This window comes from Pimephales promelas, chromosome 11, assembly GCF_988280905.1.
Source record: "Pimephales promelas chromosome 11, fPimPro1.hap1.1, whole genome shotgun sequence".
Taxonomy (NCBI): domain Eukaryota; kingdom Metazoa; phylum Chordata; class Actinopteri; order Cypriniformes; family Leuciscidae; genus Pimephales; species Pimephales promelas.
In genome coordinates this window covers 35,698,164-35,748,754 of record NC_142779.1, presented here as the reverse complement: position 1 = coordinate 35,748,754, position 50,591 = coordinate 35,698,164, and the positions used below count along the sequence as shown (strand labels likewise).

The following is a 50,591-nucleotide window of genomic DNA, read 5'->3' as shown; positions in this document are numbered from 1 at the left end:
CCAGTCAAACCTTTGAAAAATGTTCTAAAATAGGTCATTGAAGGTGCGCCTTATAGTGCTTATAGTATATAGTACTGCCGCTTGTACTTAAAGGGATAGTTCACAAAAAAAAATATATATATATATATGTCATAATTTTGTTTCCGACTAGTCGACTAAGGCCAACAGCGCCAACTAGTGGTTGTGACAGTCGACTAGTTGATGAAACCCCTAGTAGAAATACATATAGCTCAAAATGCATAGAGATAACACGCCACCTGACTCGAAAGTGGCGTGTATGTTTACGCAAAAGTCATGATGTCATGTTGGAATACCGCACTCAGAAATACACGGGCAGATCGTCTTTAGAAAGTCTTGCCGCGTGAACTCTCTTTTTGTGAGAGACAAGCTCACAGCAGTGCTGAAGCGCCCAGGGAGAAACACACACGCTGTTGAGTTCAGCAGGCAGGAATGTGAAACTCGCTGGAACTCGCCATCACACCAACACCGACTGGAAGCTGCTCGTCTAGAAGATTGTCGAAGATTGTCAGAGAATAGGCTGCAGGAGTGAAGAAAACTTCTTGGCTCCTCAGCGAAAACATATCTGCATAGGGTGAGCAGACGTCCCAAAAAATTTGAGACAGTCCCGAAACCTAAGCTGTTGTCCCGAATCCCGAAACCGGCCTTAATTGTCCCGAAAAATATACTAAAGCAAAATCTTGATATAAAACATTAAACACTGTCCGTGGAAGTTGAGTCGTCCTGCAGCCGCGAGGACAGTGAATGTGCAGCCAGTCTAAACTTTTGTTTTTTTTACGCGCGCCAATTTCGCTCTTGACGCGCGAATGGATTCAAAGTGTTCACGCGTATAACTACATGTGGTAGGGGCGAATTTGACACGCTATTCACATCTGGTGTGAACGCAGCATTAAAGGAGTGATTGATTGGTCACGTCACTGTGTGCAAATATATACTTTGGCCTAGCCTTAATGTTTGATATCGGGTTACACTTCAAGCAAATCATCTACACAATTATTTAGTTTTCCTATTTAATGACCGACAATTTAGTTGTAATAAAAAATTTGGTATAAGGCTTAATAGCGTTAGGCTAGCCTGAAAGGTCTGATTTAGCCTGTGCACTGGTACGACAGTAACACATTTTTTTTCACAATGACATTTGAGGTCATTGAGGACATTTGATTTTAATGTTTTTTTTTGTTGTTTTTTACTAAAGACTACTTTTGTTGTTTTTTACTAAAGACTGTTAATCTTTGAATGAAAAATGTTTGAACCAAAACATATTTTGAACCAAAAGCTGACATATTGAACTTTGGAACAGATATTGAACATATCAAATCTGGAACAAAGACACTCTTGCTTTTGTGATATTGCTGATCTTCTAAACCTCAGATATTATTTTGTGTATTTTTAAACTTTCATTCAGACATTTTTTGTTATGCTGGTTGAAAGTCTCCTCACATCCTGACAGGAATCACTAAGTTAGTTGGTCTAGCATACATATATCATCTGTAGAAGGAAAATGTTCAATCATTGCAGTCGGTTTGATGTCCTGCACCTCTCAGCGTGTGTGTTTCCATCCCTGAGTTAGACAGACGTCAGTCACTGAACACCAAAACACCTTTTACAGTTCCTCCTGAACCAACACAACCAGCTTATATAACTACAATGTAGTGCTTTTCCTATGTGACTACATCTGAAGCATAAAGTACAATTACAGCTCTGAATGCTCTATGATAAAGCTACATTATTACGGTTAAAGTGGATCTATTATGCCCCTTTTTTACAAGATGTAATATAAATATATGGTGTCCTCAGAAAATTTCGGCTCAAAACACCCCTCAGATCATTCATAATAGCATGTCCAATTTGCCAGTATTTATGTGTGAGCAAAATGCGCTTTTTTCTTGTGAGTACCTTTAAATGTAAATGAGATGCGGCTCCTCGCCACCTTTCCTGAAAAGGCCTATACTGCTCGTGTGGGAACTGTAGTGTGATACAGAGCCAGAGAATATGGAGATCACCGTTTCCTCAAGAGACTCTTATGTTCATCGGTACATTCAAAACCAGAACGTTTGTGTAGCGAGGATGTCAACATGGCGGACTGTGAGCGGCTCACTCAGGGCGGGGTCTATGCTAATAGGGCAGATCATCAGCAGTCGTGGGCGGGGCTTGTTCTTACTGTGACATCACACTAGGAGGACATCTGGAAAAGTGTACTTTCAAACAATGATTCTGATAATAGAAAATAAAGTAGTGGTTGGATTGTTTTTTTCATTATATGCTGGTTATTTACACACACTATGGACACACATCAGTTAATTTTGCATAATAGGTCCCCTTTAAAATGCAAAAACACATTAATTTTGCAGAAGAGCACTGTTTTGGTTGTGCTTCGTCTCTGCATGACTGAAGATGCATGTGGTTATCATACGGCTCATAAAACATTCACCATATAGGCTCACCTAACCCTAACCCTGAGAGGTATAACCAATTTGGATGGAAAGGATCTCAAGCTGATAGCTGGAAATGTTACTGTAGTTTTACCAATTAATAGATGCGGTACTTCCTTGAAAATAAGTTTCCAACAGCGCAACTACAACCATAATGAAATGATCTTTACAATATACAATGATCTCTGTTGGAGATTTACATTCTGTATGGCAATTTATCTGTTAAAAAATAAATAAATAAATAAATAAAAATCTCTCAGTTCTCCACCTCTGAAAAGCCAAGCTGATTTTGATTCTTTTTTTATTATAAAGCTCTGTCTCCATCTATTTTCTCTCCTTTGTTATCTCACAATTCCAATTGTGTCAGTGTGGTGGTAGTTGAAGCCACAAGACAAAGATCCGTGTTAAACACAAACTGACAAGGGACTGAACAGATCAGGGAGTATAAATACACAGGAGGAAATGAGGAGACTAACTAGACACAGGTGGAGAAAGGTAAACTAATGAGGCACTAACGAGAACAGGTGCAGACTAGACAGAACATTAGCTACGTTTACATGGACACAATCGAAACGAAGTCAATACGATTGATGAATCCGATCAAGGTGTTTACATGAATGATAAATAAAGTGATCGGGTTGATCGGTATATGTCACAAGATTCAAATCAGAATTGATTTTGACATGCGCACACTGCATGAATACCCAGACAGCAAACTGACATTGAATCAACGTGGAAACGACGTCTCTCATGACATTGAAACAACGTTGATTTTGCTCATCGAATTAACGTTGAACCAACGTCAAACGCGGCATTCTTCAAAGCTAAATGAAAATCGAAAATTGGTTTGCTTTCATAACTTTGAAACAACGTTGATTTCAAGTTGATTTTCCGTTAGTTTTGAAAGAATCTGACGTTGGTTCAACGTTGTTTCGATGAGCAAAACAATGTCAGATCAACGTTGTTTCGATGTCATGTTTCCACGTTGATTCAATGTCAGTTTGCTATCTGGGTATATGCCACTGTTCGCACATACTGTAACTATTCTCCCCTAGTTTCTGGTCATGGTTTGGAGACGATGAACATGAACCGTTTTGGTCGTGTGTGGATAAGAATCTAAAACAAGCACTGGTGGGACGTACCAGCTAACAAAGTTAGGTTCTGAGAACGTTTTTCTAACGTTCCATTTTGGTTGTGGGAACGTTATTTAAAATGTTCTAAAAACGTGGAAATGTCCAGTTTGCTTAACGTTGCTGGAATGGTGTCTTAATGTTTGCAGAACGTTGCTGGAACGTTAGCATAATGTTGTTAGAACGTTATCCTAAGGTTAGCATAATGTTGCTGGAACGTTATGAGAACGTTTATCAAACACAAATAACCTGATAGAGACGTTCCGATAACGTTGTTCTAAGAACGTTTTTTATCAACGTAATGAGAACATTCATCAAATACAAATAACGTGATAAAGACGTTCCAAGAACGTTGTTCTAAGAACGTTTTCTCTCAACGTTACAAGAACGTTAATAATGTTATATGAACGTTCCGAAAACATTATTTTAATAACGTTTTGTCCTAACATTTACACAACTTTTAAAGAACGTTAGTGAATGTTCTGGGAACGTTCCCTGTTAGCTGCTCCACTTGACAGACACTGAGTGAAATGAGAATTATTTAATAACGAAACACTCTTTTATATGACATAGACAGTAAAGAAATGGACACAGCGACCCCATTGATTTCTACGGAGAAGACTATAGCCCATTTTTTGCTCTTCCTGTGTGATGTCTGAGCGAGTGTGCAGGCTCAAACTGAGCGTGACGACGGTCTGACAGTTGTAAATCTTCTTGAAGCGGTCCCATTACAAATCTGAATCACCTAAATCCTCGAAAACGTTGTTGAAATATTTTGTCCCGTTGCTTTTATGGACTCTCTATTTATGGACTTCTCCCTCAACTTTATGCCTCCATGTACCCCCGATCGCCAGTGGTGGAGGAGTACTGAATCTCAGTACTTAAGTAAAAGTACAAATAACCAGATAAATATTTACTTTAGTAAAAGTAGAAGTAGCCTAACCCAGATAGCAAACTGACATTGAATCAACGTGGAAATATGACATCGAAACAACGTCGATCTGACATTGTTTTGCTCATCGAATTAACGTTGAACCAACGTCAGACGCGTCATTCTTTCAAAACTAACGGAAAATCAACTTGAAATCAACGTTGTTTCAACGTTATGAAAGCAAACCAATTTTTGATTTTCATTTAGCTTTGAAGAATGCCGCGTCTGACGTTGGTTCAACGTTAATTCGATGAGCAAAACAATGTCAGATCAACGTTGTTTCGATGTCATGTTTCCACGTTGATTCAATGTCAGTTTGCTGTCTGGGAACAGAATGACAACCATACTTAAGTAAAAAGTAAAAAGTACCTGATTTCAAATGTACTTTAAGTATTAAACGTAAAAGTACTTGCATAATTTATTTTCTTAATGTCTATTTCTAATGAAACAGTTAATTCTAACTCATTCAACCTAATACTCATATAATGATGATGTTCAATAATGATGGAATTTTTTTTAACCATTTCTGAAACTTGAAATTAGGCAATAAAGTACACATCATGCTTATCCGTACTATATGTTAATAACTATGGCAGTAAACACGATTAATTTATGGTGTAATTCTGAACCTCTTGTCTTGCCATAATCCTAACCAAACGTATATTACACACGGTGTGTTTCCTATGCAAGTAAAAACTAATTGTCGCGTATAAATAGCATGATAAACACACTGCGTGCGAGACGCATTTAGTGTGACCGGGTTGATGTATCTATGGCAACCAAACGTCACTGGTGAGACAAACGTGCAACGGACGGACGGTCAGATTACGTTTTGGCAGGGAAAAAACTGATCAGAAAATGTAATGAAAATGTAACAGAAGTTGTAGAAATGTAGTGGAGTAGAAAGTAGAATAATTGCTGCAAAATGTAACAAAGTAAAAGTAAAAAGCATGCACTATTTATTCTACTTAAGTAAAGTAAAGATGTACTGAAGTAAAGTAACAAAGTATTTGTACTTCGTTACATCCCACCACTGCCGATCGCCTCATAGACAGTAAAAGATTGCCTGCGAGCTTCTCCTCCAGTCTATACGAAAATGTCTCTATTGTGCGACAGAAAGTTGCGTGGTGATGATGCAATCGTTAGCCTATTTTTCACAAAAACGGCATCTACGGGGCCATAACGTAAGATACAAAGTAATGGAGCGTTTTATACATTTTCGTGTTTCTTTAGAAATAAATAATGGACAAGTGAAGTCTTTGGACATTTCAGATGTAAAATTATTCGCTGTCAAAGTGATGCCAAAATGAATGGGAGTCAATGGGATGCTAACAGCAGGTGAAGTTCTGCTATAATGGCGGCCAGTGTTGTAGTACTCGAGACTCGGACTCGTTTTGGACTCGGTCTCGAGACCATATTTTAATGGTCTTGGTCTTGTCATGGACTCGTGTCCATTTGGACTCGGAATTGACTCGTACTCGAACATTTTTTTTTTAGGACTCGGAATTATTCCCGAGTCCACTCGAGTTCAATTAAAAATATTTTTCATGATTATTAATGTATGTTAATAAAATATTTCTTTAAATTGATTGACACGCCCAGTGATTGGTGATTTTCTAGTGCACAACTGCGCATGACAAATTGTAATAAAATTACTTTTAACACCACCTACTATGTGGCCTTTTTACCCTAAACTGATCATATTTTTTAAACTCTAAGTAAATTCAGTAAAAAAAAAAAAAAGGATTTCTCGAAGTAAATAAAAGTAAATTAGGTAATCAACCCTCACTGGTCTCGGACTCGACTCGGACTCGACCGTCTCTGGTCTCGGTCTCGACTCGGACTCGACCGTCTCTGGTCTCGGTCTCGACTCGGACTCGACCGTCTCTGGTCTCGGACTCGAATCGGACTCGACCGTCTCTGGTCTCGGACTCGACTCGGACTTGACTCTCTATGGACTCGGTCTTGACTCGGACTCGACTCTCTCTGGTCTCGGTGTCGACTCGGACTCGACTCTCTCTGGTCTCGGTGTCGACTCGGACTCGACTCTCTCTGGTCTCGGACTCGACTCGGACTCGACTCTCTATGGACTCGGTCTTGACTCTGACTCGACTCTCTCTGGTCTCGGTGTCGACTCGGACTCGACTCTCTCTGGTCTCGGTGTCGACTCGGACTCGACTCTCTCTGGTCTCGGACTCGACTCGGACTCGACTCTCTCTGGTCTCGGTGTCGACTCGGACTCGACTCTCTCTGGTCTCGGTGTCGACTCGGACTCGACTCTCTCTGGTCTCGGTGTCGACTCGGACTCGACTCTCTCTGGTCTCGGTGTCGACTCGGACTCGACTCTCTCTGGTCTCGGACTCGACTCGGACTCGACTCTCTATGGACTCGGTCTTGACTCTGACTCGACTCTCTCTGGTCTCGGTGTCGACTCGGACTCGACTCTCTCTGGTCTCGGTCTTGACTCTGACTCGACTCTCTCTGGTCTCGGTGTCGACTCGGACTCGACTCTCTCTGGTCTCGGTCTCGACTCGGACTCGACTCTCTATGGACTCGGTCTTGACTCTGACTCGACTCTCTCTGGTCTCGGTGTCGACTCGGACTCGACTCTCTCTGGTCTCGGTGTCTACTCGGACTCGACTCTCTATGGACTCGGACTCGACTCGGACTCGACTCTCTCTGGTCTCGGACTCGACTCGGACTTGACTCTCTATGGACTCGGTCTCGACTCGGACTCGACCGTCTCTGGTCTCGGACTCGACTCGGACTCGACTCTCTATGGACTCGACCGTCTCTGGTCTCGGACTCGACTCGGACTCGACTCTCTCTGGACTCGGTCTTGACTCGGACTCGACTCTCTCTGGTCTCTGTGTCAACTCGGACTCGAGTGAGGTGGTCTCGACTACAACACTGATGGCGGCTCCCACGAGGCTTCAACTTCCGGCTGATGGATTACCCCCTTGTTTCTATGAAACTTTATTCAACAGGAAGAACAGTGCAGCACATGCGCAGTCCTTTTAGTTTCGGTTTTCAATCAGAACAAGTGTTTACATGTTCTCTCGGTCGGATTACGAAAGGAGTAAACCACCCCTTTCAATCCGATCGAAATTCAAGTCGGATCGAGCTCAATTGGATCGATTAAGGTTTTTTAGTCCGATTGAGCCGTCGATCCGATTATAAGGGTCCATGTAAACGCACAGACAGGACAAAATACCAGCTCAAACCATCATAAATTTCCATGCTAGTGAGTGCAAAACATACTCAATTAGAGTTATCGTTGTTTACTTCTTTATTTTTGGATTGTACAAACAGAGACCAAAGTAATTCACATTTTTCTGCCAAAAGACGTTTAAAAGTCAGCATGTGTGAGATTCACTTCTGTGCTAACAAAAAGATGATGACAAATTGCTTAGTCAATTGAAGTAAAATTAGAATCTTTATCTACAAACACATCAACACACTTAAAGTACAGTACTTCTAAGTAGCAGCAAGTACACACTTATGATAGATAACACAAAGAGCGCACCTGAGAGACATCATACAGTAGTCCTCTGCTGCTCACCTGTTGGTTCTCCTGACGTCTGTCACACTTGAACAAAGACGCATTGTTGTGCCATTGTTCCGCTTTATTACTCTAATAGTCAAATAAACAGTAAGAGCTCCAGGCTTCCTGATCCAACAAGCAAACACTCAGAGCAAATAATTAATGCTTGACTGCGCAAAACGTCAAAACAACTCCATTAGAAATGAATGCTCTAAAACAACACACATCAGGAATAAAACTTATCGGCAAACACTTCTGAAATAAACACTAAAGTGAACATTCACATTTGATTTTTTAATACCCAAGTGGGATCAAATTAGAGTAAATGGTGACATTTTACAATAAGGTCTCAGCAGTTAATGCATTAGCTAAAATAAACATAATTTCACATATTATTTTTGCATCATTTATTAATCTTTTGCAAATGTTAGATAATACAAATAATTTTTTGTTGTTTGTTCATGTTAGTGTAGTAACTTATATTAACTTTTGATTTTAAAAATGTATTCGTAAATTTTGCAATGTGCATTATTAAAGGAGTAGTTCACTTAAAAAAAAAATAAAAATAAAAAAAAACCCTCACCCCCATGTCATCCAAGATGTCCATGACTTTCTTTCTTCAGTCGAAAAGAAATCAAGGTTTTTGATGAAAACATTCCAGGATTTTCTCCATATAATGGACTTCAATGGGAACCAAACGGTTCAAGGTCCAAAAGACAGTTTCAGTGCAAACTGTTCAAAGGGCTTTAAACGATTCCAGACGATGAATAAGGGTCTTATCAAGCGAAACGATCGCTCATTTAATAAATAAATAACAAAGTTTAAGTTTTATAAGCTCAAATGCTCGCCTTGCTCTGTTCTGTGATGCGCGTTTGTGACTCTCCTGTTCATCAAAATGAACAAATATTTTTCTGAGTCATGACTCGAAGGGTCCTACATAAGACACTTATTCATCGTCTGGAATCGTATAAAGCCCTTTGAACAGTTTGCACTGAAACTCTCATTTGGATCTTGAACCGTTTGGTTCCCATTGAAGTCCATTATATGGAGAAAATCCTGGAATGTTTTCATCAAAAACCTTAATTTCTTTTCGACTGAAGAAAGAAAGACATGGACATCTTGGATGACATGGGGGCGAGTAAATTATCAGCAAAAATTTTTTTTTTAAAAGTGAACTACTCCTTTAATAAAATTAATTCATGTTAACTAATGTAGTTAATTAACAAATGAAACCTTATTGTAAAGTGTCACCGAGACAGCGAGCTGTAAAAACAATACAAAACAGCATTCTTAGAGAAACATTAAATATGTCAAACTGTACATGGAATAAAAAATAAATATACATCAATTTTGTTTGAATGTCCTTGAAGCAGTTTATGCATGCAAAAATGATGTTTGTTTTCAGACCCGAATCATGTGATGCTCAAACGAACAGAGCAGTGTTTCAGTGGAGCGAGTGTTTGCAGAGGACACTCAGATTGCTCACCATTATCTCTCTACATTAGATTGGATAGGAAACATTATTATTTTAACACTCCCTTCTTTCATCGTTACCTTTCAGTCTTGAGTTAAATGCAGTGTTGTTGTGTTTCAGAGACACGTCATTATTGTTGGCGCGTCCATTAGAGCCGTGAGCTGGAAAATAACCTCACAGGGTAAGAATATCAATTCCAGCGAAGGTTCACGTGGCCTTACACGAGACAAAATGTCGTGTCCATTCAATCCCTCCATCCATAAGCCTCGCAGGCCGAAACATCCGGCGATCTTCAGCCTGGGTGGCCGTCACTCCCGCCGAGCTACACCGCCTGGTCAGATATCCTGGAGATGTTGTCGAAGTTGTTGACTTGTGTAGACAGGGATTTGCGGCTGTCTGTACTGGTTCTCGCTCGGACTCTCTCCTTCGGTGTCTCGTCTCCGCCGGAGCAATGGCAGATGAACGCCGCTTTAAACTCCTCTCGAAATTTACCTGCGAGAACACAGGATTTCATTTCAATAAGGTTCCATTTGTTCACTTGAACTAACATCGATGCATTCTACAGCATTTATTATCTAATGTTAAAGGGATAGTTCACTTTGAAATTAATTTTTGGTGTGTTTTATCTGACCTCAAGGGCATCCAAGATGTAGGTGTCTTTGTTTCCACAGTATTTTCAATTTTGATATTTTTAGGTCAAACCGTTGTTGTCTGTCAGTCATATAATGGAGGTCTATGGTCACCACCTCAAAGAGCGTGCACAGAGAAGTCCAGATTAAACATGATTTAATGACTCGTAAATGTAAGAACACATTGATGGCCTAAGACACGAAACGAGCGGTGAAACATACCAAAAATGAATTTCAAAGTGAACTATCCCTGTAATGCTTAGAATCAATAGTTGTGTGAAATCTTGTAAATGTGTTCAGTATGTTTAGAAAATTTCACTTTAATCCTTAAGTTTCAGAATTTGATGAAACTGCTCTGATAACTACTATGTGGTGTATACCGTAATTGTCAACTGAATCATTCCATTTTTTTTAGAGTGCATGTTTACGGAGATGATTTTAATCCCTTTTATAAAGTTTATTTGTCTTTTGTCTTCCAAAATAAAACTGTTGATTTACAATCTTGAGGACGTCTTGACAATTTTTTTGAATCATGTGTTTGATTGTTATAATTTAGCAAAGGTCTGATAAATAACAGTGTTTGTCATCAGAACCTTTAGTGCCATCACTTTATTGAAGGCGTTTATCAGGTATTTCCTAAATTATTACAGTGTTTCTTCATAAAACGTTTAGTTCCACCACTTTATTGAAGGTGTTTGATTGTAATTCGCTGGTACTTGTGACCAAGTGACAATAAAGTTCATCATCATCATCATCATCATCATCATAAATGAGGAAATACCTGTAATAACAGTGTTTCTTCATAAAACTATTAGTGCTGTCACTTTATTGAAGGTGTTTGGTCATTATAATGTAGGAAAAATCCATAAAATAACAGTTTTACACTGTAGAAAAATAATTAAAAAACGGTCAAATGACTCGCAGCTATACGGCTGCCAAACAAAAACTGTAAAATTAAAGTAAAATATATTAATTCAAACAAGAAAAAGCCTGTAAAATAAGAGTGTTTTTCTGTACAAATTTTAATAAAAAATTCCGTAAAATTATAGTTTTTGCACTTTATTGGATTTAAGATATTTTACTTAAATTTTACGGTTTTTATTTGGCAGTAGCTGCCTGTCATTTTTTACGATTTTTTTAATTTATTTTTTTTACAGTGCAGACCATTCAGAACAGTTGGACATTACTGTGATTACAAGAGGTAAAAACGATATAAATACTGTTTGGTTTTGTACATTTACGAGTCATTAAATCATGTTTAATCTGGACTTCTCTGTGCATGCTCTTTGAGGTGGTGACCATAGACCTCCATTATATGACTGACAAGACAAGAACGGTTTGACCTAAAAATATCAAAATTGAAAATACTGCGGAAACAAAGACACCTACATCTTGGATGCCCTTGAGGTCAGATAAAACACACCAAAAATGAATTTCAAAGTGAACTATCCCTTTAATTACAGCAATACTCGTATCTGTTAGTATTATCTATGGACCTCACATAACTTGTCATGAGCTAACAATAAATAGTTGTATTATTTGTATTAATTAAAAAGGAAATGAAAAAGGGGACATATGTAACAATTTAATGTATTAATCACTTTCTTTCATTGCCATCGTGTGAAGAGCTTGTAAAGAAAATGAGATCTTTCCTGACTTCCTGTAGTCTTTGAAACCATGTAGACTGACTTTAATGAAGGAAAATTCACATAAAAGCTCCCGAAAGCCTCTCGTCCCTTCAATGACACATGATGAATGCTTATGTTCAGGATAATGCTAAAGTGTTCAAACTATAGTCGCACATTGCCAGATCAATGTTGTACTTTATATTCAAACGATCATAAGTGTGAATCACCTCAGCTGTGGACATGTGAGTCTCAGAGCTGCTGTACACATATTCACGTCTCCATGATCAGATGATTTCTGAACTGATGTTTCCTCACCGCTGTCAGTTTGGTGGTGTGTGTATTTTGTTACCGAGAGGAAAGCGGAGCCCATATTTATTCATCTAAATGTCACTTTCAGCAGCGTCTGGATGAAGTGAAGGATGAATGATCTGATTAGCTATAGCAGGCCTTCAATCACACTCAAAGTATGTTAACTTACAATTTTTGCACAGTGCATTTTATATTCTGCATTTTATATATAACCTTTCAAATTCAAAATGTTGGTCTCAAGGTGACTTCTGGGATTAAACGGATCGATTTATTTTCAGTAGCGCCACTGGATCCTCTAAACTGCCTAATGTGAAAAGCTTCCTTGAAATGACCAGGTAATGATGTAGCCTAGTCTGTTATTAGAGCGGCACAAAGAGAATATTGCAATGCTAATGAATAAATAATTAGTTTGCGCGTTATGAATGAAAAGGTGCAGGATGTTTCTGGAGTGCAAACTGCATCTCAAAGCTTCGAAGTGTGTGTGTGTCTGCAGGCAGTGAAGTGAACGACTGGTGTAATGGCCGAGTGTGACCAGCAGATGGAGGAACCGGCACACAGCACATGCTTCATCTCTACTGAATAAACCTCTGTGACACCTCTGAATCTGGTGTGTGCAGAAGGACGACTCTGAACATATGCAGCGCAGGGACGGTGAGTCTCCAGAAGCAGAAGTGCAGACCTCTGATGTAGCTGAACCTGTTAAAGACTCACCACTGAGGAAATTGTAGATGATTGGATTGGCGGCGCTGTTGGCGTATATCAGCCAGTGTGAGAAGGTGAACCAGGCGTAGACCGTCTCCCTGTTGTTGGTGTTCTTGAAAGCGCCGAATACTCTGCGGATAACAGACATAAACGTATGGAAGCTTACAGAATAAAAAAGCTTTTTTAATCTCACAATTCTGACCTTTTTTCTCACAAATGCAAGTTTACATCTCACAATTCTGCCTTTTTATCTTAGAATTGTGTGATATAAAGTTGCAATTGCGAGTTATAAAGTCAGAATTGTGAGATATAAACTGGCAAAATTGCACGTTTATACTTCGAAATTCTGACTTTATAACAATTTATAAGCAATTTGTCTGACACACAATTGCAAGTTTATATCTCATAATTCTAAGATTTCAGAATTGCGATATATTAACTCGCAAATGCATGTGATAAAGCCAGAATTGAATGATATAAAGTCGCAATTGTGAGAAAAAAGTCAGAATTGCAATTTTGAGATTTATATCTGGCAATTTTGACCTTTTTATTCTCACAATTGCAAGTTTACATCTCACAATTCTGACTTTTTGTGAATTGTGTGATATAAAGTTGCAATGCGAGTTATAAAGTCAGAATTGTGATATATAAAGTGACAAAATTGCCCTTTTTTCTCAAAATTGCATGTTTATACCTCGAAATCCTGACTTTATAACAATTTATAAGCAATTTGTCTGACAAGCAATTGCAAGTTTATATCTCATAAATTAAGTTTATATCTCATAATTCTAAGATTTCAGAATTGTGATATATTAATTCGCAAATGCATGTGATAAAGCCAAAATTGCATGATATAAAGTCGCAATTGTGAGAAAAAAAGTCAGAATAGCATTTGCGAAATTATATCTTGTATATCTAAGTCTAACTTTCTCAATTTTGAGATTTATATCTCACAATTTTGACCTTTTCATTCTCACAATTGCAAGTTTAAATCTCAGAATTTTAACTTTTTGTGAATTGTGTGATATAAAGTTGCAATTGCGTGTTATAAAGTCAGAATTGTGATATATAAACTGACAAAATTGCCCTTTTTTCTCAAAATTGCACGTTTATATCCCAAAATTCTGACTTTATAACAATTTACAAGCAATTTGTCTGACACACAATTGCAAGCTTATATCTCATAATTATAAGATTTTAGAATTGCAATATATTAACTCGCAGAATTTCATGATACAAAGTAGCAATTGTGAGAAAAAAGTCAGAATTGCAATTGCAAGATTATATCTCGTAATTCTAACTTTCGCAATTTTGAGATTTATATCTCGCAATTTTGACCTTTTTATTCCCACAATTGCAAGTTTACATCTCACAATCATGACTTTTTTGTGAATTGTATGATATAAAGTTGCAATTGCGTGTTATAAAGTCAGAATTGTGAGATATAAACTGACACAATTGCCCTTTTTTCTCAAAATTGCACGTTTATATCCCAAAATTCTGACTTTATAACAATTTACAAGCAATTTGTCTGACACACAATTGCAAGCTTATATCTCATAATTCTAAGATTTCAGAATTGCGATATATTAACTCGCAGAATTTCATGATACAAAGTCGCAATTGTGAGAAAAAAGTCAGAATTGCAATTGCAAGATTATATCTCGTAATTCTAACTTTCGCAATTTTGAGATTTATATCTCGCAATTTTGACCTTTTTATTCCCACAATTGCAAGTTTACATCTCACAATTATGACTTTTTTTGTGAATTGTGTGATATAAAGTTGCAATTGCGTGTTATAAAGTCAGAATTGTGATATATAAACTGACAAAATTGCCCTTTTTTCTCAAAATTGCACGTTTATATCCCAAAATTCTGACTTTATAACAATTTACAAGCAATTTGTCTGACACACAATTGCAAGCTTATATCTCATAATTATAAGATTTTAGAATTGCAATATATTAACTCGCAGAATTTCATGATACAAAGTAGCAATTGTGAGAAAAAAGTCAGAATTGCAATTGCAAGATTATATCTCGTAATTCTAACTTTCGCAATTTTGAGATTTATATCTCGCAATTTTGACCTTTTTATTCCCACAATTGCAAGTTTACATCTCACAATTATGACTTTTTTTGTGAATTGTGTGATATAAAGTTGCAATTGCGTGTTATAAAGTCAGAATTGTGATATATAAACTGACAAAATTGCCCTTTTTTCTCAAAATTGCACGTTTATATCCCAAAATTCTGACTTTATAACAATTTACAAGCAATTTGTCTGACATACAATTGCAAGCTTATATCTCATAATTATAAGATTTTAGAATTGCAATATATTAACTCGCAGAATTGCATGATATAAAGTCGCAATTGTGAGAAAAAATGTCAGAATTGCAATTGCAAGATTATATCTCGTAATTCTAACTTTCGCAATTTTGAGATTTATATCTCGCAATTTTGACCTTTTTATTCCCACAATTGCAAGTTTACATCTCACAATTATGACTTTTTTGTGAATTGTGTGATATAAAGTAGCAATGCGAGTTATAAAGTCAGAATTGTGAGATATAAACTGGCAAAATTGCCTTTTTTTCTCAAAATTGCACGTTTATATCTCGAAATCCTGACTATAACAATTTATAAGCAATTTGTCTGACAAGCAATTGCAATCTCATAAATTAAGTTTATATCTCATAAATCTAAGATTTCAGAATTGTGATATATTAATTCGCAAATGCATGTGATAAAGCCAGAATTGCATGATATAAAGTCACAATTGTGAGAAAAAAAAGTCAGAATTGCAATGGCGAATCTCAATTTTGAGATTTATATCTTGCAATTTTGAAATAAAAAGTCACAATTATCTTTTAAAATGTATTTATTCTGTGGCGGAAACAAGTATAAATGTATAAATGTATTCTGTATAAATGCAACAATCAAAAACAAAACATTTAGAATAAATAAAGCCCATTTCCCAAATACAGTGGGAATCTCCTCTAACAATCCTTACAAAAAGTAGATTTTTACTTGCAGCCTTCATTTCAGCTCAACACATGCAGTCTGCAAAGCAGTTTAAAATAGTGACGGGAAATACTTATTTAAAAAATAAAATATTTAAACTCAAAGTAGATGTGTAATAAGCAAGATTGTAGTATGTCATTATTAATAAACAAACACCAACTGGTCGATCAGAACGCAAAGCTGAGATTGAGTTCTCACTGGATGCTCTTTTTTCTCATGTTATAAAAACACTTCAAATCCACTTATTTTTAATGTAAGGATAGCATACAGTCAACGTACCGTCAAAATCATCTGTGCAAAATAGACCCTGTGATTAAACCTTTCTACTTCGCACCAGGTTTATATTAATGACTGTCTGACTGTACATTATCCCGTACTGTTTTTTTCCTGAAGAAGTGAACGAGTAACTGTGGAAACCGGGAGTCATGCTCACAGACTGAACTGTAAGCTCTGTGTTTTTTCTCTGCAATGATTGCTAACACTGACCCCTGGGTAACCCTGTTGTGCTCCATTATAACCACCAAGAGGTATTATTACTAAACTGCCAGTCATCTGGTGGATGATAAAAAAGGGTAAAAAAAAAAATAACTTGAAAGACCTTGTGTTTTCATTTATGTGCATGTATTCCGTTTTCAGTTTAGCTTCTATCTCCTTAGAGTACGTTTACTGAATGACAACGATGTGCTTTAAACTGAGAAGTTTTTCCTTTGAGTTTTCCGTGCACAGACGACACCATTGCCAAAACGAAACCCGTTCGTACGGATCCGTAAACGAGCTCTATTCTGCTCCAGGCCAGGAGATGGCGACGAAACACTGTAGACTGAACACGTGATACGCATGTGCATGACGTCATCGTCTTCAGTGATTCGCTTTTTTGTCATTTGCAAAAACCGTTTTCAAAACTTTGTTTTTTCAGGCACCCAAACCGCAGTTTTCGTGTAAACAAACGGCCAAAACATATACAAAGTTTTTAGTAAAACGGTGTTGTGTAAACATCCCCTTAGTTACTGCTTCCTCCTTGTTGGTTACCTTGGTTACAAATTAGTGCCACCTGTGTCTAGTTTGGTTCCCTGAGTATATCCTACCCTCCCTGTTTGGTTTTAGGCCCTGTTTACACGAGAACGCTCGCGGGTGAAAACGTAAAAATATTTTATCGGATGTGCCTTTCGTTTACACGGCGACGGCGTGAAAAACGCAAAAAAGTGAAACCACCCTCCAGAGTGGAAATCTTAAAAACGCTCCACCGTCACGTTCCCGTGTAAACGGTAAAAACGCAAAAGTCTGCTTGACAGTGAAGGTTGTACGCAGGCGCGTGGACTTGGTGTTACTGTAGTATGCACTCACAGCCGCCTGAAGTGCGTACTACATTGAATTTCACAGACTTTTGCGTCCCCATTTCCACGCGGATTTCCCACACAAAACGCTCGTCTAAACGCAGAATAAAAAAAGATGACGCAACGCCTCTTTTACGTTTTCTCTTCAGAATCGTTTCCGTGTAAACATTGCCTTAGTCTCTATATCGTCTGTTTGAGGTTATGGTTTGCATTTGTATTCTGCTAAAATTCTCCTGAGCATTTCTATTTTTGTATCATTATATTGAGTGACTATAAAAGATTATATTGATTATCTGAGTGAATCGTTGTTGGATTGCGCCACACATCTCACAACCGCAAAGCAAAGCCCTGGTAAAAACCCAGACAACTATTGGGTTATGATAGATAACTGACACTTACTTTTCCTTCAACGCAAATTTAGTTAAAATGTAGTATTGTGGGTGAAATAAAGACAGTGAGACTCGAAGAGCTATATTCATTTCTTGGATTACTGCTAGAGGGAAATTCATTACAGATTCTTGGCTTGAACAGAAGTCAGACTACAAAGAGACGCATAATTAACAGATATCATCTCAGCAGTCTGTCTCATGCCTTTAAACACAGCTCGCATTACTCATAATAATGCGTTATACTACCATAAGACACTTTTTGAAAAATGAATGTAGTTTTTTTTTTCTTCAATGAAAGAATGTTAGCGGTCGAGTAAACCAAATGCCAAAATTTCCAAATCATGATACACATTATCCTACAGAGTTAAGTCGGTAACACTTTACAATACGGGTGCACTAATATGCATTAATTCATGCTTAACTAATGCACAGATAATCATGAGATAATGTAGAACTCATGAAGAACTAAACCATTAATTAATGATTACTGCATCAGCAACTAATAAAGAATATATGATTAATAGATTAAGTAATACATGAATTGAAAAGCCTTGTATTTTAACTTCCAGATACACTAATATGCATTAATACATGATTAATTACTTCATTGTTAGTGCAAATTCATGTGCAAATTACTAAATGACTAGTTAATAATGATGTGCCCCATCAAGTAAAGTCATAACATAATGATACCTTTGCAAATCGTTAGCTAATGATTAATTAAAGCAGACAACTAGAAGTTGAAGTGCATAGCTTTGATTAATTATGGTAATTAACACATTAATTTACACTATTAGTTAATAAAATATGTTATTAAGGAATTAATACACAATGACACATTGAATTAATAGCAATTCATGTATTACTTAATCTATTAATCATATAGACTCTTTATTAATTGCTGATGTCGTAATCATTAATTAATGGTTTAGTTCTTCATGAGTTCTACATTAACTCATGATTATCTGTGCATTAATTAAGCATGAATTATTAGTGCACCCGTATTGTAAAGTGTTACCGAAAAATCATTTGCATAAAGAAAATGAAGCCAATTTTTGGATAATCCATCCATTCATATTGACATTATTTTCATGACCAACAATGACATTTTTATTAAGTGTCTGTAACTACAATGTACCAAGATTTAAATGAATCATTTGATATAGTGCACTTATTGTGCACAGACATGTTTTTCATTGTACTGTACTTATATGTAAAAGCTGTAATTGTATCTATAATAACACTCTTGACCTTTCCTTACATCTTAAACCCTTAAACCGACCCATCAGTTATTATTATCACCTAAGAATTATTAATATAATTATTTTGTTGATGTAAGTACATAGTAAATACACCTAAAATAACATGTGACCCAAACGATACATATATGACTCATTAACGTGTGCCTTTTATATGCTGATTTAAAAATGTGGATCACAATAAACCCTCTCAAAAAGTCATTAAATGGTATTATAACATCTTGAATGGTCCTCTGTTTCTTAACGTTGTTGCGCGGCCGTGTTCTTCACACACTCTTACCTCTTCATGATGTTGAGGACACTGATGGGCAGGTAACAGAGGGCGAACACAAACAGCACCACCATCAGCATGCGGGCCGTCTTCCGTCGGGCTTTCACCTGTTTGACCTCGGCTGAGACGGCGCTGGTCCTCACCTTCACCGCTTCCCCCGAGCCGCCGGCGTGAGCGGAGCACTGCAGAGACTTCCACTTCCTCTGAAGCACCGATGACGTCCCGGGAATCTGCTCGGGATGGAAAATAACTGTAAACATGCTACAGTAAAAACCTGTTACCCAGCTAGCAGAAATATGTTCTTTTCATTGCAATTAAAGCCGGGTGCACACACAAGTTGGCTGTCTGAGACCATTTTTGCAAATCCTAAAAGATTCCTCTGATCCTAGACTAAAAATCTGAAGTCTTTGATCTCATTAATGACCATTGCGATCAAATGTGACCCGAACTTCTGTTCTGACTGTCGAAACATTTGGCTCGCAGTCCTGCAGTGTGACGTCTCCTATCATGACTGTCAGATCGTCTTTGTTTTTCATGACAAACCATGACCTAGATGAACATTAGAGATCTGTTTGTAGCCAGCATTTCAAAGTGTGACTTACAGTGATGATCATGTTCGTACAGTCTGTTCATCGTAAAGGACTATAATAAATCGGATAGTGTGATAATCGCTAAAAGGAGTAGTTCACTTTTGAAAAAACTTTAGCTGATAATTTACTCACCCCCATGTCATCCAAGATGTCCATGTCTTTCTTTCTTCAGTCGAAAAGAAATTAAGGTTTTTGATGAAAACATTCCAGGATTTTCTCCATATAATGGACTTCAATGGGAACCAAACGATTCAAAAGACGGTTTCAGTGCAAACTGACTTTAAACGATTCCAGACGATGAATAAGGGTATTATCAAGCGAAACGATCGCTCATTTAATAAATAAATAACAAAGTTTAAGTTTTATAAGCTCAAATGCTCGCCTTGCTCTGTTCTGTGATGCGCGTTAGTATGGCAAGCTGTTTTAGCTTTATTCATTTCCAGGATATGAATTCTTGATATCAACAATTGTATTTTCTCTAGTGAAATGTCACCATAGACTGCCATTCTAAACCAATTGTTGATATCAAGAATTGATTTCTTACTAGTTGAAATTCCAATTTCACATATCAGAAATACAATTATTAGTAAAAACCTTTATTTTTGATATCAAGAATTCAGTTGTCACTAACTGAAATGTCTATTCTTGATATCCACAATTGAATTGCTAGTAACAATGTTCATTTTTTATATCAATAATTTAATTTTTACTAGTGACAATGTTAATTTCTGATATCATGAATGTGATTTTTACTAGAAAGAAAGCCATTTTAGATATCTGAAACAATAGTGATATCAGAAATACATTTTCAGATGTCAAAAATGATCATTTTTACTAGTAACAATTGAATTGTTGATATCAAGAATAGACATTTCAGCTAGCAACAATTTAATTATTGATATCAGGAATTTACATTTTTACTAGTAACAATGTAATTATTGATATCAAAAATGATATTTCTACGAGTAAAAAATCAATTCTTGATATCAACAATTCGTTTTGAATGGCAGCCTATGGTGACATTTCACTAGTGAAAATACAATTACAGATATCAGCAATTAAATTGTTGATATCAAAAAATGTAATTGTTGAAATCAAGAATTCATATCCTGGAAATGAATAAAAGCTAAAACGGCTTGCCATACTAACGTGACTCTTCTGTTCGAACGCGCATCACAGAACAGAGCAAGGCGAGCATTTGAGCTTATAAAACTTAAACTTTGTTATTTATTTATTAAATTAACGATCGTTTAGCTAGATAAGACCCTTATTCATCGTCTGGAATCGTTTAAAGCCCTTTGAACAGTTTGCACTGAAACTGTCTTATAGTTTTGGATCTTGAACCGTTTGGTTCCCATTGAAGTCCATTATATGGAGAAAATCCTGGAATGTTTTCATCAAAAACCTTCATTTCTTTTCGACTGAAGACCATCTTGGATAATAAATTATCAGCAAAAGTTTTTTCAAAAGTGAACTACTCCTTTAAGTCATGAAAACGTTATTTCTGAGTGTTCACTGAACGGTCAAAATTGCCAGTGTTATGGAAACGTTTCATTTTATTTCACAAACATTATAGAAATGTTACTTGTAATTTTCTGAACATCTGAACCATTTGATAAGCATCCAGTATCAGAAAAAAAAATGTTCCATGAATAATGTTTTTGTGCTAAAGTTTTGAGAACATTATGAAAGGCCAGATGTTTTATTAACATCATTAGAAGAACGTTTGTTCATAACTTTGAGAAAACCTTGACAGAACGTTAGGGAAGTTGTGAGAGCGATCCCTGTTAGCTGGATAATTGGTTAATAATCAATTCCCTCGCTGTATACGGGGTAAACACTGGGTAGCACTTTATTTTACAGGGTCATTGTTACATTTGTCGCATAATTACATCTACAACAGACCTAATCCTAACCCCATAGTTAGTACATTTAGTTTAATAATTTTACTCAGTACCTAAATGTGTAATTACACTGTAACAAAGACACCTTCAAATAAAGCGTAATCAAAAACAGGGCATTTCATGTGATTTTACAGTAAAACACTGTTAAACTGCTACCAAATCCAAAACTCCCATCAGTTACAATGCTACTTTAGACAAATACATTATGCAACGCAGTACGCTTGCACAATATAAGGAAAATGCTGTCATTTATAAACCGTTCAAATAACTGTAATGTGTGTACAAGTCAAGCATGCTTACATACCTGTTGACACCAGAGTTTATGACAGATCTGGATGTATGCCAGGACCATCAAACATAATGGAGCAAAATAAGTGACGATAAAGAAGCAGGTGTGGTACACTTTAGGGTAGATTTCATCTGCAGAAGAGAGAATCAGTCAGTTGCACACGGCACTCTGGGAGGTTTTAGATAAATTAAAAGGAGTTTTGATGGACATTTTATCTCAGCAGGAATGCCGTATTGACCAATCAGCATCCATTATTCCCACTTATACTTAATTGCTTCCCATTTCCTGAACATTCTGCAAATTGAATGTTGCACGACCTTATCAAACCTTGTTAAAATGTTGCACGACCTTATATTTTTTCATTTCAATATAATGTTCCTCAATTAAACCCAAATGTGAAAAGACACACTCATTTCACTTTATGAAGGCCTTCGTGATGTTTTTTTTATGTACATGAATTTATGAATTATATTAATTCAAGTCAGAGCAGAAGAGATTTTATGTTTCATGTTCCTTTGATATAAATGAATAGTTCATCCGTGGGACCCGAGCTTTCAAACTGAAGAAAAAAAATAAATAAAAAAAAAATAAAATAAATATATATATATATATATATATATATATATATATATGAAGAGTTCAGATGCAAAAGCCTCTAAGTGCCATTTGAAATTTTCTTCTAAAATGATCATTTTTATCAAGCTTGTATATTTAAGTTCAGTGATTTCACTTAAATGGCAATGATAATTATCTATTAATTGTTATTTAAGTGAAATTACTGAACTTAAATATACAAGTTTGATAAAAATCATCATTAAAGAAGAAAATTTAAAATGGCATTTAGAGGCTTTTGCATCTGAACTCTTCATATATACCTTTCTTCTTTTCTTATATATATAAAACACTTTACAATAAGATTCATTTATTAAACATTAGTTAATGTGTGAACTAACGTGAACTAACCATGAGCAATATATTTTTTACAGTATTTGTTATTCTTTGTCAACATTAGTTAATACAAATCCAGCTGTTCATTGTTTGTTCATGTTAGTTCACAGTGCATTAACTAATGTTAACAATATTTTAATAAAGTATTAGTAAATATTGAAATTGACATTAACAAAGATTAACAAATGCTGAAGAAGTATTGTTCATTCTTAGTTAATGTTAACTAATGTAGTTAACTAATGAACCTTATTGTAAAGTGTTACTGAAAATATATATTGTACTTGAATAATTAATAAAAATGTTAGGGGAAAGTTAACAGCCTCCACATATTTTCAGTGAATTTAGAGTTCCCCATTATGCTTTTTTTTTAGACATTTCCTTTAGTGTGTAATATATCTGCTGTTTGAGAATGTAAAAGCTCAGCAAAGTTTCAAAGATCAAAGTGCATGACAAATAAAGTTATTGTCTCCTAAAAGAAATAATTGATTTGAGTTGTCAATAACTCCAGTCTCATTTCCTGTTACATACCTATAACAATGTAACTCATTTGCATAATGCCAGCCTCTGCTCTTGATTGGCTGCCCACGAAACTGCTGTTCATGTTGAGAAGAGACTTTATCTGCGAATCCACTCTGCTGCACTTCAACAGGATGAGACTCAATGAGATACGGATAAACTGACACCATTCCGGTTCGTATCACTGCGTATTAAGCATTGAAGTAACGCTGAAATTCATTAATGATAATAGACATTTTGTTTCTGAAACGCGCTGTTAGTGGTAGACCGATCACAACAGACTGAGCCAATCAGAGCAGAGTAGACCGATCACAACAGACTGGACTATCAGACCAATCAGAGCAGAGTAGACCAATCACAACAGACTGAGCCATCTGACCAATCAGAGCAGAGTAGACCAATCACAACAGACTGAGTCATCTGACCAATGAGAGCAGAGTTGACCAATCACAACAGACTGGTCTACTCTGCTCTCATTGGTCAGATGACCCAGTCTGTTGTGATTGATCTTTTCTACTCTGATTGGTCAGATGACCCAGTCTGTTGTGATTGGTCTTTTCTGCTCTCATTGGTCAGATGACCCAGTCTGTTGTGATTGGTCTTTTCTGCTCTCATTGGTCAGATGACTCAGTCTGTTGTGATTGGTCTACTCTGCTCTCATTGGTCAGATGACCCAGTCTGTTGTGATTGGTCTTTTCTGCTCTCATTGGTCAGATGACTCAGTCTGTTGTGATTGGTCTACTCTGCTCTCATTGGTCAGATGACTCAATCACAACAGACTGAGTCATCTGACCAATGAGAGCAGAAAAGACCAATCACAACAGACTGGGTCATCTGACCAATGAGAGCAGAGTAGACCAATCACAACAGACTGAGCCAATCTGACCAATCAGAGCAGAAAAGACCAATCACAACAGACTGGGTCATCTGACCAATGAGAGCAGAGTAGACCAATCACAACAGACTGAGCCATCTGACCAATGAGAGCAGAAAAGACCAATCACAACAGACTGGGACATCTGACCAATCAGAGCAGAAAAGATCAATCACAACAGACTGGGTCATCTGACCAATCAGAGCAGAGTAGATCAATCACAACAGACTGAGTCATCTGACCAATGAGAGCAGAGTTGACCAATCACAACAGACTGAGCCAATCTGACCAATCAGAGCAGAAAAGACCAACAACAGACTGAGTCATCTGACCAATGAGAGCAGAGTTGACAAATCACAACAGACTGAGCCAATCTGACCAATCAGAGCAGAAAAGACCAATCACAACAGACTAAGTCATCTGACCAATGAGAGCAGAGTTGACAAATCACAACAGACTGGGACATCTTACCAATCAGAGCAGAAAAGACCAATCACAACAGACAGGGTCATCTGACCAATGAGAGCAGAGTAGACCAATCACAACAGACTGGGACATCTGACCAATCAGAGTAGAAAAGACCAATCACAACAGACTGGGTCATCTGACCAATGAGAGCAGAGTTGACAAATCACAACAGACTGAGCCAATCTGACCAATGAGAGCAGAGTTGACCAATCACAACAGACTGAGCCAATCTGACCAATCAGAGCAGAAAAGACCAATCACAACAGACTGAGTCATCTGACCAATGAGAGCAGAGTTGACAAATCACAACAGACTGGGACATCTGACCAATCAGAGCAGAAAAGACCAATCACAACAGACAGGGTCATTTGACCAATGAGAGCAGAGTAGACCAATCACAACAGACTGGGACATCTGACCAATCAGAGCAGAAAAGACCAATCACAACAGACAGGGTCATTTGACCAATGAGAGCAAAGTTGACAAATCACAACAGACTGAGCCAATCTGACCAATCAGAGCAGAGTTGACAAATCACAACAGACTGAGTCATCTGACCAATGAGAGCAAAGTTGACAAATCACAACAGACTGAGCCAATCTGACCAATCAGAGCAGAGTTGACAAATCACAACAGACTGAGTCATCTGACCAATGAGAGCAGAGTTGACAAATCACAACAGACTGAGCCAATCTGACCAATCAGAGCAGAGAAAAATACGCGACTTTATGGCGACACATTTAGCGCTTCTGAAAATTCCCCAGTTCATTGTAACTGTATGTTAAACAAAACAATGAAAAAAGAAAGCCATACGGTTTCGGAGTGAAATGAGAGTCAAATAGAAATGAAAATTTTTTCCTGCGCTCGATTTTTATTTCCAATCTTTACATAAACCATTTGGAAACAAACAAAGATCTAAGAACTAGGCTTGATTTCCGCTTCGGCTTTAGCACTGTTTATTTTAAATGTTGTGTATAAGCAGCAGCAAAATCACACACATGAACATAAGCGACAAATCTCAAAAGAAGGCGTGGGATTTTGCAGCAATTGAGAGCTAGAAGATATGTGGTATTCATAGACACACGTTTCCCATTTCCTGGAAAAGCAACAAATGGGAAAATATGATTACAAACAGTAATTTAATGGAGACAGAAATGAATCGTTTCCCCATTGTCACAGACGCCGGTTAGATTCTCGAGACACTGTGATTATATCTGAGAATGGGCTCGCTGGGCTTAAGAATAGGCAATCATGTGCTGTGTGTGCTGTGAAAGCAGGAGTTAAGGGCACTTGGCAGTCGTATCACCAAATTACTCTCCCCACTTCATCACACATCTGGCGGAGAGTGACACATGCTTCAGAAGCATCTCATGCCGTTTGGATTGACAGCCCAGGTTTATAATATTTAGCAGAGCTGGGTTTTATCACTCTGATGTTTGTCAGCCCTAGAGAGACTGTTATAAAGTGGTGGGAATGACAACCAGACACTTTAGCAAATCCGACTGAATTCATTGTGATCGGCAATCCATGAGCGCAGAGATTTGCTGAACCCAAACCTGCAGCACTAATTCACAATGGGACAGAATTGCTTTGGCTGTCACAGATTTGATTCTCTACGGCCTACGGAGAGCATGACGGAGCATCAAAATGATTGAGAATTATTGAGAAGACTCTTTTAAGATACTTTTAATGTTGGCAGTTCCCTTGAGAGAAGATGTTTACTTCCGAGATCCACTTTTGATTTCAGTTTAATCTCATATTTATAGTGCTAAGGAATATACAATGAGATGAAATCAAAATTGCAATCTTTGATCTGAAAAAATATGATTATTTTAAAAAAAATGATTTTAAATATAGTGATTTATTGTATACGAATACACACTCACCTAAAGGATTCCTGTTCAATTTCTCATTAATGCAATTATCTAATCAACCAATCACATGGCAGCGGCTTCAATGCATTTAGGGGTGTGGTCAACACAATCTCCTGAACTCCAAACTGAATGTCAGAATGGGAAAGAAAGGGGATTTAAGCAATTTTGAGCGTGGCATGGCCTGAGTATTTCACAATCTGCTCAGTTACTGGGATTTTCACACACAACCATTTCTAGGGTTTACAAAGAATGAACATCCAGTATGCGGCAGTCCTGTGGGCCAAAATGCCTTGTTGATGCGAGAGGTCAGAGGAGAACGGGCCGACTGACTCAAGCTGATAGAAGAGCAACTGTGACTGAAATAACCACTCGTTACAACCGAGGTATGCAGTGAAGACACACACACACAACCTTGAGGCGGATGGGCTACAACAGCAGAAGACCCCACAATTTTAGTAAACAGAATTTATCCCTTTACCTAATTTAATCTATTCCCAAATTAAAACTGGCATATCTGTTTAGTAACCTGAATTTATACCTCATTTGTTTTGTTGTGTGACAGCAAACCTTGCAGTGAAATCCTGACTGGGTGTTGTGAAATTCTATTTGTTCGATATTGGAAAAGGGTGGATTTGATATGATTTTGTCATCCAACAAATTGCCTGGCACCGGGAGATTAGTGTCGGACCCCGTGCTCATCTGGGGGCCCTCACCTCCTCACACGTTGCTGGATCACGACTCATTGGTGGCCATTGTGAGACTCATCTGGGGGGCGGCCCACGTCTCTCACCAGGGGGGCGGCCCACGTCTCTCACCAGGGGGCCGCGCTCTGCCTTTCATGTCTTTTCATCTGTCATTGTGTCTTTTTGCTCGGCAAGGGAACGATCAATGCAGACAGATTTAATCTTTGTAAGGGAATATGCAGCAAAGCACTATAAATGTTTGAATCCATACGGTCTGATTAATGTTGACTCCTGGAACACGCAGTACGGGAACAGGGAGAAATGTGCCTTTGGGCTTCTGCCTTTGACAAATTTCCATTTATAAAACTGAAAGGAGAATATATTAAAAAATTACTGATAAATCCACACACAACTGCCAGTATGATGAGTTCATTATTCACAACAGTATTGAGTGACTAAATCGAAACCATAAAAGAGGATGTGATGGACTTGCTGCATGTTCAAAACTCATCACAAATTATATGAATACAAAGCATGAGTAATGATTAGACACAAAGGGGGGTTAGATAAGACTGTTCCCTGGAATTATGAACAAATTATACTGTATTGCACACAGCGTATTTGTTATATTAAAAACTTTTTTCTGATAATATTACTACTTTAATCTCTTTAACCCCTAAACTGTTAAAGGTGGGACGTTTGCCATTCATATTTTTAAAACATTAATATCGTAGAAAAAAAAGTAACATTGACAAACTCATTTGAAAGCTTACAATCTCTAGTTTCCATATTTGGCGACTGATTTTCAAAATAAATTACAGAGGAGCCGTAATTTATCAATTTGCAGCAAGAATATTTTCATACTCATAAAGCGTGTTCAGACCTTTATTTTGAAATAGCAATGAACATGAGAAATCATGAAAAAAGGGTAGAAACCTCAGTTTGTTTTCATGCCAAGAGTTCAAAAGATTGCATCCATTCAGTTATTTTAGAAAAAAAAAGGTCTGAAAATCTTTTAAATGTTACAAAAACAAATAAAAAATAATAATAAATTCACCATTTGTGATGTGGCAAGAAGCTATAACGCACATGTTTCTTAGAGGTTGAATTCATATCAAAATCTGCTAGACTTCTCAAACTACTTCTGAATAGGATCTCTACTTCATAAATTGTATGAAAATTGTGAAAATAATGGTTGATATCACTCAAAACACATATGAAAATGGAGGCGCCCTTATATGGGCAGTAATGGAGTCTGGTTGTGCCCTAGTGGAAGCGTTCGGTACTGCGCCCAAACAAAATCTCGCAGAAAGCTCATTTTTTGGAGATATCAACCAAAAATTTGAAACACAACTTGTTCAGATTTTTGGCTTTTGGGATTTTTCTGTCGTTTTAGAGTAGCCCAGGTTTTGAATTGTATATAAAATAGGAATCATTATTTTTTTACATTGTACATTTCCATAAACTCAAACTTCTATAACTTTTTTATCTGTTTCACTTCCTTAATTTATTTCACTCCGATAAAATCTGCCAAATGTCTTCTTTAAAACGAGACCAAGCTTACGTCTACATTCCAAAGAATTCTTGAAATACAACCATTTAAGTTCGAAATGTGCATTTCCATGTCTATTCAAAAAAAAGGGGATGACAGTTAAGAGGTTTATGACTTTATTCACATAAAAGGCCAATGAGATTATTCTCCCAAAAGTATGACTAAATACATGTCATTTCACAAATGTTGTGGAAATCTTTGTTTTTAATTAATTTGTAATGTCTTGTTCCCATTCGAGGGAACTCAACGCTTGTTGTCAGAATGCCATCTCTGAAGCATGTGTGAAATCACGGCAATGCTATCGGCCAACGGCAGTCACAAGACGTGAAATGTAGACATCATTAGCTTGTTTGTCTTCAGGGAGCATTATTTGTGAAATTATTTGCCTTATTTATTGTTGTTTGTCAAAATAAGAGATACAAATGGGACGCATTTTTTGAGCAAACAATTCAGCAAGTGAGGTTTGTTTAGCGGAGAAAGCACAATGAAAAAGTAAATTAGATTATATAAACTACAATCTGTGCGTCAGAGTCATGTTCTGCTTAAAGACCTGCAGCAAGGCGAGGGAATTGGGCCCGAGACGGTGAAACAACCGTCAAGTCAAGAAAATGCCTCAGTTCCAGAGGGTTAATTGAACACTTTTAGCCATAAAACAGCCATTAATTATGTTCTTGAGGTTGCAGTCGATACTCGATTGAGCCTTGCTATCTCTCTGAGCTCCCATAGCAAAACTAAATGGCCTGTTTAAAGTGATATATAGCCCTAGTGTGAAGAAGCAGAAGATCTCTTACCTGCCCAGTGTTCGTCACACACGGTGAACAGACTGGTTTTGTTGGTCAGCTCTGGCAGAAGACTGCTGCACTCCATGACTATAGCTTGAGGAATCATGATCACACAGGACACCAGCCAGATCAGAACGATGCTCTTACGGGCTCTCTTGGCAGTGCTCTTGAACTTCAGCGGGTGACAGATAGCGTACCAGCGATCCTGGGCAATGCAGCTCAGAGTCAGGACCGACACCGACACTGAGATCGTCTACAAATGGAGATGGAGAGCCACAAACAAGAAGGCTTACACATTATTTGAAGGTGTCCTTGTTACAGTGTAATTATACATTTAAGTATGGAGTAATATTATTATGTAAGAAAGTAATGTACACTGTCACATGCGATGAATTTGAAATAATTTAAAAACTTGCAGACTTATTATGTCCAATAACATGTGAAGTAAAAAAAAAACAAAAAAAAAAACGAATCAGTAGGAATCGTTTCTTCATTTGTTCCCTCTCTCTAAATGAAATGTTTAAAATAAAAGATTCTTTCTTAGAAATTTGAGTTGGTAAATTATGTATAGGTTTTAACTGAGTCTCAAGGTTCCAAATTTTGTGACAAAATTGATATTTGGACAGAAATGTATTAATTTGTAAAGGCAGAATGTATACAATTAAATTCAATGGCACCCGGTGGCTATTTTTGGTACTACGCCTAAACAAAATCTCATGGGAACTTCAATTTTTGTGATATCAACTTCAAATTTGGAACATAACATGGTTAGATTTATGACTTTGATTTTATAGTAATTTTATAGTAAAAAAATATTTTGTAAAAAATATATTTTATGTAAAATAAAAAATATATCGTACAGTATATTTGATTTACTAATAAATTTAAAATAACTTTTTCAATTTTTACTTCAGAAATAATCTGCGGAGTGTTTTCTTTAAAACAAGACCAAACTCGGATATATATTCCAAAGCATTCTTGAATTACAACCATTTAAGTGTGAATAGTGCATTTTAACCCCCATTCTCAAAAAGGGGGGTGATAGCTAAGGGGTTAATATTAATTTCCATTGTGTTTTGTACAATGACAATTTTCTTTATGACAGCATCTTTGATGGGAATTACACAGAACAAATATCGGCAAGTATTAGTTTTTTTTTAGAAGGTACTGTGGTTCTGGTTTACATAAAACTAGGAAACACTAATACAACATGGTCACTATTTAACAAATGAATAAACAGCATGAACAATTTCTACTGTGGAACAGGCATGACCCAAAGAATGTTGTATATGCACAAAAATGTTGCTGTGAAATAATTAGTTGACAATTGAATGACACATTTACATGTTCATATATCAACGTGAATGAATATTTAATCTTCAGTTACTAGTGTTTTATTTTGTCAGACCTCTCAGAGGAAGTTTTGGGAACCCAATCAAAGTGAATAATAATAATAATAATTATTAATAATATTTTAAAAAGAGGAACAAGTTAGAGCTCCTCCTTTAAAGAGTGGATACCAGACACTCCCGACAAAAAAAAAAAAAAAAAGAGAAAAACAATGAATGCATGCATGTGAAGAAGCATTCCAGATCGGATCAGTTTGAAACTCACTGATATCTATTTTCAGTCAATATAAATGTGGATTGTATTATAGAAATTCCATATCTAAAAGAGCAGTACCTTTTTTAAAAACAACAGGATGTCAGATGACATGATTATCGCTCGATTTTCAATGCGTGTGTTCTGTGCAAATTGGTCAATTTCAACAGATATGCTTATAGATAAGCTCCACACTGCATATGTCTGATGCATCTGCATAGCATCAATGGAGACTTCATCCTCTAGTCCTGCTCAAGTGGAGCTATTTTGAAATAAATGTCAGCTTGAAGAAGTTTGAGCTTAAGTGTCTGGGATGCATTTGAAACAATCCTACTGGCATCAATCAAACATAACTCTATTTGAGGGTCAAAAGACATGAATTTGATTGGAAACTGATTTTATTCAGACATATGTCAACACTTGAAGCAGCCGCAGGCATGGCCCACAGCTGCTTCTCCAGCCTTGATAACTTCAAAACTCTCATTAATATTCAGTTATTCAACTAGCAAAGATTACTATGCCCATCAGGGATGGAAAAGAAACAATACTTTCAAGCTTTCAAACTGCGAAGGGTATGTCAGCTGAAATATTACAGATGATCCATCAGGTCCTTCCAAGACAAAAGGTTGAATGCGTTCCTTAAAAAATGACCAGAAGAGCATGTTGTCACTCCATCAGTCCCATCAAATGGTGTTGAAAAGCATGTAATTCATGGCAGAGCATCTCAATCTCAAAAAAAAAATACAAATAAAACGTTCAAAGCTTAAGCTCTTTTCGTGATTTATTGACTGCGACACAAGCACAAACTACCTTGAGCAGCAGAATCCTGATGCGTCAGAAGTTCAAATATATCATAATTCACAAAATAATGTGTTAAAACATTTGAAACTTTACTTAGATGCATATGGCTTCCTATGAAAAGAAACCCAAACATGTAGTGGCAAATTAAGTCCATACGTCAACTGTTTCCTTACCTGTAAGTACGGTAGTATCTTGCACAGGGTCTGTCCCAAGAACCAGGTTTCTGTAATGTCCACCACAAGACTTGCAGGAAGACATGTGATCGTGACTAGGATGTCTGCGAAGGACAGGTTCACGATAAAGTAGTTGGTCACAGTGCGCATGTGATGGTTTTTCCAAACTGCAAAACAAACTGAAATGAAAGATACCATGAGTAATAGTATTTTTTTTAAGAAAGTGTGGCTGTAAAAATTGTCAAAAAAACTGTAATCAATTACTGATTCCAAATTACATGGTGAAAACTAAAGTTAAATACATAATCCAATACACATTTAAGGTAATAAAATCTGACTACCTTTAGATTACTTTTGACCTAATGTGTTTATCACATCGATTTGAATAGGATTATCTTGTACCATATTGATATGAAAATTGTAACAACTGATATGTTCTTTTACATTGTTTTTCCCATAATTCAAACGCCATTGAAGGAGTGATTACGAATGGCACACCAAGATCACAAACATAGCATGTGTGGTCTCTATGAACTGCGATTTTAATTTCCTTACGTTCATTTACATACCAGTTGGCTAACACATTAGTAAGAATTTTAAAAGTCTCTTCCTTTAACACCCAATCCATTTTCATTGGAAAAAATAATAATTTTAGATCAGATAACAATTGGATACACAAATAATCGGATTTGGCCTGACAGTGTGAACGCAGCCTTAGTCTAATCAGTTGATGCAAACCCCATTTCCAGAAAAGTTTTGTAAAATGCAATAAAATCAAGAATCTGTCATTTGTTAATTCTCTTTAAACTTTATTTAATGGACAAAAGTACAAAATTTTCAATCACTGACCAACAGTTTGTTTTATAAATATACACTAATTTTGATTTTCATTGCCTGCAAAACACTCCAAAACAGTTGGAAAAGAGGCATGTTGACCCCAATGCCTTAAATCACCTTAAACATACACTTTTTAATAGTTGATGAAGTTTTGCAAGTGTATTTTTTGCCCAATTTCGCCTGATACAAGGCAGCTGCTCAACAGTCCTTGGTCGTCGTTGTCTGATTATCCTTCATCCTAGGAGACAGATCAGGGCCCGATTCCAAGCATCATCTCAGAAAACTCTCAATTTAGCTTAAAAACATTTACGTAGGAGTCTTAGCTTAAGAACAATTCGGGACTGATCTGAGAGCAACTCTGAACAAGGAAAAGACAAAAACTTTCATCTTTGTGAGGAGGCTCAATCTTTTGAAGACTGTGATTGGTTGGTTGTCCAAGAAGGAAAAAAAAGAGCAAGCTTGAATATATGAAGAGTTCAGATGCAAAAGCCTCTAAGTGCCATTTGAAATTTTCTTCTAGAATGATCGTTTTTATCAAGCCTGTATATTTAAGTTCAGTAATTTCACTTAAATGACAATGATAATTACCTATTAATTGTCATTTAAGTGAAATTACTGAACTTAAATATACAAGTTTGATAAAAATGATCATTCTAGAGGCATCGGAACTCTTCATATATCTCACACACATTATAGATATGTATATAAATATTTTTCTTTTTTTTACCATGCTGATAAAGTAATACCATGGAACTTTTCCTCTTCGGTCGGACAAAAAAATTGGCCATTACCGCTGTCGTAAATAGTTTAACCTACCGTCGCACGCACCCTCGCTTTAGAATGAACGATGTCCACAGACAAGTTAGATTATGTTGCATGATTTCATGAAAGGATATATTGTAGAGCTTGACGTAAAGCAGTCAAATTTTGTAGTTCTTTTTGTGGTCGGGTTACTACCCCAGTTCCCAGAGTTCCTTAGTGCACTAAAAGCGATCCCGTCAGGTTATGGCAGAAGTGACTTTCACCCTGTTATGACTTGATGAACCATTGCAGTTCTTTGAGCCTGCAAGGTGGGAATGTCCAGCGGAAACTAATGAACTGCGACACAATACGAGGTCCTGAAAGAGCTGTAATGTTTGTGGGATCACTGCTTACAGAAGGTTGTGACAGACCCAAATCATCACTGCTGCTTTATTGCATTTTCCCAGTTGCCAATTATCTTAATGTTGTGATTCATTTCTGGCCTTACGGCCTTTTCTTGTCTGAGATGTTAGCGTGTCTCTAATAAGATCCGTCACAAACATGATCCCTGCGTGATCTAATCTATAACGTCATATCAACTCACTGTCATCCATTGTCTGCAACACATTTCTTTGTCTTTCTGCCATTTTCTTCTCTGCTAAAGAAACTCTTAAGAATCTTAAAAGTCCTCATCCGTACTCCTATACAATTTTGACCTTAAGTCCTCTTTTAAATGTTAAGATGCTTTCTGAATTACTTTTTTCTTAACCAGGATTTTTTATTTAATTTTTAAGAGTAAATGCCCACATTTTGTCACTAGGAGCTATTTTTTGCATTAAGATTTTTAATGAATACGGGCCCTGGACTCAAGGCGGGCAGTCAGGCACATCCCTTCTACTGTGTGAAGTGCAGCACATGCAGAACGAGGCCTGTCATTGGCACCCAGTAAAGATGTCATCTTCATGCTATTAAATGTCTCCGTACAATCCCAATATACCCCTCCATGTCAGTGATGCCTTCACACACACACATGCAATTCACCCATCTCATGACAGTTGTTTGCCACAGTGCAAATTTCCACAGTATTTTAGAGCATCTGAGATGTGCTGGTGCCTAGAGAACTCAACGGTCCCTCTGCATAGAACAGGGCCCGTATTCATGAAGAATCTCAATGCAAAGAGTTCCTAGTGTCAAAATTCTAAGAAACGTCTTAAAAATGTGGGCATTTACTCTTGAAATTGAAGAAAAAGTCATTCAGAAAGCATCTTAACCCTTAAAAGAGGTCTTATAGTCAAAATTGTTGGGAGTACGGACGATGACTTTTAAGAGCCTTAAGAGTTTCATTAGTAGAGGAGAAAATGGCAGAAAGACAAAGAGGGAGAATAAATGTGTTGCATAAGACGCTATATAGACGAGATCGAGCAGGGATCATGTTTGTGACTGATCTTATTAGAGACACGGCAACATCTCAGAGACACCGCAGGAATGCCACAAATGCCAGAAATGAAAGTCACTACATCACTTCCGGCTACGTCGCCCGTGACCTCTTGAACGTAATTACGTATTACGTGACGTCACAAACGCGCCTCAGAGAATATAGCAAGGCTAGCATTTGTCCTGAGAAAAGTTACATTTTTGGAATAAGTTTTGAAATAACCGATCGTTTCGCATGATAAGACCCTTATTCATCGTCTGGTGTCGTTTAAAGCCCTTTGAACAGTTTGCAGTGAAACTGTCTTTTGGACCTTGAACCGTTTGGTTCCCATTGAAGTCCATTATATTGAGAAAAATCCTGGAATGTTTTCATCAAAAACCTAAATTTCTTTTCGACTGAGGAAAGAAAGACATGGACATCTTGGATGACATGGGGGTGAGTAAATTATCAGCAAAAGTTTTTTCAAAAGTGAACTACTCCTTTAAATATTCCATGTGACAACAGTGCCTCAAGTATAAGTTTATCAAGCGACGAGAATACTTTTTGTGCGAAAAAACAAACAAAAATAACAACTTTATTCGACTATTCCTTTTCTTCCTTGTAGGCCTGACACAAGAGTTCAAGAGATTTCCACGACGCATGTGCGAGAATTGAACTGAAGTAGTTGAAGGAGATCGCAATTCTCGCGCATACGTCGTGGAAATCTCTTGAACTCTCTTGGCTGAACTAACTTTCTTTTTACTTATCAGTCCCTCCAGAAAAACGCGATTATGCGATCGCTGAATTCAATGCAAATTCAGCCAAAGTCCGCATATTTATGCGGGGGGCGCATTTTTTCAAATACGCCGCACTTTCGCCACATAAATTGCCGATTTCCGTGCAAAATATGCGGGGTTTGCATAATTTCATAATCCTCGCATTTTCGTTGCAAAAAAAGTCACATGTATCTAAGCAGAAAGTTGAAAAATGTTGCGTTTGCTTCACACAAGAGCAGCCATTTTCCCGTTTCCATGGGAACGTTATGAAGTGACGCAATTACGCGACGCCAGACAGACTCACGGAGGCAATTGATCTCACAAATCGAACTCGTAAAACTGTCTGTCACACGTTCTACCGTCACATTGTTACTTAATAAACAACATAAGATAAAAGAAGTAGCATCAAACAGAAATTACCCGCACACATGGGGTGTTCGAGGCGCACATATAACACTGCAGAGAGCTCTTAAAGGGGCCACACCTTATTTACACTCGTTACAGTCTGAGATAAAACAAGATGAGAAATTAAATATTCCCAGCACTTTCTATGATGTAGTATGCTTGTTTATCAAAGGAAGTAATAAGAAATGACTCTTACATTATCCTAGTGAGAACAGAATCACTTTTTTTTCTCTTTTTCATCAAACCGCAATTTTTGCAAGTTCCCTCAATTTTTGCGAATTGCTGCAATTTCATCGCATAAAATTGCATAAATATCCCGCATATTCCATTGCATTTTTAAAGAAAACGGGCCGCATAATCAATCAATTTTTTGCCCACAACAATCACAAAAAAACTCTGCGTTTTTCTGGAAGGACTAAATACTATTATGGTAAATGTTATATATAAATCGCAATTTTTTTCACAAATTTTTTGGAAATTACCACCACAAAATCAGTCATTTTGATCACAAAAATCACAAAAAAAAATCGTGAAATCCTGGAGGGACTGACTTATTATATGCCCCCATATACTAGCGTTATACGCTAAACAGTTTTTAGAGATAAAACTCTTTACATTCAATTATCATGAAAACAAATCTCAGAGAACAGTCGACTAGGTACCGATGTTTTAGCAGACCAAAGGTTGATTTTGTGCCGGAGTTCTCCTTTAAGAATGGCCTCGTGTTCATACACTAACTGGGCTAACTGTAAACAGAGTTCTTCTGTACCGTTGGGCTTTCTCATCTTTCTTGTTTTTTATTCCATGTTTGCTATGTTAAAGCCATATGAAAGAGTTTCATATGCCAGACAGATAACACTTGACAACCAAAAGAACAAATTGTCTGCACACTTGAGTCCTTCAAGCCAAATTTAATGCCAAGCTTTCGGTGATACAACCATCCTCAGGGCATACACAAACAAAATGTTACCTTCCATTTGACTATGTTCAACTAGGACAATCAACAGTGATAACCCACACCTGCAGAGGCTAGGTAGGGACAGTTGTAGTCCACTGGTGGGAGTTGTAGTTTTTTAAGGTGATCAACCCTAACTTCACTTAAGTGAAGAAGTGAAAAAGTGAAAAAAAGTGAGAAAAAAAAACAAGAAACAGACGTGAATATATACAAAAAGTATACACAAATAAAGCCAACATTCAAACCAGCACTTAAATAGACAGCAATCAGTGTAATTGGAAAGAGTAGAAAAATTGTATCTTTGTAAGCCAATCAAATACCTTAGGAAATTAACAGCATGGTAAAAAAGTATATATATATATATATATATATATATATAATGTGTGTGTGTGGGTAAACTCTATACTTAGAATCGCTCTTTTTTTCCTTCTTGGACAACCAACCAATCACAGTCTTCAAAAGATTGTTTCATACATAGCAATGGGGTCAGCCCCGCCTCCTCACTAAGATGAAAGTTTTTGTGTTTTCCTTGTTTAGAGTTGCTCTCAGATCGGTCCCGAATCGTTCTTAAGCTAAGACTCCTACGTAAAAGTTTTCAAGCTAAAGTAAGAGTTTTCTGAGAGGATTCTTAGAATCTTTATGAATACGGGCACAGATGTATAACTTTCTCTTTGTGTAACAGAGACTTAAGTTTCATTTATTGATGCAGCGGAAGACTGTGTTAAGTGACAACGGTTTTCCAAAGTAATCCCGAGCCCATGTGGCTATATTTAACAAAGCGGCATGATGGTTTCTCATGCAGTGCCACTGCCAACTGAGGGACTGTAGGAATGTGATTTTTCTACTTTCGTGACATTTGGCACAAAGTGATGAGCAATGACTCATCTTTCCTTGCCAAGACTGAGATACGCGTTTTATACCCAAACACCATACCCTCAGCTATAACCAACCTGATAATTATGGACTGTTTCGAAACAGTTTAACTCGGATATTTTGTTAGATATCTTTTCACTTTTATTTAGCCTCTTCCCCAACTATTTGTGAGTGTGTTGCAGCCATCAATATTTACAAATACAAATGAAAACATTGGATTTTTTCCCCGTACTTTTGTCAGTTAAAAGGTATAATATGTAAGATTTGGTATAATATGTCAGATGTAAGATATATAACATTTAAGATTGGATTAAAATATTCAAAAATCACTGGAAAATCTAATATATATTTGTTGATTTGTGTACTTACATCCCAAATGTTTCTAAGAATGTTTAAATCCAGAGAAATAAGCAGTTTTAACCGGGACACCTATGTTGCCTATCAATGACATTATTACCTGCGTTACCTTCAATTTCCGGGTTTTATTTTGTAGAAACCATGGAAACACCAAAGACGCTGGAATATATTATGCATTTTATTAGACTGGTGATCAACACAGTCAGTCTTATTGTTTGAATTTCATTTTCTTGATTTTTGTGAGAACCATGTTTTACCATGCCTAATATCGATCTAGCTCACTGCAGTGTCTAACAAGTGTCTCATTTAGTTGCAGCCAAGTGAACACACAGAGTAGCTTTATAACAACTGTCAACACACTCAAATGTATTTAATATAATAAAACTGCACGGCCACATTCGCTTGACTGGAAGAAGGTGTCTACAGTCTCTCATTAGCAATCGCTCCAGTGGCTCGTTCAGCTCCAACGGCTTTAGTAATGTTAATAAATCTTTAATACATTATCGGTCAACCATGAAAATGATTTCGGCGCCATCGTATTCTGCACCGGCTGTAGAGGTGAAGACAACTCCCATGATTCCCCCAAGGCGTCATCAAGCTATGCCTTTGTTTTGAATAAACAACCTCCAGTGGTGGAAATTTGCATAGTGCGCCTTTAAAGGAGTAGTCCACTTTAAAAAAAAAAACGTTTGCTGATAATTTACTCACCCCCATGTCATCCAAGATGTCCATGTCTTTCTTTCTTCAGTCGAAAAGAAAATCCAGGATTTTTCTCCATATAATGGACTTCATTGGGTCCAAAAGACAGTTTCAGTGCAAACTGTTTAAAGGGCTTTAAACGATTCCAGATGAATAAGTGTCTTATCTAGGACCCTTCGAGTCATGACTCAAAAAAAGATTTGTTCATTTTGATGAACGAGTTCGAACAGGAGAGTCACCAACGCGCATCACAGAACAGAGCAAGGCGAGCATTTGAGCTTATAAAACTTAAACTTTGTTATTTATTTATTAAATGAGTGATCGTTTCGCTTGATAAGACCCTTATTCATCGTCTGGAATCGTTTAAAGCCCTTTGAACAGTTTGCACTGAAACTGTCATTTGGACCTTAAATTCCCGGTTCCCATTGAAGTCCATTATATGGAGAAAAATCCTGGAATGTTTTCATCAAAAACCTTCATTTCTTTTCAACTGAAGAAAGAAAGACATGGACATCTTGGATGACATGGGGGTGAGGAAATTATCAGCAAAAGTTTTTTCAAAAGTTAACTAATCCTTTAACTAATGATTTGCACGTGATAACACTCTGACCTGTCGACGAGCTCAACGATTTGCAAATTGGGCATAAATCGTGCTTAAAATCCTGTAGTGTGAACCTAGCTTTAGCTGTTCACACCACACAACGTGATTGATCCACAACAGCAGGTAACTCTCTACACGAGTTGACAACGCACTGCATAGAGATACAACCACGATCAGATGGATAAGAGCATATCATTTGTGACTCACTGAAATCTTTTTCAGTCTAAATCATGAAAATAATCAAATAAATAACGAGTTGACAACAACTCGGTCACCCAACGAGTCTACCTCGTCTACAAACCACGTTTTGTCACGAAAAAACAAGCAATAATTAAATAAATAAATATTGCGCCAATACCCAGCGTAGAAGTGAACACAACACGTGAATATGGACGTCAGACAGAAACTAGTGCTGCACACTGTTTGCGCGACGATCTGCTCTGAGGAAAAAAAAAAGAAAGAAAAACTAAGATTTACCTGGTGTCCTCAACCCATGCGTTTCTATGATTGGCTGTACTCATGACATCATTGAGTTTGAGTCGCGCGACGGCTCTGGATATCTAGCAGGCTAGATATTTTTCTGGGCTCGGCGAGGCGTCTGCGAGCATTTTCGCTGCGTTGTTGGCTCTTTCATACTAACAGATTGGCAAGCGTTCTTCGTCCGCCGCTAATCCCCCGAGATTTGCACACGACCTGTCGGCGAGCTCAACGATTTGCAAATCGGGCATAAAATCCTGTAGTGTGAACTTGGCTTTAAGAGACGACACACTGTCCACTGTGGTTCTCACTCAGTCAGTCAGCTTCTCTGTGGCTGGACGAGGTCACGTCTGTCCGCATTTCCCTCGATCTCTCTGCTCCCAGGAGTTCTGAAGAGAGTTAATAGCCCCGTTTCGGCAGGCTCGACGGCTCTCCTCCGGAGTTTCCGCTCAGTGGGGACCTTTTCTCTTGATCCTTCACCCCGCCAAGAATTGTGGAAACTTCGGTCTTGGCTTCTGAGGAGGCCCAGCTCATAAGTTCAGGTCTCTCAACTGAGGTTGCTGAGACCATCCTCCACTCCAGAGCTCCCTCCACGAGGAAACTCTACACTTTGAAGCGGATATTGCTCACTTCCTGGTGCGGAGAGCACCAGCTGGACCCAGTTATCGGCCCAGTGGTTGCAGAGTTGGAGTTCCTGCAGGAGCGTTTCTTTGCAGGTCTATCCCCCTCCACACTAAAGGTGCACATGGAGGCCTTAGCTGCTTGCCACGTCCCTTTCCTTGGGAATACACCCTCTAGTAACATTTCCTTCATGGCACTGAGACACTAAAACACTATCGTCAGGAGTTCCCTCCAAAATGTTTGCGATGTGGCTGGATGTTGCTTCGCCGCACACGTTAGTGAAGTTTTTGACCTTGACCTCGGCTCCACTCCAGGGGCGCAGGTGCTTTCGCCTTGGTATGCGCAAAGATTTCACATGGACAGGCACTTGTTACTGTGGCGTCTAACGTGTCATAATTTAACAACAAATCCAGCATTTTGCAGACAAACTCGATCTGCTTTGCAAAGAAAAACAATCGCAAACAAACATAAAGCAGTGTGCAAGTACAAAGGTCAATTTGAGCGTAACACATACGCATTGTGTTTTGCAAATATAAATAAATGAGCCTAGATAATTTTTCACAAATAAATACAAACCATCCAATAAATCGCATGAAATCTTTGAACAAATGCCACATCTAGTGCATACAAATGCATATCAGCCTGTTGTGATTGTGAGACACCGACTTGGCTTTTTATGAGAACTCTCAGCTTGAGTTTCTCACAAATGCCGTTGAGCAGCGTCCTCTTCTAAAACAGTAGATGGTGCTGAGATAGGGGGTTAATTTAGCACTAGTCTCCGGGGAGAAGCATTGATTTGAAGCATGCTTGTCTTTGCCTACAGCTGTGGAAAATGACCGGTGAACAGGTGTGTTTACTTTATCTATAATTAACCTTTTTGAGGTTGAAATTCCATGTTTATCAGAACAATTCGGTCTTTTCTTATCACTGTATGTTTTGTGAAAACCATGAAACTACAGAGAGGTTTGTGTGTCATGAAGAAGTCACTGTTGCTTCGGCCTGGAGATAGGGGACCACGAGGTGATATAATGACCTAACGCCACAGTTTTCCCGCCAGCGCTCCTCATCCTCAAGGACATTCCCAACGGTCGCTGAATGCAATTGCTTTCAGGTGTTATGGGCAACAGTAAAGCGCAATGCCGTAAACACAATAGACACTGACCAGTTTTCCACGGTTTTTCAAGTACTGATGTGCGTGATGAAGCATTCAGTTCATTTGCACAAATCTGTGGCAAAACTCAAGTGTTTTTCACATCCCATTCAGATCGAAAAGAAGGTAAGGCACTTTTTAGAGGCACGCTGTAACTTCTTAGGTAAGTGACTATTACCAACATAATCCAATCTGAATATAATGAATACATCGTACGACAGGACCTGTTTTATACCATAATACTTTACAATAATGGCACATGAATAATCATGTACTAATACCTGAATTAATAATTACTTATGAACTAATGAGTTAAGACCTTAACCTTAACTACGACATGAGTCATATGAATTCCTGCATGAATATACCATCTTGACTACACGTTAGTACATGCTACACCCTTAGAAGAAAAGGTTCTATATAGAACCTTAAAAGGTTCTATCAGCGCTACGTATTTGGTAGGTCTGGGTAATAAATATCGATTTCTCGATATTAATCGATTCTCATTTTTACGAACCGATATCGATTCTTAAATCTCAAGAATCGATTAGTCATCCTGTTTCATTTGAATGAATGGGACATTGTAGCGCGGCTGCGCGCACCCAAAAACTCACAACAATCTTTGTCCTTTGTTACTATTGATATGAGACAAAGTCTCAAATTTCAAATTACGTCCATTTTCTTTAGAAATTCAAAAACATAAATAGCGTTTTGGCGCTGTAGCGTGAGATCGCTCTGGAGAAGCAGCAGCGCTGATCTCTCTTCCGGCTTAATAATACCAGTCACAGCGCCAAATAAACATGAATGAGCATCTGAAAGTGTGTTAAAGATAGAGTACAACTTATCGAAATCCGTATCATGTCACATTGATTCACTCAATCAGCGTTTCAACCGTGGAAAGACGTCAGTTAAACAGCTTGTAATCAATGTATCGTCATATTTACCTCAGAAAACACACATAAACTCGTTAGTCAGCTAGAAAAAATAACTCCAGAGAAGAGCATTTTGCTAAATATATACACCATATTACATATGCATTATAATCTTAATGTTCTTCAATATTTAATGCATATTTGAATAAATCTGGCAAGTTTTTATGACAGCCACCATTTAAATGTTTATATTTCATATAATCTTCTTATTATAAAAATAAATAAAAGTGTAATTTAAGTGTTTGTATGGCTACAAAACAGTTCATTATTACCTTCATATTAGGCTAATGAAGCCTATTGGCTACAACTAGACTCCCATAGTTTACAGCATTAGTTAAGAGATTTGATTCCCTTGAGAAAAATGGGCATTTATTGAACTGATATCCAATATAATTGATATTGAATCGAATCGTAATGGTAATCGAAATTGAATCGAATTGCAAGCTTGTGAATCGAAATCGAATTGTGAAATTTGTCTCAATACCCAGCCCTAGTATTTGGAACCCCTAAAAGGTTCTATACACTCTTAAAAAAGGGTTCCTCTGGGTTCTATATAGAACCCTGAGGTTCCATACTTGGCCAATAGAACCTTTTACCAAAAAAAAAATGGTTCTATATAGAACCATTTTGGAGTTCCACATATGCGGGGGATGGAACCATTTCTGGTTCTAAATAGAACCATTTCTTCTAAGAGTGTAGTTAATCAATGCATTAATTAACATTTCGGGTGGAAATTAAATCAAACATGTTCTAGATCAGAAGAAAGATGTACTAAAAGGGCACAATGTGATATTGTTCATAAATTTGACACCAGCAACTGTCACAAACATCAGTGAATGACACTAGATGTCTTGCAATGTTTTTACATTTAACCTTTGAACACACAATGATAGATTCATCATTAAAACTATGTCATCTCATTGTGTTTTAAGTGATTCCAATGCTGCCATCAAGAGTGAAATATCTACACTAGCATATTCATTGACAGATGCAATTTCCAAATTGCATTAATTAACAAGCATGTACTAAAGAAGGTATATTCATGCAGGAATTTATAAGACTATCTCGGTTAGTTCCGTCTTAACTCATCATTAGTTCATAGTAAAGTAAATATTAATTCAGGTATTAGTACATGTACTATTATTGTAAAGTGTTACCAATATGTTTTTGCACACATGTTATCGGGAAGCAGCGTAACACACACACGACGACAGGGAAGTGATGGCACTGTGTAAATCCAGGGACTCTCCCACATCTGAGATCTCTTATCGTGTGCTTTATGCGCAACTAAGCAATTGATACGGCTCTCACAGTGCTTGACATGACGGAAAACCAAGACCAATCCTCCCCCAATATTCAAGACGTGGTTTCGGCTTTGCTGTAGTGCAGCCTTCTGTCGGGAAATCTGACTTTCCTTTGAGGTTTAAGGATTTCAAGTTTGTGCAAGAACACACTTTGATTGGGGCACTGGCATTGCATGTAGGGCATGTTCAAAGCATCCTCAAAGTGGTTGTTTCTCATCACATGACCATCCTTGCCCTGGTTGTTTGAAGAATCCCCCACAGCACATCATGCACTTCCAGGAGGAAAAAAAGTGACACTTTTATCAAAGGTACGCAGTATAGCTCTACCTGCCAGAGTACTGAACAACTGCTATAAGAAGAGTAACCATTAAAGAGAGGGAAGGGAATGAGATGAACTATACCATTTAAAACTCAATAATCCAATCCCCTGTAGAGTCAATCTGCTAATTGCTGTTAGAACGGGATAATCAGTCCAATCAATCACAGATCCGGACATTAAGCTGACACTCCAATTTACATGATGCACCGTAAAAAAGAAAACTTGCATTTCTCATTTGACACATAACCCATGTTTTTTTTGGCACATATTAATATATTTAGTGTGGTAAAATTTGTTGATTTGGATGTTACCAATAAAGTCATGATGTCTACTACTATTATCTACTACTAATCAAACTATTATTGCATAAGAAAGTTTTTTTTTGCTGATGATCCTCAATCAGTGGGCATAGTTTCATTTACATTGATGGGTATTAAACACACTTTCATTTTTGTGCATTTGAAAGAACTTACTATTGTATTCATGAGATAATAAATAAAACCAGTTCCAGCTAGATCGACAGTGACAGTGTGTGTCAAAAACGCGTGTGTGCTAATGAATTATTTCATCAAGAATGCAAAAAAATAAAAAAAATAAAATGCCAATGACTTAACTAGTTCCACTTGCATCACATTTATAAATACTGCATACTCGCTATTGTTATACTGGTGTAGCCTGACATATTAATTTTCATTCAGTCATATTTAAAACTTTTTTGACCTTTTATTTTCAGTAAAGCACTTCATAATGTAAAGGAAATTAATTTCAAATGATAATTGCCTTTGCACTGTCAAGGCCATATCTTTTAAAATCTTCTCCTCTTAGCTATCCATTGGGAATGCATTTGAATAATGTAGTACTTTCAATTTTATTTAATAACTCTGAACATTTTATGATTTGACATAATCTTCCACATGCATTTATCAAAGTAATAGCCTGTAGAGCTATTACAATATCTAACAGCGTGTGCATATTGAAAACACATTCAATTGATATGTCATAGGGGTAGATAGAGCAATGTAAAAGAACAACTAATTCCGCGACCAAATGCTGTTTTCCCCAAAGTATTGTATAAGAGTCCAGGCTTCAAAAAATATAACAACTTTTAATTTCAACTTCAAATAAACCCATAATAAATGTCATCTTTACCTGTGCCCTCCCTTCCTAACACATACAGAACAATATACAGAAATGTAATAAAGTTATCAAACAGTCTGCACTGCATTAGATCCTTATTAAAGCTACAGAAGTTCTTTAGTCGAGAGCAGGGAGTCATTTCCTCTGTTCGCTTTGTTCTTTGATTAACTTTGATGATAGACAGCTTTATTGGCTGCTGGCCCTTTAAGAGCAGACCCTCATTCTCTCACAACTCTTTCATTTAAGACTTTATTAAACTCATTTACGTCAGCTCTTATGTTATGAGGATACAACACGGATTGACATATTTGTGTGTGTTATTGTTCGTTCAAGTGCCAAAGAGAACTGTATTCTGGCACACAATACTGGCATGTGTGTGTGTGTGTGTGTGTGCCTCACATAGACAGAACATTCACAGTCAGAGTGTTCTTGGCACGCTTGAATGGTTTTAAAGCGGTGGTAAAATGCCATTTTCACAAGATGTAAAATAAATCTCTGATGTCCCCAGTGTGTGTGTGTGTGTGTGTATGTGTGTGAAGTTTTAGCACAAAAAACTGATATTTTTATCTAGCATGTTAAAGTTGTCACTTTTTGAGGGTTTGCAAGAACGCACCGTTTTGTGCCTGGCCTTTTAATGCAAATGAAAATAAAGGGATAGTTCACTTTGAAATTATTTTTTGGTGTGTTTTATCTGACCTCAAGGGCATCCAAGACGTAGGTGTCTTTGTTTCCACAGTATTTTCAATTTTGATATTTTTAGGTCAAACCGTTCGTGTCTGTCAGTCATATAATGGAGGTCTATGGTCACCACCTCAAAGAGCAGCACAGAGAAGTCCAGATTAAACATGATTTAATGACTCGTAAATGTAAGTACACATTGATGGCCTAAGACACGAAACGAGCGGTTTGTGTGAGAAAACCAACAGTATTTATATAGTTTTTACCTCTTGTAACCACAGCCACGTCCAAGTGATCTCTCGCGCGTGTACGTCACTCATTGTTTACACAGAGATTTCAGAAGTGTTGCCCTTCACTGTGAAGATCTAAACATATTTAGATATACAGGAAATCGCAATTGAACACGATTTCAATTTATCAACAGACAACGTTGATATTTTTTTTCGCAACCGCGCGAGAGATCACTTCCGCCGCTTGCTCAGACCGAAGCGCCCGCGCCCACAGATCACTTGAACGTGGCTGTGGATACAAGAGGTACAAACGATATAAATACTGCGTTAACTGTGTTAAACCGGACAAAAATAATTGCATGCGTTAACACGTTGACAGCTCTAATAAATATATAATAACAAAATTGACAGCTGATTTTTATTAAAAAAATTGTTTTTAAAAGATTAAAGCAATTATCAAACTTTGATAAAATCTATGGGATTTACATGCATTTACAACTGCATCACTTCTTGGGAATTGGATTCTGCATGTCTTGCTGATAACACACTTTGTAACAGGCTCACGCACACACCACTGTTTTCTAGAGGTCATCTTTGTTAAAGCAGAAAAAAAACATGTTACTATTTACTGCCAAAGACGATGATAGTCAGCCTTTTATCCTGGAAATGTTTAGATCAACCCCACCAATTCCTTGAAATGTTTCCTGGGTTCACTTCGAGCGTTGTAAAACTGCTCCTATAGGAAACATGTTGGGGTTTAATCCTGGACTTGAGGTGAAATGTATCGCTTTATGGCCAGTGTGTCTTTCTTCTTTTCTCTGTTTCTCCTGTGTTGCTTTGTATACCTATTAGTGTCCTAAAAAATGTGGTAACACTTTACAATACGGGTGCACTAATAAGCATTAATTCATGCTTAACTAATGCACAGATAATACTGAATTAATGTGTAACTTATGATTATTTAAGCTATTCATTAATGATTACCACATTAGGAACTAATTAAGAGTATGTAAGGTTAATGTATTAGTTCATACATGAATTTTTATTAATTAAATATGTAATTGTGGATTAATTCCACCATAATTTTAATATGTTAATTACCAGAATGAGCCAAAGCCTTGTATTTCAACTTCCAGATAATATGACAGGTACACTAATATACATTAATACATCATTAATTACTTCATTGTTAGTGCAAATTCATGTGCGAATTACTACAATTACTAAATGACTAGTTAAGAATGATGTGCCCCAACAAGTAAAGTCATAACATAATGATACCTTTGCAAATCATTAGCTAATGATTAATTAAAGCAGACAACTAGAAGTTGAAGTGCATAGCTTTGACTAATTGTGGTAATTAACACATTAATTTACACTATTAGTTAATAAAATATGTTATAAAGGAATTAATACACAATGGCACGTTGAATTAATAAAAATTCGTGTATTACTTCATCTATTAATCATATAGACTCTTTATTAGTTGCTGATGCAGTGATCATTAATTAATGGTTTAGTTTTTCATGAGTTATACATTAACTCATGATTATCTGTGCATTAGTTAAGCATGAATTAATGCATATTAGTGCACCCGTATTGTAAAGTGTTACCATAAATGTTTTATCAGAATTAGACTTTTCTGAATAAATACAGAAATGTTGCATATATTTGGTTTTAAGAGCTCTTGTGAAGGGAAAGGTTATGACCAAATAACGACTTTGTCTCATACATAGACATACAGCCTCAGATTTACAATATAGTCTTGGATTATGTTGATGGTGCCCTTTTTGTTTTGTTTTTGAAACTTGAACTACATGGTCACAACGAACAGCGTAAATATTCTTCAAATATGTTACTCAGTCTCAGAAGAAGAAAAAACAGCATTAAGGTTTTGAGCAACATGATGGCGAGTAAATAATGTTTTATTTTCTTTCTCTTTTTTGTGCAAAAAAATCCTGTAAAGTGTGTCATTTTAAACCCTTCCTGTTGGAAAACAGATTACTCTGTCCAAAACTCACTGGTTCAGGTTGCAATTCCGTTTGATGCAACAACAAAAAAAAAACTAAATAAATCCTCTCTCACTGCACCTTTAAAGAGAATAGCACATGAAAGATGTCACTAAAGCATTCTGAGTCAAGTAACATTTCAAAGGACCTACGATTAATATGCTAAATATACTTAATCTTGGATTCAGATCATTTGAGGTTTAATCATAATTGTAAACTTCAAATGTGATGTCCAAATGTAAACGCACGGTATTACATTCATAACGTCTTTCATTCAGAAAGCAAATCCGTCTTGTGATTTGCCAAAGGTCTATAAATATAAAGTCAAGGAAGAAAAAAAGCATGGACTGTTCTTAAGGTAGGTTATGCATTTGTGTCGGCTATGCATGAATATATTCTTAAATTGTCAGAAACTCAAATATAGAAAAGGCAAGCCTAATTGCATTTTTATAATACATTAATGACTTTAAAAATCTCAACTGTAATTGAATCCTTTTTACTGGCTTCCCCACTTCTCTGGTAACCTGTCAGAGAAGTAATATATAATATTTTATGATTATTTCTGTAAATTAAAGAGTAAAGCACGCGCTTGCAACGCCAAGGTTACGGGTTTGATCCCAGGAGAAAGCAACCGATAAAATGTGCATTCTTTGAGCATCCGCCAAATGCGCAAACATGAAAGTAGATCCCATGCGCAAAACATGGTCAGGCAACACGATGGACAGAAAGTGGAATGCTAGGCTATTCGTCTTAGTGTAAAACATTTTCAAAGCACTTTCATGAGTTACTCTCGCGCTGCAAACTTGCTTACCCAGTGTGTTTCCGACCAGGGATACAAGGAAAACCATGATATATCCAGCTATGAGCACCCATTCATATTGTTTAGGGTGCAAATATTCCCTCCAAATGTACTTGAGAAGTTCGTCGTCGTCATCAACGTGAGAATGCGAGTAAATTTCCGTGGAGTTGATATGCAGCGCTGGCGTGGAACAGGCATCGCACGCGTCATTAGCGGTGATCGCGGACATGTTGCGCGCGGAGCCGGGCTCTCTCTCTCTCCAGCATCGCGGATGACTGACATGAGTGACTGAGGGGGGGAGAGAGAGGGGAAGCGGGATACAACTCAGAGTTGATGGCGTAGTGACGCAACGTGCACCTCTCAGCCTATTATCAATTAGTTACCAAGACAGAGAAGCTATATATTCTATAGAGAGCTTGCTGCATGGTTCTTAATGTCTCGTGAGGATACTCATGTTTATTCAGGGGTAGCTGTCAGGTGTATGTCGCATATAAATGATAGCCTACCCACAGTCAAACAATCTTATTATGCTGTACTAGAATATATATTTTTTTTCTTTGTGACAGGTTCATCATGTTGAATTATAATGCTTGGTGGTAAATAATAGTAGAAGACAATGCGATTTTGGACATCACTTTTAACGATGTGTGGAGATTTAAATCATAAAAGTAGCTAAGTCGCAAAATGGTGCCCAAATAGTTTTTCTCAATTACTTTAACACTATAACCAGGCAACATTTCAAAACTCTAAGGCCATTTATTAAAAAGCACAACTTCCCTGTTTTGACACATGAGTCAGAATTGTTGAACTGTCACTACAAAATTCTACACACAAATCCCTTAATATTTAAATGCCTAGATCATGTGGTAATTTAGAAATCACTAGCATTCAGTATTGTTCAGCATAGTTTCAGCTCAATTAGCACACAATTACACGGGTGAAAACACTAAGTCACAATTTACAGTTTTTGCCAGCTGCTTACACACAAAATCTTTTCATGTCACACGATTTTAGAAACCTCTCACTCAAAGTGCAAAACTACATGCCAAAGCAATTTCTCAGCCTTTGACTCGGTTTTCAATTGCATAAAACACCTTTTTCAAAACACTATACACATTTTTTTTTGGATTGCTAAACGACAGT

The 50,591-nt window shown here is 37.1% G+C and overlaps 1 protein-coding gene across 1 annotated transcript; it reads right to left on the bottom strand.

The window, feature by feature from the left end:
* Positions 1-9,093: 9,093 nt before the first annotated feature.
* On the bottom strand, positions 9,094-49,725 carry hcrtr2 (hypocretin (orexin) receptor 2). Its single transcript, XM_039690417.2, has 7 exons — positions 49,461-49,725; positions 32,135-32,313; positions 29,568-29,811; positions 21,877-21,992; positions 19,088-19,308; positions 12,807-12,928; positions 9,094-10,021 (listed from the first exon to the last, which is right to left on the bottom strand). Exons 1-7 carry the CDS (start codon positions 49,675-49,677, stop codon positions 9,852-9,854), a joined length of 1,269 nt encoding a protein of 422 aa, XP_039546351.2. The 5' UTR covers positions 49,678-49,725; the 3' UTR covers positions 9,094-9,851.
* Between the last annotated feature and the right edge of the window lie 866 nt (positions 49,726-50,591).

Coding starts and splice junctions, on each gene's coding strand:
- hcrtr2 (XM_039690417.2), bottom strand. CDS start 49,677: ATGTCCGCGATCACCGCTAATGACGCGTGCGATGCCTGTTCCACGCCA. Junction 32,314..49,460: donor CCTGGTCGGAAACACACTGG/GTAAGCAAGTTT, acceptor CTTTCATTTCAG/TTTGTTTTGCAGTTTGGAAA. Junction 21,993..29,567: donor GTGTGACGAACACTGGGCAG/GTAAGAGATCTT, acceptor TCTCTTCTGCAG/ATGAAATCTACCCTAAAGTG.